The sequence below is a fragment of the Cajanus cajan genome, chromosome 5 (genome assembly GCF_000230855.2).
Source record: "Cajanus cajan strain Asha chromosome 5, NIPB_CcT2T_4, whole genome shotgun sequence".
NCBI classification, from domain to species: Eukaryota; Viridiplantae; Streptophyta; class Magnoliopsida; order Fabales; family Fabaceae; genus Cajanus; species Cajanus cajan.
The window spans coordinates 23,072,829-23,144,917 of record NC_138521.1 but is presented as its reverse complement, the minus strand read 5'-3'; the positions used below and the strand labels follow the sequence as shown (position 1 = coordinate 23,144,917).

At 33.7% G+C, this 72,089-nt stretch overlaps 3 protein-coding genes across 6 annotated transcripts; 2 read left to right on the top strand and 1 right to left on the bottom strand.

Annotated features, from left to right (window-relative positions):
- The first annotated feature begins 16,993 nt into the window (after window positions 1-16,993).
- Window positions 16,994-20,577, top strand: LOC145957910 (uncharacterized). Its single transcript, XM_083074338.1, has 7 exons — window positions 16,994-17,377; window positions 17,909-18,220; window positions 18,527-18,801; window positions 18,897-19,177; window positions 19,409-19,557; window positions 19,663-20,123; window positions 20,400-20,577. The coding sequence occupies exons 1-7, from the start codon at window positions 16,994-16,996 to the stop codon at window positions 20,575-20,577; spliced, it is 2,040 nt and encodes a 679-aa protein (XP_082930464.1).
- Window positions 20,578-20,604: 27 nt separating this feature from the next.
- Window positions 20,605-21,084, top strand: LOC145957909 (uncharacterized). Its single transcript, XM_083074337.1, has one exon. The coding sequence runs from the start codon at window positions 20,605-20,607 to the stop codon at window positions 21,082-21,084; it is 480 nt and encodes a 159-aa protein (XP_082930463.1).
- Window positions 21,085-46,728: 25,644 nt separating this feature from the next.
- On the bottom strand, window positions 46,729-53,379 carry LOC109787877 (G-box-binding factor 1). Of its 4 annotated transcripts, none has more exons than XM_020346465.3 (12): window positions 53,051-53,379; window positions 49,784-49,910; window positions 49,657-49,707; window positions 49,478-49,567; window positions 49,302-49,391; window positions 48,964-49,130; window positions 48,809-48,866; window positions 48,547-48,595; window positions 48,264-48,463; window positions 47,708-47,785; window positions 47,258-47,383; window positions 46,729-47,134 (listed from the first exon to the last, which is right to left on the bottom strand). In XM_020346465.3, the coding sequence occupies exons 2-12, from the start codon at window positions 49,838-49,840 to the stop codon at window positions 47,084-47,086; spliced, it is 1,017 nt and encodes a 338-aa protein (XP_020202054.1). In that variant the 5' UTR covers window positions 49,841-49,910; window positions 53,051-53,379; the 3' UTR covers window positions 46,729-47,083. The 4 variants fall into 4 exon arrangements, with proteins under 4 accessions (XP_020202054.1, XP_020202056.1, XP_029124963.1 ...); XM_020346467.3 differs by having other exon boundaries at window positions 49,657-49,704; window positions 53,051-53,378; XM_029269130.2 differs by lacking the exon at window positions 53,051-53,379 and adding an exon at window positions 51,744-53,001.
- Between the last annotated feature and the right edge of the window lie 18,710 nt (window positions 53,380-72,089).

Below are 72,089 nucleotides of genomic sequence, written 5' to 3'. Positions count from 1 at the left end.
TTTCCACTTATTTGGGCCCATATCAATTTTTTTTTTCTGTTGGCAGTCTAAAGGCTCACTAAAATTAGATCACTTTAATTTATTGAGCTCAACTAAATGTAAATAACTAATATAAATACTACAAATAATATATGTAGCCCACAATAATTATTAGAAATAAAATTTCTAACATGACATTCTATATAATGTAATGATTTTGACACAAAAATACAAGGAGAAAGTTTTCACCTTTATACATTATTTGTTTCTGTTTTACCATTCTTTCTTCGAGTGTTCTTTGACTTTCTTCAATTTGTCTTTTAGTATCTTCAAAGTGTGTTGCCATTTCCTCCCTCCTATTACGCTCTTCTTGAAGTTGGGTCTCAACCTCTTTTAGTTTCATCTCAATACTTTGACGCTTTTAACGCTCATTTGTTAATTGTTCATGTAAACCTGTAATCGATTTTCCCTTTAATGGTTGAATGCCAGCTCCAAGACCACAACAATACCCTGATCTCTCTCCTACAACTGATTGAAAAGCTGCATTGACAACTTGATCTTTATCAGTCTCTTCATTCATTCCTTCTAACTTCTCTAAAGCAACCTCTTGAACCCTCATCTATTAAAAAAAAGTTAAATCTCAAATATGGTTTATAATTAAGAATGATAAAAATAAATAAATAAATTAAGTATAAATAAAATTAATAAATCATACATGAAGTTCCTTTGATGTTTCATCTACCCATTCTCCATTGTTGTTTGTATGAGTTATTTTCCACAAATCTTGGAAATTAGGTTCTTTTTGTGTTTCAGGGTCTCTCTGAGAAGATATTACAATAGTCATAAATATTTATAACAAATTAAGCTATGCAATGAATAATTTTTAATTGATAAACAAAAAAGTTACCTTTTCAAAGCTAACAGCTTGAAATGATTTTCTTCCAGATCTATGATTGATTACTTGTTTGGATTTATTTGACTTATTTCTCATGCTCATTTCCTGAAAATGATATAAATAAAAAATAGTTATAACTTTGACAATCATAATCAATAATCATTTAATTTAACTATATTTAAAATATGTAAGATACCTTGAACTTAGAACTTGGAAAAATAATCCACTTAGTATTCCCAATCTTCGCTACTTAGATCCTGAGGTTTATGTTCTAAAGCCAACTCAATAGTTTCATATTGTTTGAAATGTTGATGAAGTCTACATCTATGGCTTCGATACAGTCTTCTAGTTGTGTCAAGAATAATAGCCCTATAATGCTCTATATCTGCACCATCTATGTTAAAAGTATCCTGCACATAATAATCAAATCCAAACTTAAATGTAAAAGTGTATTATTAACATGAAAAAAGAAAATTAAAAATTCTATAAAAATAGAATTTACCAAAACTTTTGTAACTATTCTTTCTTTTGCAACATCAGGAATAAATTTCCACTTCTCTATATTGTAAGGGGCATGCTTTTGAACAATAACAGATATTTCAGTGATAAAATATGCAGCTCCCGGTCCAACAGCTACCATCTTATCTTCCGGAATGGTTACAAATAATTTCCCTGTTGCACTTTTTCTTCTTTTCTTGGCAATACTTAAACCACTTGTTTTCCCTCTTCCATTTCTTTTTGTATGAATACATCCTTTTGCATTTTTGAAAAGAATAAAGATAAGAATAATAATTAAGAATTTACATAGAAGAAAAATGAAGATATAAGAAAATAACAAACTAATAAAAGCACCTTCTTGTTGTTGAGTATCATTTGACAGATTTTGAAATCTTAAATTGGTAATGCAACTTGAGGATGCCATTACTGATAGAAATTCAAACAAATACAAAAATGAGAAAAGAAACATGGTTTTTAAATTAGAAAATGAGAGGCATAAAAAAAATAGAAAAGGAAAATTCTTGATGATGCTCAAGGAAGACAAAACAAATAAATCCATTTCTTAAACACGTGGAAACAGGAGTAGATAAATAAACATAATAACCTCCCCCAACAATTAAGAACATCTTCTCAAAAACACAATATTAATACAAGATTTAGAGATAGAGAAATACCTTAGGATTCTTCACTTCAAGAATAAAATTATCAAAAAGAGAAGCAATAACTGATCATGGAGTCACAGGGTAATGAGAGAAAGAAAAGGAACAGATATGTGAAAAATGGAGGGAACTAAAATTTGTGAAAAAGTTGTAGCGCGCAAAATTTTAGAAACAATATTGTGGGTATGTAAAACAAACTACGTGAAAGAGTAGTTGTCATGTGCTGACTACAAATCCTCTTCTGTTAATATTTCCTCTAACCTCCCTAGCAATTGTGTTGTTCGTCCGATTAATCTCACGGATGAGAAAAATAGTTTCTTTTTTATATAAAGTTAATTAAAAAACAAGCAGTTGTATTTCAGTTTTTTTTTAATAGTTTGTTCATGTAGCAATTCATTATGTAATATTTTAAACTTAACATTAATTATAAACATCATATTAAAAAATATAAAATATAAAAATATGCTATATATTTTAAATATTTTAAAATTATTACAATTTAAAAATCTAATTCACCATATAAAAAATATTAAAAACTGAATACTAATAATTATCTCTTAATTTCAACAAATCAAATGTATTTATTTAAATAAACATAATAATAATTTAAAAACTAATTAAAAATTTATTATTTTCACCCATTTTCAAATTTTAAAATAAAAGGAAAATTTTCAAATTTTCAAATTTATTAATTTAAATAATATATTTTAACAATTGTTTTCTTATTTATTTTCCTCTCTTAATTGTTTGTTTCATGTACCGAAATTGTTAAAAAATCGTATAAACAAAAAATATAAGATAAATGGTTTATATGAAATCTAGTCTTATAATATAATTTTTTTCTATATCTTTTTAATTTTTTAAAATAATAATTTTTATATGTAAATAGGGTAGTTAAAAGCATGAAGACTTATGTTCAATCCTCATTGCGACCATCATTGTAACTTTTCCTATCTTTACAAAAAAAAACCTTTAATTTACAATATAACTAATTGATATAATCCATTTTATAACATAATTAATTTTAAACAAGATTTATGTAGTATTAATTTAAAAAATAAATAAATAAGTTTCAACAACAATAATTTATGAGTAAAAGCTCATTTTATTCAATGTAGTTTTCTACTTAGAATTAAAATATTTTTATACGTTAAATATAGATTTTTTAATTATAATAATTTTAAAATATAAAAATATATAATATATTTTTATATTTTAAAAATATTTTTTTTAGTGATGTTTACAATCAATGATAAAATTTTAAGATATTAACATATTGAACTACGGTATCAACAAACTAAAATAAAAAATAACACAATTATGTGTTTTAGATATGTTTTAGATAAGAAAGTGTGAATATTTTTCTTTTATAAGATTCAAAACATATTTATCTTTTAGTTATTTCATGAATAAAATTAATTTTGATTTAAAATTTTAAAATTATTTAAAAAAATAGGTTGATTAGAGAATCTTATGTCTCAAGCTCTTCCTCTCACACCACTAAATATAGATTTCCTGTAACACCCCGAATTTTTTTACTAATACTACGAATAATTATTATTTATTTTTGTATTTATAAAAATTATTTTCTTATAATTATTTTGATTAATTAAATGTGTTTGATTGAATTTCTAAAGATTTTTAATAATAATCATTTATGAAAATTATTTTGTATAATATTATTAATTATGATATTTTGTTACAATTATTATTTAAAGAAAATCATGTTTTAAATTTTATTGATGTTTTATTTTGATATATATATATATATATATATATATATGTTATTTATTTATTTATTAATTAGCAAACTTGGATTTTCATAGTTCTGGAACGGGCCGTTCCACATTGGCAACGGGCCGTTCCCAACCTAGCATGTGTGGGTAAAATTTTAACCCAGAACGGGTCGTTCCACCTTGGAACGGGCCGTTCCGAAAACCCCAAAACGGTCTGTTCTAGTTTTGGAACGGGCCGTTCTGGGAGAGGGTTTTGTACATATTCTATGTGCCCAGAACGGGCCGTTTCGAATTCGGAACGGGCCGTTCTGACCGCGTCTTGATGCCTATAAATAAAGCGTTTTGCACTCTCTAAAACTCATTTTTTCATTTTCTTATCTTTTTCCTCCTTTCTCTCTGAAGACGAAGGGGAACCTAGAGGGGGCGACCAACAAGATTCGGCTCTGCTTATCGAGGTAAGGGGGGAGTGAGAAACCTCGCTCTGGGTGTGGGATTGTATTCTGGGTAGTGGGATTGGCCCCCAATCCTGTGTTTGTTGTATGTCATATTTGTCTTGTATGTTCCAATTACATAATTAATATGCGTGTATGAATAAAAACTTTGTTTAGACTATGATTGTGGAATTTGGTACTTCTATGGGTTCCTACGGGAAACCCTAAGGGAGTGCATTGATGCTTGTATGAGTAAATTAATTGTGATAATAATTATATACGTGAATTGTCTTATTTTAAATGTTTATTGCATAAATTGGAACGCTCTATGGGTTCTTGAGAGAATCCTATGAGCAGCAGGCAAAATAGGAATGTTTTATGTTTTGCTATCTGATTGCTCTATTGTATTTCTTGTTGAATGTAATGTATAAATATGTGTTTAATTTATTAAATAAACAAGTTTTGATATGAATTAGAGTGCTCTGTGGGTTTCTACGGTAAACCCTATGAGAAAACAGGCAAAATATAAATGTTTTCTGTTTTACCTTCTGAGTTTTCTGTTGTGTTTCTTGATATTTGCTGAGCATAAATATGTGTCTAATTTATTAAATAAACAAGTTTTGATATGAATTAGAGTGCTCTGTGGGTTCCTGTGGGAACCCTATGAGAAACAGACATATTTCTAATAGTTTTTGTTTTAGCTTCTGGTTGTTCTGTTGTATTCATTGTTGTATGAGATGTATGAATATATGCTTACTTTTGCAAATAGATGAGTTCTGATATGAATAAAAGTGCTTTGTGAAAATTGTGAATATGATGTGATAATGCGAATGTGATGATGAAATGTAATGATGAGATGTGATGATGAAATATAATGAGGAGATGTGATGATGAGATATGTTGAGACATGATAATGTGATATGTGAATGAGACATGAAAATGTGATATGTGTTAATGCATAGAGTCTTGTTTGACATGCATCATTTGCATAAATGTTTTAAGGGTACGATATGGAATACACCGCCAGAGAAGGCCCCCTAGTGTAAAAGCTTTGGGGATTAGTCCTTGGATATAGCTCGGTTTGGAAGTCCCAGTCTCGCCCATTGTGTGCATGGGATGTATCTTGCGCAGCTTAGCTATCCCGACGAGACTCTGTAGTATATTCTTCTAGTGAGAGTGCGCAGAGGGTGTGACCTGACATGTACTCCTAGACTACTCTTCGTGTATTGCTAGCGGCAATATGCCATGTGATGTTTTACTGGCGCCACATGCATGATAATGTGAAGTCCGTGTCCATGCATGTGCATCCTTATTATTAAATGATGATAAATTACTATTTGTATGACTTGGATGATTGAATAAACTATTGTTGTTGATTGATCTATGAGGTAACTGTATTGTTTGTGTTTGGCTATCTGGTGTGCGTTCCTACACTGTGAGCCAGAGTGAGATTTTTCTCACTCCCTTCTTTTGTGTTGTTTCTCTTGTTTGATATACAGGTGATCATCAGCGTGAGGCTGAGGATGTTGGTGATGAAGCTTAGGCTTCTATGTTGGGTTTTTCTCTGATAGGACATGTGACATCGGGACATAGATAGGATTAGTTTAAAATGTTCTTATTAAATTATTTTGGAAAATTCAGTTTTATTTCTTTGTAATTTTACTGGCATTTTATTTGGATTAAGTTTATGAATGTGAACTCTTTACCCTTACGTGGTTGGAAATTTGTTTTTTATTGATGAAAAATTCTATTTTTTTTATAATTACTGTATATGTATGTTGGGGTAAAGGGTGTCACATTAAGTGGTATCAGAGCAGGTCGATCTAATCGACCGTGTGTGTTATGTGCTTATCACGACTCTGTTGTGTACTCTGACTGTGTCTTGTTTGTTGTGTACTATGATGATGTTCTTCTTGTGTTGATATTGTTGAGTTTGATATTGTTAAGTTATTTTGTAATTAGAAGAATGATAGTCATGATAGTGTTAGCTAATACCATTATGACCATTCTTCTTCATTCTTATGATTGCTTATTTGTTTGATACTTCTTGCTTAAGTAAGAAGTAGTGGTTGAGTGATATCGCTTGTGTTGCAAGCATATGTGCGAGTAGTGGTATACGAGATATTGTGCTAATATTGTAGGAACTATTGAGGCCATAGATTTGGGTAAGACAATGATTTTTTTTAGTGTATTAAGAGTTTACGATTGGTAGAATTTTTGAAAGCTATAGTTGTTGTGATTGAATCCAAGGATGATGTATGTTGAGAATTGGAGTTTTGGTATTCTTAAGGAGAGATTGAAGTGTTGATGTTTTCTAGAGTTTGATGGTTGCATGTTGACCTTTTATGGTTTAGGTAGCATGTGGATTTTATTTTCTAAGCCTTTTGTACTGAATATGTGAGTTGTTTGGTTTAGGATTGTAGTGGAAAGCTTGAATATGAAGTTGAGGTGTGAGTTTGGAAGGGTTGAGGTATTTTGTGGGGTTAGATATATTGATATACTATTGCTGTTTGGTGTAGAGGATATTTTCTCTGCAGTTTTGTTGTGCCAGTATGAGTACCATATTGACAGATTTAGATTTTATGGTCTTCACAAAAGTTGTAGCCTTGGACGTTATCTTTCCAATGGAACTAGAATCAGGTAAAACGGAGGTCTAGAACTCTAGTTATAGCTACTTTGGTGATCAAAGGTCTAGCTGTAAGCGCTGAATATATCTGCTGCGGTTTTTGAAATTTTTAGCTAAGAAGATGATCTTTTTAGAATCTTATGTCTTCGTAGGAGTTGTAGCTTATTCTTTTAGCTTTCTTTTGAGAGAGGTTTGAGATCATTTGGATGAGTATAAATCTCTAGGTATCATTTTCTTTGATCATTGTTGAAGGGATATGTATGATGTCATGATATTTTTGAACCATTAGGAAATGCAAGTATAAGAATTGATTTTGTTAAGAAGTTTTAGGGTGTTTTCTTGTGGATTGAGAGGTTTTTTAAGGTTGTATGATGATATGTGGTAAAGGTTGTTCATGTACATGCTTATGGATGGTATATTTAATTGAAGGTTTAAAGTAGGTATTCTAATATGATTTAATATGCATGTATGTTGATATGAGGATAAATGACCTTAGGGATCAATTGGTGAATGTCGTGTGGTTAGTGAGATTGATCTTAGGGGGTGATATGATCATATTGTAGTTGAAGGTGGAGATATATCCAAGACGGTTGTATGTTAAGTTATCTAAGTATTACTTTTTTATTTTATATTATTTTATTTTATTTTTTGATTGTATGAGATAAGTTTTCTAGTTCCTGTAAATTCCAGTTGAGGTAAACATGGACCTGTCTCAGGTAGAAGTTGTATTTAAGTGGGGAGATATCTAAACCAGTTAGTGAGGATAAGAGTTTTATGAGGTTAGCTTATTATTATTGGAGATTTATTGAAGGAATTTCTAAGATAGCATTGTCCTTAACTACGTTCACTAGGAGGAGCATTGTCTTTATGTGGGATAGTAAGTATGAGAGTAGTTCCAACTCTTAAGGCAAGATTGACTAGAGTTAATATTATTGGATTTTAGTAAGTCTTTTGTGGTATATAGTAGTACTTATAAGATGAATTTGGATGCATTGTTGATGCGAGAAGGAAAGGTAGTAGGTTATGTTTCTAGGCAATTGAAAATTCATGAGAGGAACTACCTTATCTATGAGTTAGTGGTTATGATATTACATTAAGATTTGGAGACACTACCTATATGATTCTAAGCTTGAGGTATTTAGTGATTGTTAGAGTCATAAATATCTTTTGACCAAAGGAGATAGTTGGAATTTCTTAAGGACTAGGATTTTAATCTCAGTTGCTATCTAGGTAAAGGCAATGTGGTGACAGATGCCTTGAGTAGGATGATCCTTCATCTATCATTTTGATGATTTAAAGGTTAAATTTGATTGAAGAGTTTAGAGATTTAAGCTTGATTTGTGAGCTTACCCTTAAAAGCATTGAATTGAGTATGTCGAAGGTGACTAGTGAATTAATGGATGAGATTAGAGAAGCCTAAGAGTTAGATCCTTTCTTAGTGAACTAAGTGGAGAGGATTGGTAAGGGTATAGATAGCCCTTTTCGAGTGGAAGTTGATGGTGTTTTGTGGTTTCAAGATAGAATCTATGTGCCTAATAATCCAAAATTAAGGAAGATGATCTTAGAAGAAGGCAATAAGAGTACTCTTAGTATTCACTTAGGAGCTATTAAGATGGATTAAGACCTTAGGAGGATGTATCAGAGTGGCGTAGCGGAAGCGTGGTGGTCTAAGATGAAGAGAGGAGTAGAGGAAGTTGTGGACTTGTGTGTAGTATTCCAAAAGTCTAAAGTGGAACATTAGAAAGTCTAAGGTGAAACATTAGAAACTCTAAGGTACGAGACATATCCATTTTTATTTGCTTTAGATAATTTCGGGGACGAAATTTTTAAAAGGAGGGGAGAATTGTAACACCCCGAATTTTTTTACTAATACTACGAATAATTATTATTTATTTTTGTATTTATAAAAATTATTTCCTTATAATTATTTTGATTAATTAAATGTGTTTGATTGAATTCGTAAAGGTTTATAATAATAATCATTTATGAAAATTATTTTGTATAATATTATTAATTATGATATTTTGTTATAATTATTATTTAAAGAAAATCATGTTTTAAATTGTATTGATGTTTTATTTTGATATATATATATATATGTTATTTATTTATTTATTAATTAGCAAACTTGGATTTTCATAGTTCTGGAACGGGCCGTTCCACTTTGGGAACGGGCCGTTCCGGATGTCGTTTTTAACAACATGTTATTAACTCAGAACGGGCCATTCCACCTTGGAACGGGCCGTTCCGAAAACCCCAGAACAGGTTGTTCTTGTTTTGGAACGGGCCATTCTGGGAGAGGCTTTTGTACATATTCTATGTGCCCAGAACGGGCCGTTTCGGATTTGGAACGGGCTGTTCTGGCCGCGGCCTGATGCCTATAAATAAAGCATTTTGTACTCTCTAAAACTCATTTTTTCATTTTCTTATCTTTTTCCTCCTTTCTCTCTGAAGACGAAGGGGAACCTAGAGGGGGCGACCAACAAGATTCGGCTCTGCTTATCGAGGTAAGGGGGAGTGAGAAACCTCGCTCTAGGTGTGGGATTGTATGCTGGGTAGTGGGATTGGTCCCCAATCCTGTGTTTGTTGTATGTCATATTTGTCTTGTATGTTCTAATTACATAACTAATATGCGTGTATGAATAAAAACTTTGTTTAGACTATGATTGTGGAATTTGGTACTTCTATAGGTTCCTATGGGAAACCCTAAGGGAGTGCATTGATGCTTGTATGAGTAAATTAATTGTGATAATAATTATATACGTGAATTGTCTTATTTTAAATGTTTATTGCATAAATTGGAACGCTCTATGGGTTCTTGAGAGAACCCTATGAACAGCAGGCAAAATAGGAATGTTTTCTGTTTTGCTATCTGATTGCTCTATTGTATTTCTTGTTGAATGTAATATATAAATATATGTTTAATTTATTAAATAAACAAGTTTTGATATGAATTAGAGTGCTCTGTGGGTTTCTACATATAAATGTTTTCTGTTTTACCTTCTGAGTTTTCTGTTGTGTTTCTTGATATTTCCTGAGCGTAAATATGTGTCTAATTTATTAAATAAACAAGTTTTGATATGAATTAGAGTGCTTTGTGGGTTCCTGTGGGAACCCTATGAGAAACAGACATATTTCTAATAGTTTCTGTTTTAGCTTCTGGTTGTTGTTGTATTCATTGTTGTATGAGATGTATGAATATATGTTTACTTTTGCAAATAGATGAGTTCTGATATGAATAAAAGTGCTCTGTGAAAATTGTGAATATGATGTGATAATGCGAATGTGATGATGAAATGTAATGATGAGATGTGATGATGAAATATAATGAGGAGATGTGATGATGAGATATGTTGAGACATGATAATGTGATATGGGAATGGGACATGAAAATGTGATATGTGTTAATGCATAGAGTCTTGTTTGAGATGCATCATTTGCATAAATGTTTTAAGGGTACGATATGGAATACACCGCCAGAGAAGGCCCCCTAGTGTAAAAGCTTTGGGGATTAGTCCTTGGGGATAGCTCGGTTTGGAAGTCCCAGTCTCTCCCATTGTGTGCATGGGATGTATCTTGCGCGGCTTAGCTATCCCGACGAGACTCTGGTAGTATATCCTTCTAGTGAGAGTGCGCAGAGGGTGTGACCCGACATATACTCCTAGACTACTCTTCGTGTATTGCTAGCGGCAATATGCCATGTGATGTTTTGCTAGCGCCACATGCATGATAATGTGAAGTCCGTGTCCATGCATGTGCATCCTTATTATTAAATGATGATAAATTACTATTTGTATGACTTGGATGATTGAGTGAACTATTGTTGTTGATTGATCTATGAGGTAACTGTATTGTTTGTGTTTGGCTATCCGGTGTGCGTTCCTACACCGTGATCCAGAGTGAGATGTTTCTCACTCCCTTCTTTTGTGTTGTTTCTCTTGTTTGATATACAGGTGATCATCAGCATGAGGCTGAAGATGTTGGTGATGAAGCTTAGGCTTCTATGTTGGATTTTGCTCTGATAGGACATGTGACATCGGGACATAGATAGGATTAGTTTAAAATGTTCTTATTAAATTATTTTGAAAAATTCAGTTTTATTTCTTTGTAATTTTACTGGCATGTTATTTGGATTAAGTTTATGAATGTGAACTCTTTACCCTTACGTGGTTGGAAATTTGTTTTTTATTGATAAAAAATTCTATTTTTTTATAATTACTGTATATGTATGTTGGGGTAGAGGGTGTCACATTTCCACTACAAAATAACTACTTTCCCTCTCACAAAACAAACTTCCATTTTTTTATTAATAAAGAAAAATATAAAATATAACAAACCTAATCTACATTCTATTTAATGAAAATTAATCCCTAAAAACTACTATTGGCACAATTTCTTTAGCTTTTTCTTAATTTATAAAATAATAAATATAAATATTGATCTTTATGATCTAAAAATTAATGTAAGTATGGTTTTAGTTGAAAAAAATCACATGTAGTTTTGTCATAATTTCTTAAATAGGTTATGGGATTATGAAAAATAAAATTTCAATGACAAAGATTGAAAATAATTATTATAAAAAATTAAACTAAAATTAAATTAAAATGTTTTGTGTAATTTAAATATGTATATAAGACAAAAAGTTAATTCATATATTTATGACTATGTTGCATTTTATTTTCGTATAATTACATAGAATATTATTAATAGTCAAAGTAAAAGTTAAAAAATAATTACTTAATATTATATTTAACATTAACAGACAAAATATAAATATAAAATTGCATAGCAAAGTAAGAATAAAAAAATATTTTAAATAGATAAATCTAGTTATCAAAATTACAAACCTAAATAAAATGCCCATCTAATGTAATATGTGAGATAACACGTAAAACCTAAAAAAGGAAAAATAAAAGTAAAAGATCAAGCCTTTTCTAAAATGGTGACCATGAAATTTGAAAGGTCTTGCACCCTGAAAAAAAAAAATTGTGAATGAGAATGAAAACTCTACCACCATCAAACAATTTATTTATAATAAAATATAAGTTGGATTTAAAATTAATTTATGTAATCAATATATGAAATAAATATAAAATTATAATCAATATACCTTATGCTATTTCAGAATCTTCATCTTCTTTGTTGTCATTTTCATCTGTCTCATATTCTTCTTGATCATCATTAATGTTAGTACCAGAATCACTTTTGATTGGTTCTTCTAACTCTATTAAATACTTATTTGATTCAACAATATCCAAATATAATTCATTGACATCATCCCTATTTAAAATCTCTTCATCTTGATTTGTTGATGGTACTTGTAATTGTCCTTGTGTATCACTTAACTCATTGTGTTGGTACGGTTCAAAGTCATCTTCTTTATATGGCAATGAAAAAAGATCTCTTGGCTTCACTTTAACCACAGTGTACCAATTTTTCTTGTCACTGTCTTTTTCATAATAAACTAGCCCAGCTTGAGAACCTAAGACAAATGGATCATTCTTGTAATACAATTTTGATATATCTAAACTAATAAATCCATATTCATCTTTCTTGTATCCTTTTCCTTGAATTCGACTATGACAAGAAGCTTCAAACCAATCACATTTAAATAATATAACAGATTTATTTTCTAAATACTTTATTTCCACAATATTCCTTATTATTCCATAATAATCTGCATCTCCGGTCAACTCATCTCCTTTCACTATCACACAACTGTTTTGGTTTTTAAAATTTTTCTCAGCATCTTTTGTATAAAATTTAAAACCATTAAGAATGTATCCATTATGATTAAGTACTCGAAAATCTGGTCCACTAGATAATGCAACTAGTTGCTTAGTAATTCTTGCATCATAGAGTTGTTGCAATTGCAAAACCTACAAAAATATTATTTAAAAGTTATAACTCATAAAAGTATATATCATTTCATTACAAATAATTTATTACCTCATTTTCAAACCATTCATGAAATTGATCTTTGTGCCTCTTGTCCACATTCCTATCATTTTCAACTCTCAACTTACTTATATGCTCCCTAAAAAATGTTAAAAATTATTTAAAAAGCATAAATTAATATAAATAGTAATTATATTTTAAATAGCACAATTTTAAAAAATAAAATAAAATCCTAACAACCAGGCATGGATCTATTTGTATGAGAGTGGGGGCAGTTGCCCCCACTAAAATTTTACTTTTTCCTATTTATATATATATATATATATATATATATATATTATATAATATATATATATTAATTTGAATTTTTTAAAAAATTGTTAAGTAATGATACATATTTGATAGAGATATGATTCTTGTTATAAAAATTATTTTTACAAATATTATAGACACAATATATGCTGATATATTGTTAAAAGGTGTAAATCTAAACTATAATGAAACTTTTTGTATGTAACTATATGTAACATTTCTTATAGTGATTATTTTTATATCTTATATGTTAAAATATATTAATATTTTATTTATATTTTATTCTATTGTGTAATTTCTTTCACTTTATGATAAAATTATCTTAATTTTTTTTTATTACTATATTTCATAATTTAGTTTATAAATATAGGTTATTTTTCAATTTTTATTTTAGTACTCTTTAACCCTTTTGATCTTGTATATGTATATTGTGTGTTGGTTGGAGATGATCCAAATTAAGAGGAATGAGAATAATTGTCACACAAAATTTTATTTATTTTTTACTTAAACATATTTAATAAAAAATAAATTTACTCCCATAAAAAAATAGGCGTTGTTCTCATAAAATATTTTTGTTGTAAATGAACATAAAAATTTAAAAGAGATACAAAAGAAAACAAATAGTAAATATATTATCTTTATCTTAATATTTTATACAATTTTGTTTGTATAATATTAAATAAGTCACTAAAAATTACAAAGTTACACTTAAATATGATATCATACAAAAAAAATTGTTACTTTATTTATGAGAAATTTTAATTTATAAAAAATGGGTATATTAAATTTTATCACAAAAATATATTTTTCTATGATACTATTATATTTTTTAATAAAAAAAATAAAATATTATATTGCCCCGACTTAAGAAATTTTCTAGATCCGTCACTGCTAGCAACTATCAATGTTATTGACATAAGATTCTTTTTTTAGTGACAGCAAATTGGTTGATATGACAAAACACCTTTTTAGATGTTAATGTTGTTGGCATTAGAGAGTATTTTTTCCAGCGATATTTAATGCGTTGATATTTAAAAACATCTTTTCGCAATAATTGTAGGTATTGTTGGCATAAAAAACGCATTTCCCAGCAACATTGAATGTGTTACATTTAAAAATATCTTTTCGCATTGATTGTAGACGTTGATGGTATAAAAGAACAAATTTTCCAGCGACACAGTTTTTGCAACGATATTGTTCTAGTTGACAAAAATAAAGTCTTATTGTAACAACATTTAAATATTGTTGGCAAATATTTATTTTTACCAACAACTCATTTATCGTTGTAAAAAAGTCACTGCGAATAATGTTATTTCTAGTAGTAATGAAATAATAAAAAATAAATAACTTTAAAAGATATGATTGGTTGTTAATGTAAAAAAACTTTACACTGACAGTGTAAAGATGATTAACTCGTAATATAAATATATTTTTAATGACTATTATATATTAGCCATTAATATTTTTATATATTAAATAGCGACAATTAAATTATTATCATTAAATAATTGTCGTTAATAATAAATTTTATTGTAGTGATTGGAAAGCTAAATTCAACTTTTTCGACCCGATGAAGGTTTTCAAATTCCTGAAATATCAGTTTCGACTTAACAAAAGAAGGTATTTCAACACATATGCGAAGTGGAAGAAGCAAGATCGTAGAAAAGGAGATGGATTTGACCCTAGCGTTAGGAGAACAGTTTGGCCAAGCTGATCACGAGGATGAAATTTACCACCTAGTACATTACATTGCATAATAGATTAAAAGTTACTTATTTTTAAATTATATATATATATATATATATATATAATTTTATATTAATTTAAGATGATTTGTTACTATATTTTATAATATAAAATTGATATAATATATATTTTAAAATATGATAACTTTGTTTTTAAATTATTGTTTAATTTTAATTAAATTTAATATAAACATATAAAATAATATGAATTTATAATTTAATTATTAGATCAATAAAATTTATATTTAATATAAAATTACTGAAAAGTGTAATAAAAAATTACATTAATATCATTTTAATCCCTCTCCCCTCCCCCTATGTGTGAGATTAGTTAAATATGTATTTTCGATCTATTCAATTTAATTTATGTATATTTTGCAGTTCTTATTTTATCAATGGTTGAATGACGTACTATCATTTGATTTGATTATTCCCTGAAGTTTTACATTTCATCTATTTTGTAGTCAAGTTCAATTAATTGCTTTAATATCAATTATTTAGTTTTAAGGTAATATAATTACTTATTATTTAAGGTAATGTACACATTAAAAAGTTATTAGTCACATATTAGTTATTATAAGAACAAAAAATAGTTTTTTCTTAGACTAAAACAATTTTTTAAAAGAGAAAGAGTATATAATTTTAATTTAATCAAATATGTAAGTAAACTACTAATAATAAGGATATTTTTGATAAAAAAAAATAATCAATGCTTCTTCAATTATATTTTAAAACGAATAAAATTTTGAAAAAAATTAAAATTAATAAAGTAATTAAGAAGTGTGATTTCATTTACATTTTTTTATTTCTAATTTTATATATATATATATATATATATATACTTGTTATTTCCAATTAATCCTTTCTATCTCTCATTGTTTTAATATTTAATCATTAAATTGATAATTTATTAACATTTTTCCATCTTGATAATGACAAATCACCAAATAATTGTGGGTCTTGGTGGGGAAGAGACTCTCATCCTAAATTTATAATGAATAATGAATTACTGGTGTTCGAGTTTTATTTAATTAATTAAGATTAAAAATTAAATATATGTGATTTTTAAAGTTGTTACATGATTACTTACTAATTTTAATCTGATAAACTATATATAATTGTGTTTTATTACTCTCACTCGCAAAATGAGACATATTCTCATTATACACACAATGATTGACGTTAAATTTTTAAGTTGCGTAAATAATATACATACATGAATGTGTAGTACAAAAAAAATATAAAATAGTATTATTAAAAATACAAATATACATCATAATAATCAATTTAATTAGAAATGTTAATGATTTTATCATGTTAAATACTATAATGAATTATTTTTATATTAATAACCAATCATTCAACTATTTATCTTGAAAATATTAATAACTAGTATACGTATTCGTGTAATACACAAGCACACAAAATTTGATTATGAAAATAAAAGTATTAATTTACTTCATTATTTATTTATTTACTACAACTGATATATAATGTATTATGAAAATAAAAGTAACTTATATAGGTTTGGAGACGTAGCTGATATATCATATTTTGAAAGTAAAATTAACTTTTATTTTAATGTTTCTATGAAATTGTGTTGCAATTTTAATGTACTTGTACTATCCGTACCGCGTAACCGAGCTCCGAGCTCAGCACCACATCGCAAACCGACCTCGGACGCGCATCGCATGGCATCAGCTCGGCATTTAAGTGAATCATAACCGATTCCCGAGGATCTCGCCCCAGACGAGGTCCGTTATCTAATCATATTACATCTTATCTCAGGCCCAAGGTCCAAAGCAACCCTAATTCACACTAACGTACGTGCATTACTTATACGAGATTCATACTCCCACAAACACTAACTTTAGCATCGGAGTCTCTTTTGCAGGTACCACCCCCATCTTGGAGCACCAGCGTACCAGCGAAGGAGGCTCACCAATCTTACTCGGAGGATCATCTCTACAGTAGATTTCCGGTAAGAACATTTGGCGCCCACCGTGGGGCCGATCAAGACAGTTCTTATCGGCCACGCTTATGGTTTTCACCAGAAGCCATAGCAGACGCGTAACAGACGACCTAGATCACACAACTAACATGAATAACGAAGCAACAGTGAGACAACTGATCGAGCAGGTCGAGTAGCTACGGCAGCAACACGCCGTAGATCTACAAAGTATGCGTGCCAAGCACGAAACTGACCTAGCCGCGATGCGTACTGCTAGTGAGGCTGACCTAGCGGCTCTGCACGCCGAAAACAAGAGGATTCGCGCTCAACCCCAGCGGAGGTATTCTGATCACCCCTCCAGCTCTCAACCCAATCCCGGCGGAGCAGTGCGAGCCGATTTAAACCAGGAAGCAGGATCAACTCCCCCACAGGGAGTGATCAGCACAATTGCAGGAGGCTTCGCAGGAGGGGGAGCCATCAGCTCGGCCCAGAAAAAACACCTGCGCAACGTCAACCGCGTACACTTCACCACCTCTGCTTCGCACCAGAGCTCGCAGACGATCACTTTCACCGACGACGACTATGCCAGGATCAATCCCAACCAGGACGATCCCATGGTCATAGCCGTAGCGCTAGCCAATTGGGAGGTTCACAAGACTCTAGTCGACCAAGGGAGCTCGGCCGATATCCTATATTGGCCAACATTCCTCAGGTTAGACGTCCCCCACTCTCTCATACAACCTCACACAGAGCCCCTAGTCGGTTTTGCAGGTAGGAGCGTTTACACTCGGGGATACGTGGACCTACTGACGGCTTTCGGAGCACCTCCGAATTCAAGGCGGGTCATGGTTCGGTACCTCCTCGTGGAAGCCGACACCTCCTATAACATCATCATCGGCAGGCCAACCATGAATCAGCTCGGGGCGGTAGTGTCCACCCCACACCTCACCATGAAATTCCCAGGGCATGATGGGAGGATTATCTCCGTCAGAGCAAACTAGAAGACAGCACGGCAATGCTACACCAAAAGCCTGAAAATCGCCTCACCTGGCGAACAGTGCAAGAACAACCTTACCACCGTGGTTCGCATCAACCACGAAGAAATCACCAACCTCGATCCAAGATCTGACGCTCGTGACGAGTGACCTACCCCCATTGACGAGCTCGATGACCTCCAGATCGGGAAACTCCCCAAGCAAACCACGAAGATCAGCAGACAGTTGACTCCAAAGTTGCGACAACAACTTGAAGCGAAAGTTCTCAAGAATGCCGACCTCTTCGCCTGGTCTAGCACTGACATGCCAGGCATAGACGCCGATTTCATCTGCCACAGGCTAGCAATACACAAGGAGGCAAAACCAGTCGCCCAGAGGAAAAGGAAGGTCGGCGGCGAAAGACGGGAAGCCATCGTCGCTGAAACACAGAAATTGCTCAACGTTGGCTTCATCCGTGAAGTCAAATACACCACATGGCTGGCGAACGTGGTCCTGGTAAAGAAGAACTCGGGGAAATGGCGCATGTGCGTCGACTATACCGACCTAAACAAAGCATGCCCCAAGGACTCATACCCTTTGCCGAGAATTGACAGGTTAGTCGACGGAGCCTCCGGACACGCCCTCCTCAGTTTCCTCGACGCCTACTCTGGGTACAACCAGATAATGATGTACCCACCCGATGAAGTGCATACGTCCTTCATCACCGACCACGCCAACTACTACTACCGGGTGATGCCCTTCGGCCTAAAAAACGCAGGGGCAACCTACCAGTAGCTGATGGATAAGGTTTTCCGACAACAGATCGGGAGAAACATGGAAGTTTACGTCGACGACATGGTAGTCAAAACTACCTCGGCGGTTGACCACGCTGCCGACCTTGCCAAAATATTTGCCCAGATCAGGAAGCATAACATGCGCCTCAACCCGGAGAAATGTGTCTTCGGTGTCCAGGGGGGTAAGTTCCTCGGCTTCATGATTACCAGCAGAGGAATCGAGGCCAACCCCGAGAAGTGCAAGGCCATCATCCAGATGCAAAGCCCACAAACGGTGAAAGAAGTCCAACGCTTGGCCGGACGGTTAGTCTCACTGTCCCGCTTCATTCCCAAACTCGCGAAAAAGGCAGGACCAATCTTCACCCTACTAAAAAAGCCAAAGGAATTCCTGTGGACAGATCAGTGCGAGGAAGCTTTCCAAAGCTTCAAAACCTTCCTCACAACTCCACCAATCCTACAGAGGCCGGATCACAACACCGACCTCCTCCTTTACTTGGTCGTAGCAGAGAACGCCATCAGCGCAGTTATCGTATAAGAACACCAAAAGGTACAGACACCCATCTACTTCATCAGTCGAGTCCTCCAAGACGCGGAAAGGAGATACCAAATGATCGAAAAGCTGGCATTAGCGCTTGTCACCGTAGCTCGGCGGCTCCGACCCTACTTCCAGAGCCACCAGGTGATAGTCAAAATCGACTATCCTGTCAAGCAAATTCTGCGAAAGCCTGAGCTCGCCGGGCGCATGATCGCCTGGTCGGTAGAACTATCCGAATTCGACATCCAGTACGAAGGCCGCGGACCCCTGAAGGCCCAATGCTTAGCCGACTTCGTAGCCGAGCTCACGCCAACTACTGCCGAGGAACCCCAGGTATATGGACTTTGCATGTTGACGGGTCCTCCAACTCTAAAGGCGGTGGTGTAGGCATCATTCTAGAAGGGCCAAACCAAGTCACCTTGGAGCAATCCCTCAAGTTTGGCTTCAAGGTGACCAATAACCAGGCGGAGTACGAGGCACTACTAGCAGGACTGAGGCTAGCCCGCGACCTCGGGGCTCGAAGAGTGAGTTGCAATAGTGACTCAAAACTCATGGTGGAGCAGCTCAGCGGGACGTACCAGGCAAAGGACACTCTGCTACAGCGGTATTTTCACGCTGCGTCCCACCAGATCTCGTATTTCGACGAATTCATCATAAAGCATGTGCCGCGAGAGCAAAACGCCCGAGCCGACTTCCTATCGAAGTTCGCCAGTACAAAAAGGCCTGGACAACACCGAACTATCATACAGGAAACCTTGCACTCACTTAGCCTAGACGACAAGGTCGTCAACGTCAGTGACAATGAAGACCTGGGATGGATTTCAGGCATCTGGGGCTACTTGAAAGAGGGAATCCTGCCCGAGGATAAAGACGAAGCTCGGAAGATAAGGATGAGATCGGCCAAGTTCTTCATCGTCGGAGATGAATTGTTCAAGCGTGGCGTCTCCTCTCCACTGCTCAAATGCCTGACTACGTCCCAGGCAGCCTATGTCATCAAGGAAATTCATCAGGGGATATGCGGCATGCATTCCGGGGCGCGTTCAATGGCAACCAGGATACTCCGAGCTGGCTATTACTGGCTCACTCTGAAGTCAGATTGCCAAAGCCACATCCAAAAATGTAAAGAATGCCATAAGTTCGGCAACGCACACCGACAACCACCCGAAACCCTCCACCACATGATGTCGGCATGGCCTTTCTCCCAGTGGGGAATGGACATCCTCGGGCCATTCCCCCCTGCGAAAGGCCAACTGAAATTCCTCTTGGTAGTAATCGACTACTTCACCAAGTGGATCGAAGCATGTCCACTCGCCAAAATCACCACCGAAAACGTGCGGAAGTTCACCTGGAAGAACATCGTCTGCAGGTTCGGAATCCTTCACGCCCTCGTCACTAACAACGGCCGACAGTTCATCGCACAGGAATTCGAGGACTTCCTCCGCGAGCTCGGAATCAAACACCTTTCGACCTCGGTGGAACACCCTCAGACCAACGGCCAGGTCGAAGCTGCCAACAAGGTCATCCTCCGGGAACTCAAAAAGTGACTAGAAGCGCCAAAGGGCAGTGGCCCGATGAACTCCCCAGCATCCTATGGGCATATCATTGCACCCCCCCAGTCAACCATACAAGAGACGCCTTATAGGCTGACCTACGGAGCTGACGCAATGATCCCAGTAGAAGTCGGTGAAATATCCCACAGACGTCAAGCCTTCAACGGCGAACATAATGCCCAAGAACTGGCAGCTGACCTCGACTTAGTGGACGAGCTTAGAGACGAAGCTCAAATCCACGAAGAAGCCTGCAAGCTCCGAGCTTCCCGAAGATACAACACCCGAGTAAAACCTCGCTCGTTCCGAGTAGGTGACTTGGTATGGCGATTACTAGGCGAAGCAAGAAAGGAAACGTCAGATGGGAAACTCGCACCCACTTGGGGTGGCCCCTTCCGAGTTACAGAAGACTTGGAAAATGGAGCATATAGACTGGAGGAACTCAGCGGCAAACCCATACCACGAACTTGGAATGCTACGCATCTCAAGTTTTATTTTAGTTGAACGTTGTATGAATGAGCCGTGCACTCTTTTCCCGCCTCAATCTTTTATCCCAAAAAACAGAAAGATGGGTTTTGACTGAGAGGGTTTTTAGCGAGGCACATTTACATAATCAATAAAATGACTCATTCCATCCAACTCACATCCTTTTCCCATAATTTTATGTTTAACCTCAAATGGAGGTCGAATTGGAACCTCGGTTTGCTAATGATAGACTATGGCCAAGGCCAAGGAATCCAAGAGGTGATATCATAAAAGAACCAAGAGGAATGGGATGATCTTCAAGACCTTTTCATATGTTTTGTACATAGTTTCTTTTGTATAGGTTATTTTTGCCTTTGTATTTGTAAGGCACTGTATTTCCCTTTTTAGTAGCTATTGTATATTGATTCTAGGGTAGGTTACTTGGACACTTTGATTCCATTTAACCTAACCTAGAAATACATTCTTTTCTTAGTTTTCTAGTAGGAGTGGCATTAGCAAATTAGAGAGTGTCCTTAGTAAGCTAGAGAGTGCTCCTAGCAATTTAGCCAAAGGTGGTCCTAGGCTAAATTTTTCATATTGGACTCATTTTACTCCTAATTTTTCATAGATTTGATTTAGCTAGGTTCCATTCCCATTGAATGAACCTAACTAAACCAAATTAACCATTTTCAAATCAAAAGGAGTAAATTAATTCCAAGAAGCCACCCACCTTAGAAGTGTGTTCACACTTGTGTTCACACTTGGACGAAATTCATGGAGTTTCTTAAGCTTGGAAGCTTGAAGCACAAGCTTCTCCTTGGCTAGCTTACCAAGCAAGCCAAGTGAGAAGCTTGCTCTCCAAGCCTCTTGACCTTGGACGGTTTATCTAGACTCAACCATGGTTCCTAGTGAACCATGGTCAAGACTAGCTTGCTCTCTAAGTTTCCTACTCCTATAAACTTGTAATTCTTTGATTGTAAAACACTTTTGACCAATTTGAGAAATGAAATCTGAATTTTCTCTCTAAATCAAGAGTCACAAAAACCGAAGAGAACTTTCTCTCCTAAGTTCTCTCCAAAGGTGCTTCAACCTTACCTTGGTTCCTTAAGCTTCTACCTCAAGCTAAGGAGTAACCGAGCCACTTCAAGGCTTCTTCTCCATTGAAGCACACTTCAAGGAGCTTAAAAGAGTCATTGGAGTCTTAACCTCAATAGCATTCACGGTCCTAAGCATGGAGCAAGTGAAGGAATCATCAATCTCCTCACCTAGTTCCATCATTTTTGGTATCTAGAGCCTAGTGCTCTTGAGATTTTTGTTTCTAACTTTTCTTACTTGAATCCGTGTTGTCTATTCTTCCTTTTCTATGTCTTAAAATTGTGTTTGCTGCATGGATCTAGTTCTAATACAAGTTTTGATGGATCCTATATGTCAAGTATGAAGTAAATGATTCATGTTTGCTTGTTCCTATTCTTATGAATCATTTTCGGTTTTGTGCTTTTAGGTACCCTTGAACTTGTGCATTTTTGTATTTGCTTGAGTCTTCTCCATTCATTCACATGTGTCCGTGATTGGACAACATACTTTGAGTTAGATTTTGTTTTTTGAATCATATGTTTTGTCTAGAGTCATGTGTAGTCCTTTGAATGTCATTGATTCCTAGACTAGCTTGTTTTGACCTAGTTTTTGTGTTGTGTTGATTGAGTCCGAAATTTTTGTGTATTTTTTCTTATTGAATCTGTACCTCACCATATGTGCTTTTGTTTTACATGATTGAGTTCTTAATTTGCTATTAGTCCTAGCAAATTTCTTAGAGTTAGGTTTCTATTATGTCTTGTTAAAAGTTTTGTCAAAAAAATTCATAAACACTAATTCCTCTTAGGTTTTCCTTGAGTATGTTGTGTGGCTGAGACTTATTGAAATTTTTTGAACATTAAAACAGAACCAAAACAGAGGTGTGAGTGTCTTAAATGCATTAGAAAAACAAGAGAAAGAGTGCTTAAAAATTTGACAAAAAAATAGTACAAAATTGTGTAGCACTAATTGAAAATTGCATGTGAACACCTCTTGTTTTGTGTCAAATTTTTTGCTGCAGTTTTTCTACCTTAAAACCGAGACTCCTAAGTGATCAAAAGGCATTCAAAACTCCTGAACATTGAATGAAAAATAAGAGAAAAATATTTTGCTAAAAAGAAAAGAAAGAAAAAGCAAAAGAAAAAGCCAAAAGGAGTGAAAATTTTGCTTAAATTGCTCTCGGTTTTGATGAATTTTTGCTTACATTTTTAGTTGGTTCAGCCACCTATTTGTGTCTTGTTTTTGTTCATAATCTTAGCTTTTAATTTTGTAATCCATTCTAGTGCCTTTCCTAGGTTACTCTTGTGTGTACTAGCTTCCAAATTTGCCTTAATTTTTGCTTGTCAATTTGTGGAACTCTTTCTAGTCTTGTCTCATTTTCTTCTACCACTTGGTGTAGCCATTCTAAATTGTTCATTTTCAGTTTTAGCACTAATATTCAGTCTTGAAGGTGGTTGAGTGCTTCTTGAAAGGTGTAGGAGGCCAAGGCAAAGGACATCCACTTGAAGGCTTTGGTGGTTGCTTAGGGAGTTTGTTCTCTCTTGGTGGCTAGGCTCTTGGAAACACCTAGAAGTGACTAACATCAAAGTTGCTTCTAAAGAGAGGAGTGAAACACCTTGTGAGGCTGCAATTGGTGGCTGATTTGGAGCAAGAAGAAGTTATACCATTTGTAAAAAAAAATTTTGTGAAAATTAGAGACTAATTTAGTGACGGAATTTTTGGTTCCAAAACTAGTTTTCCTCACAAAATCCGTTGCTAAATTTGTTTCTAAATTAGTGGCAATTTGTTTTCTTTGAAATTAAAGTACAGCCACTAAATTCATTTGATTGTGAATTTACATTTCATTTGGAGTGTGAATTTGCATTTCATTTGAAGAAAATTTGAATTTCATTTTCTTGTAATTTTTAATTTCCAAATTTTTTGTACAAGGTCTTTATTAAGGAGTGTCTTTGAGTGCCTTTGGTGTATCTCCATCTCTCCTTAAGAACTCTTAATAGATAATCACGTGTAGTACTTGTGAGAGTGGTCCTTGAAGGTCTTTGGTGCCTTTCAAGCTCTCACTTAGGTTTAATTGCTTTCAACGTCTAGTTTAAGTTTTCAAGCAATTTATGTTTTAAGCAATTTATGTTTTCAGTCATTTAAGTTTTCAAGCAATTTAAGTTTTCTTGCTCTTTATGTTTTCAAGCATCTTATAAATTGTACACATAGGCACTTGCTTGTTATTTTTCCTTTAAGAAAAGTTCTTTGTGAAAATTGTTTTGTGCAAGACAAAAGTACAAGGGGGTTTAGAGATTTTTACTTGAAGAGGCTTGGTTATTAAGTGGCTCTTTAGTAGCTCACCTCCCTCCAAAGTTCAATTCGTACTCTTAGACCTCTAAGTGCCAAGTCTAAAGCACTCCAAAACCTTATTTTCATAAAAACTATTTTTGTGTGAAAAATATCTCTTGAATTAAAATGTCTCAAAATTCCTCCAATAGTGAAAGTGATGGCTCTCCAAAAAGTCTTTCTTATATCACTAAAGAGCTTAAATCACTTAAACTATGGAAAAAGCAAGAATCCATTGAAAGAGAGAAGGAAAGAATTGAAAGAGAAGGACATCTTGCTTATCTTGAGGAAGAGTTGAGAATTTTAAAGCAAGAGGAAGAAAAATTGAAAGAAGATATGAGAAAACATAGGAAAAAGAGTAGGAGTTCACATTCACAATACACATCTCCTAATGAAAGCCTTAATGTAGGTAACCATTATCAACCTCCCCCAAGAAGAACTATTAAAACTAGGGAATCCAAGGTGGATCTCCCTCAATTTTTTGGGAAGGATGATGTGGAGGCCTACCTTGATTGGGAGATGAAGGTAGAACAACTCTTTGCTTGCCATAGGGTAAGTGAAGAAAGAAAAGTCCCTCTTGCAACCCTTAGCTTTCAAGGGCATGCAATGTATTGGTGGACCTCTTTGGAAAGAGAAAGACGTCTCCACAATGATCCACCTATCCAATATTGGAATGATCTTAGGAGTGCATTGCGGAGGAGACACATTCCCTCTTACTATGGTAGGGAGCTTATGAATAAGCTCCAAAGGCTTCAACAAAGAGATATGTCTGTAGAACTCTATAGACAACAAATGGAGCTTTTAATGATGAGGGCATGCATAAGAGAAGAGGAAGCCACTACAGTAGCCAGATTCTTAAGTGGTCTTAACTTAGAGATTAGAGACCAAGTGGAGCTACTACCCTACAGGGACCTAAATGACTTGGTCCAACTTTGTGTAAGGGTAGAACAACAAATGTTGAGAAAATCTTCTAAAAGAGAAAGCTCCCACTCTAGATCTCTTAGGAAAGACTACTTGGAGGAAGAAAAACCTTTTGAAAAGAAAATTATTTCAGAACCCTCCAAAGAATTAGCTAAAAGGAAAGAGAAAAATAAAGATAAGGATAGAGATCTCATCACTCCACACACTAGCACAAAGACTAGTGATATTAAATGTTTCAAGTGTCTAGGGAGAGGTCACATTGCTTCTCAATGTCCTACAAAGAAAGTTATGATCTTAAGGGGGCATGACACTTATAGTAGTCAAGAAGAGACTACTACCTCCTCTTCTAGTGAGAGTGAGGTTGAAACAAAGCTTCAGAGGTCCAAAGTGGAGCCAATTTATCCTTATGAAGGAGAGCTCCTAATGCTTAGGAGAATCCTTCATAATCAACCTAGTGGTACCCTATCACAACGAGAGAACATCTTTCATACAAGATGTAATGTTTTAAATAATGCTTGTTCTCTCATTGTTGATAGTGGTTCATGGTGCAACTGTTGTAGCACTAGGTTGGTTAAAAAGTTGAGTCTAATTACTATGCCACATCCTCAACCTTATCATTTGCAATGGCTTAATAAGGATGGTGACATAGTAGTTAACCAACAAGTGAAGGTCAAATTTTCCATTGGGAAGTATGAGGACCAAGTTTTATGTGATATAGTACCAATGGAAGTTTGTCATATTTTGTTAGGAAGACCATGGCAATTTGAAAAGAAAACAGTACATGATGGTCTTACTAATGAAATTACCTTCACTCATAAGGAAAAGAAATTTGTGTTTTATCCTCTCTCACCTCAACAAGTGGCTGAGGATCAAACACAAATGAAAATAAAAAGAAAAAGTGAGAAAGTAGGGAAGAGTAAAGAGGAAGAAATATCCTCTAAGGGAGTTATGTCTAAAGAGAATTACTTTGTCAATAAAGAACCTATGAAAACTATTCTCTTTATTCATAAAGACCTTAACTCTTACCCTCACGCTGCCACTAGTCTTGAAGAAGAGATTCACAAATCCATTATTTTTAAAGAAAAAGAATCTCAACTTCAAGATTTTGTGAAGGAGAAGTGAACTTCTTTTAGTTCTACTTCTCATGCTACTTCCTTGGTGGTGCCCAAGGTAGATAGTCTTCCTACCTTAGTTGTGTCAATAATGCACCCAATTTATGGAATATATTATTTGTTGGATATAACATCTGAACCTTCAAGGTTCCTTGTGACAAATTCTTTTCATAACTATCCAACAAATAATATAATCCAAAATTGTTTAGGGAATTTCTTAGTAGTATTTTCCTTATTTTTTAGGAAAAGCCTAGCTTACCACATAGGGTACTTTAGGCAAGATATTTTAGTTTTTAGGATTAAGTCTTTAGTGTGCTATAGTTTTAGCTTTAGCACATTTTTAGGATTTAGAAATATACCTAGTCTATGTTTAGGAGAAGATCCTATTCATTATATTAGTAGGTCTAGTATCATAGATTTCTTTAGGTTTCATGAAAGGATTCCTTCTAGGATATTCCTTTCACATTTATTTGTTGAAAATATCACTTCTGATGAATTTCATTATATATTTGTAGGTATGGCCAATAATCATGAGGACCCTCGAGATTTGAGGTCAAATCCTTTTCAAGAGGGAGGGGATGATAGACTATGGCCAAGGCCAAGGAATCCAAGAGGTGATATCATAAAAGAACCAAGAGGAATGGGATGATCTTCAAGACCTTTTCATATGTTTTGTACATAGTTTCTTTTGTATAGGTTATTTTTGCCTTTGTATTTGTAAGGCACTGTATTTCCCTTTTTAGTAGCTATTGTATATTGATTCTAGGGTAGGTTACTTGGACACTTTGATTCCATTTAACCTAACCTAGAAATACATTCTTTTCTTAGTTTTCTAGTAGGAGTGGCATTAGCAAATTAGATAGTGTCCTTAGTAAGCTAGAGAGTGCTCCTAGCAATTTAGCCAAAGGTGGTCCTAGGCTAAATTTTTCATATTGGACTCATTTTACTCCTAATTTTTCATAGATTTGATTTAGCTAGGTTCCATTCCCATTGAATGAACCTAACTAAACCAAATTAACCATTTTCAAATCAAAAGGAGTAAATTAATTCCAAGAAGCCACCCACCTTAGAAGTGTGTTCACACTTGTGTTCACACTTGTGTTCACACTTGTGTTCACACTTGGACGAAATTCATGGAGTTTCTTAAGCTTGGAAGCTTGAAGCACAAGCTTCTCCTTGGCTAGCTTACCAAGCAAGCCAAGTGAGAAGCTTGCTCTCCAAGCCTCTTGACCTTGGACGGTTTATCTAGACTCAACCATGGTTCCTAGTGAACCATGGTCAAGACTAGCTTGCTCTCTAAGTTTCCTACTCCTATAAACTTGTAATTCTTTGATTGTAAAACACTTTTGACCAATTTGAGAAATGAAATCTGAATTTTCTCTCTAAATCAAGAGTCACAAAAACCGAAGAGAACTTTCTCTCCTAAGTTCTCTCCAAAGGTGCTTCAACCTTACCTTGGTTCCTTAAGCTTCTACCTCAAGCTAAGGAGTAACCGAGCCACTTCAAGGCTTCTTCTCCATTGAAGAACACTTCAAGGAGCTTCAAAGAGTCATTGGAGTCTTAACCTCAATAGCATTCACGATCCTAAGCATGGAGCAAGTGAAGGAATCATCAATCTCCTCACCTAGTTCCATCAGCTAAGGTCAAGTTTGAACCTTCACGAAAATAAAAGGTCAAGTTTAAACCTCACAAAAATTTAAGGTCGAGTTCGAACCTCGGTCCATTAAGATCACGATTGAACCTTCACAAAAACTTAAGGTCAAGTTTGAACCTTCACGTAAAGTTAAGGTCGAGTTCGAACCTCGGTTCATTAGGGTCAAGTTTGAACCTTCACAAAAATTTAAGGTCAAGTTTGAACCTTCACGAAAATAAAAGGTCAAGTTTGAACCTTCACAAAAGTTTAAGGTCAAGTTTGAACCTTCACGTAAAGTTAAGGTCGAATTCGAACCTCGGTTCATTAAGGTAAAGTTTAAACCTTCACAAAAATTTAAGGTCAAGTTCGAACCTTCACGTAAATTTAAGGTCGAGTTCGAACCTCGGTTCATTAAGGTCAAGTTTGAACCTTCACAAAAATTTAAGGTCAAGTTTGCACCTCCACGTAAACTTAAGGTCGAATTCGCCCACTTATCCGAGGTCAAGTTCGAACCTTAATGAAATGTATCACTCTAAGTCCGAGGTCAAATTCGAACCTTGGCAGGATTAAGGTCAAATGTGAACCCTCAATCTACGGCCCAGTTTGAACCATCATGAAAAGCTAAAGTCGAGTTCGAACCTCGGTTTTATTACGGCAAAATTTAAACCTTCACGTAAAAAATATATACACATATATATATACAAGCAAAGTTCTCAGGATTCAACACTTGAATCCAAAACAGAAATAAATTACGATTACAAAATCGGCCTACACAGAGGCATTATCGCTGGAGCTATCCTCAATGTCGTCCTCCTTGACCAGCTTCCCAAAGCGAACGACCTTCTCCACATGCATGCCGGAGAAGTCAAACCCTGGTGCAAGAAGCCTGGCCTGACGAGCAGCCTTGAGGAAGCCCCTCTTATGCTCCACCACGACGGAGCGCTCAACATCCTCAAGTCTCCTCTGTAACGCCGCCTTCTCGGCCTCCAACGACGAAAGGTCTAATCTCTGGGCAGCAATCTCCTGCTCTTTGCTACCAATAATGACCTCATCACGAAGACGCTCCTCGGTCACCAACACCAGCTCGCCCTTCAAAAATGCGACCTCATCTTCCACAGAGCGAACCTGTTCCCGAGAAGACATCACCTCGCCCCGGGTCGAGGTAAGCTCTTTGCTACCAATAATGACCTCATCGCGAGACGCTCCTCGGTCACCGACACCAGCTCGCCCTTCAAAAATGCGACCTCATCTTCCAGAGAGCGAACCTGTTCCCGAGAAGACATCACCTCGCCCCGGGTCGAGGTAACCAGCCCCTGCAACTCACCCACCCGAGAAGCATACTCTTCATTGGAGCGAAGGGCGATCTCCAAGGACTTATGGGCCCTGGCGAAGCCCCCCGTAGCCGTCCGAAGCTCGGCCCCTTGCATCTTCGCTTCACCAAGGGCGGCGGTCAGAACCCCGTTCTCCTCCTTCAGGACTTTATTCTCATCCTTCAGAGGCTGAATAAGGCTCCTCAACTTCGCCATGTCCTCCTGCTGCCTCGACCACTTGTGTTTCCAGTAATCCACAATGGTCGTTCCTCGCTGAAGGAAGATCTGGGCGGCATCAAAACTTCCCATTGGCCCGGCCGACTCGATCATCGCCTGATTAGCCGTGCTCAACGACCCCTTCAGGAAAAACTTCTCCAGAGTCATCGCGGCGCTCTGCAGAGAGTCGACCTCCTCCGATGCACTCAAGTGCTCCAGCTGCATGGGCACGCCCTCTTACGCATAACGATACGCAAGGTATGGCCGCTTCGACTTCGGCACCGGACCAGGGTAGGGAGCCCGGAGCTCGACCCCTCCCTACGGACCTCGGCAGAAGTAGGCGCAGATACCCTAGTGTCGCCCCCTGCCTGCAAAAAGCAAGGACACTCTCCTAAGAACAAAAGTAACCAGAGGGGTAAACGCCAAATACCACAGAAGGGCCAACGACTCACCTCACCAACCAGAGCAGCAGGAACTGCACCCCGGATCACTTCCTCGGCGGCCGAGATGGCCCGCCCGGCAACAAGGACCACTTCCTCGGCAGCATCCCCCGCCTATAGAAAACAACCTCAAGTCAAGAACGCCAAAAAATAGAAACAAGACTAAAAGAAGAAAAATACTCACCACGGCAACCCGCTCAACAGCTTGAGTCGGCGCCTTGCCGGGTTGGACGACCGGCTCAACAGCCGATGCCACCACTTCGGCAACCACACGATCGACCCCCTCTGGCGGCGGAATCCCAGCAAGATCCACCTCCCCAGTTTCAATAACCTCGGAGGCCACCTCCCCTATCTCATGAGGGGCAGAGGTCCCCCCGACCTCTCTCCCATCCCTCTTTCATTTTCGGTTGATTTTCAGAGGGGAAACCTCCTCCTCCGGAGACTCGGAAACCCCGAGCTCGGTCACGTTAAAGTAGGGCCTCAGCTCAAGCCACAAGTCCTTTCCTATAAGGCCTACAGACAAGAAATAAGGCACATCAGCAAAAATGAATTACACAAACCTCAACAAAATACCAAGATACAAACTACTCACCCTCCAGGACCCTCTCCTTGTGCGCCGAGTTCGCAAGCGACAAGATCGACCTGCAATCCAACGGGCGAGGCAAGGCCGAGAGATTCTTAACGACGGAAGCCTCCACAACCGTCAACTCCAAAGGGTTCACCCCGTGAAACCTAGACGGTTTAGGGCACCATTAAAAGGGGAACTTCGGCAGTCCACCAAGGTAGAAATCCCCATCCTCCAAAGGGTCGATGTCCACAAGGACTACCCGGAAAAACTCAGATTTGAAATTCTTATAAGATTGGGAGTAAAGAGTGAATAAACCCCCTTCTTTACTCCCATTCAAAGAAAGAATGCCATACGACGGAACGCCCAGCTTCAGCTGGTAGAAATGAAGGAATACGCGAAGGGACAACTCCAGCCCTAAGACCGCACACAGGACCTGAAACGCCCTCAAAAAACCCCAGCTATTGGGATGTAGCTGGCAAGGGGCCGCGTTGATGTAGTTCAAGAAATCACACTCAAACTGAGTGAAGGAAAGACAAACGCCTAGGTCTCTAAAGAAACTCTGATAAACATAAAAGTGGGGGGGATCGGTTCACTTCCCCATGAACACACCCTCACCAGCCGGACAGGGCTCGAGCCGAATCTTTCGGGAAAGGGTGGGGTCGCAAATCCGGTGCGTCTCCCAAACCACATCAACCTCCAGACGCGACCCGAACACACTTTGGATGCCCCCCATCTCGCGCTTGAACCAGTCGTAACCAGGAACACCCGGCTCCAGGTCCTTAGGCGGGGGCGGGTCTTTTCTCTCGGCGGCACCCCTCCCGGTATCCACCGCCTTGCCGCGCGCCTTGCCCCTAGCAGGCGCAGAAGAACCGACACCACGACCACCAGCCATCAAGAAGACTTGAAGAAAGGCTATAAAAACAAAGACGAAAGCGAGAAAGCCAGGAACGAGAAGGCACAGAGGGCTACCGTACCCAAGAAGCCAAAAAGTAGAAGAAAGTGGAGTGAATGGGAAGAGACGCGGGAAAGAAAAAGAAAAGGGGCTCCTTCCCACATTTCAAAACCGCCACGCCACGTGTCGGTCAGGGGACACGCCTAACAACACAATTAATTGCAAGACCATCATTACATAACCGTCATCTCCCATAAACGTGCCACTTGCACGTTCCCGGGAAATGAACAGTCGCGACACATGGCACCACAACGAGCAAACGTACGCGAGAGGTCACCTCCCCCCAGCGAGCTCGGTCTTAACTCCTCGACCTACGGTCTTCAGAGCTCGGGGGGCTAGTGTACTATCCATACCGCGTAACCGAGCTCCGAGCTCGACACCACACTGCAAACCGACCTCGGACGCGCATCGCATGGCATCAGCTCGGCATTTAAGTAAATCATAACCGATTCCCAAGGATCTCGCCCCAGACGAGGTCCGTATCATATTACATCTTATCTCAGGCCCAAGGCCCAAAGCAACCCTAATTCACTCTAAGGTACGTGCATTACTTATACGAGATTCATACTCCCACAAACACTAACTTTAGCATCGAAGTCTCTTTTGCAGGTACCACCCCCATCTTGGAGCACCAGCATACCAGCGAAGGAGGCTCACCAATCTTACTCGGAGGATCATCTCTACAGCAGATTTCCGGTAAGAACAGTACTCAAAATCAAAATACGAAACACCGAAAGAAGTACAATGGTGTGAAAGCATTCAAAAATTCAAACCAATATCAAATTGTAGATCAGAGAGTTTTGTAACTTTCGAATTCAACTAGAAAACCAAGGAGGTTGGCTACTCGAGCACCATTGGCGACAAACATAGAGAGGAGTTGCAATTGTGGTCTTGCATGTTGACGTTGTTATCATTTGGAGGACATTCGGTGCTTTTGAGGTCTGTCTTGACAGTCATACCAATATTTTATTTTTCTATTTTTAAGGCACTAATAGAGTTATTGCAAAGATTGAACAATTACTAAAAATATTTTTATGGGAGTTAATGAGGAGATTCGGAAGGTGCATTGGGTGACTTGCGATAAGGTGTGTTCCAAAAGGAAGGAAGGGGGCTTGGCTCATAAAATATCAAGTTGTTTAATATAGCTTTACTAGGTAAATGGAAGTGCGCATGCTATAGGAGATCAGTATGATTTTTTGTACAAGGTTTTGGTTGGTTTGTTTGGGGATGAGAACAGTAAGCTGAGTAGATCAAGAGGTGTGGGATGGAAGAATGTGGCCAAGAGAAGAGGAGCTGCTTCTAGGAGGCTGTGGTGAAAAAGGTTGGGGATGTGGAGCCAATTTCTTTCTGTTCAAAGTGTTGGGTGGGGGAGTACAAGTTTAAGTATACTTTTCAAAGGTTGTATAATTTATCTAAAAAATGAGCTAAGGTTGGGTGAGATGGGGTGTTGGGCTGATGGATCCTGGGCTTGGAAATGGAAGTGGATGAGGACTTTGTTCCAATGAAAAGTGCGGTTGGTAGATTACCTAAAGGAAATGGTGGTCTCCTATAATTTAAGGGTAGTGACAGATTCAAAAATTTTAGATAGTGAAGACAATACTTATTTATATATTTGTAGTATTAAAAATTTTACATATAACTTTTAAAAGCATAAATATATATCATAATTATTTTTTACAAGATTTTATATCTACGATTACGAATAAAGATGAAAATAAATTATGTCAGACTAAATTTTATTATAATTTAATAAGTTTGGACCTAACTTTCTTTAAAAAATATATCTTAAGTATGACTTATTTATCTATCATAGACATTTTTAAAATGTTTGGTTAGAACTACAATCTCAAATACTTACTTTATAATAACTTAACACTATTAAAAATATAAAATAAATATGTTAAATTTTATAAAAATCAAGTTTAATTTATTTATGATATAAACATGTTTTTAATATCTAATATATATTTTTAGATGATAATTTATTTTAAAATATATTTTATAATAACAATTATAAATGGAACATAAATATTATGATTTTTCTTTGATTTTTTTAATCAACATATACAATAAATAGAAAACACAAAAGGTAAACATGCATACTATAAATTTTATTTTTATCAAAAATTAAATTTTTAATATATTACATTATATATGTGAGTATTAAGATATATATATATATATATTATAATTAAACATTTTAAGAAAATTAATTCATTTGTAAGGAGTATTCTTTATCACATAAGAGAATTAATCTCTTTCAAAAGTTTGACAGACTTCAAATAAATGAATCTCTTCTCTGAATCTATATTTTATACACGTGATAATTTAATATATATATATATATTTATTTATTTTATTAAAATATAATTTTAAATTTTTAAAATATATTAGTTTTTTAGATAAAAAAAAATATGTATGTGTGAAATAGTAGTAGGGGCAAGTGTCCCCACTACTCACAATGTGGATCCATCAATGTTTAAGAGTGGATGACAAGGATTGGTGATGTTAGTTAAAAGAGTCATATGGTATTTATACTTTTCATTCAACATACAAGGTTTTGGTGGATTGTGTTTTGGAAGGAGTGTATGGTGTAGAAGTAAATTGGGTGAAAGTGTAAGGTAATTCTCTTGAAGGTTATAATGTTTGAGTTGTGCATGAAGATTATGTTGGAGTTAGCCCTATAGTGGCTAATCCTTTATTTATATCATGGTCTAATAAAGACATTTTAATTATTATCTTAATTGTTAATATCAATATTTTAATAAAGTATAACAACGTCTTTAGAATAAATTGTTCATTTAAAGATATGTTAAGTATGACTTGATTGTGAGCTTTTTTGAACAAAGAATATTATTCTTAAATTATCCGTAATCAAGTATTATTGTTAACTAAGATGACAATAATACATTGAGATTATTGTGTGAATTGACTGATGATCGTATATTACAAGTCATGGATATGAGATATCAAGTTAGACACAAATGTATAAATATAAGGAATAATATTTATATTGAATGGACCTAATAAGAGAATTATGTAAGCGACATAAGTGTTTCTTATGGAAACCATAGTAGAGTAGTCTTTCGGTTTGAAGTCACTATGATTCTTACATGTAGGAGTTTTAGGTTTTGATGTTATCAAACTTAATCCATAACAGGATAACTATAAAGCTAGTTAATTGGATCTACAATGAATCATGTGGATAGATGTAAGTGATGTAGAAAAGATTCATCCCTCATGCATAATGGGAGTTATGCCTCGGGTCTCTCAGTAAAGTGAGACATGAAATATGCACGAGCATGCGAGAGTATAGCAATATGAGATATTGAGCCTATTCATGTTTGAATGCTTGCTTGAGTATTGAGAAACATATGATTGGACTTAATGAAACTGACTCTTATATCTCATGTTCAATCAAATATAGATGACTGAAAGACAAATTACTCTTTAGTAATTATGGTTGTAGAAGGTTGAAATCAGATCATTGGTTTTTCTTAATAATTGAGTGGTAATGATACATTACTAGATGTCAATATTGTTAGATAATTTTTATGATCACGTGTAATTTCGTAATGTTTATCATTAAAGATAATTACAGTCCATAAATTTTAAAGATCTTAGATAATATATTTCTCACTATTCTTATACTTAATTATTTTGATAAATTTAGAAGACATACTTGGATCCATAATGCAATTCAGTTTTGATATGTTGTTCTTCATTCTCTTACCTCTTATAATTGGTCTCTTGATAGTGTTGAAAACCCCTTTTAAATATTCTTGAAAATTTTCTTTTATTTCTTTACAAAATCCTCCATGAACGTAGTCATGAAGAAAAATAGTAGTAATGAGAAGAAAAGATATTGTCCTTTTGAAAAAAAAAAAAAAAAAAAAAACCACCTCTTAACTTCCATAACTTTCATTTATTTATTTATTTATTTTTCAAATTACTTTTTATTTATTGTAAAACTTGTCCTTAATAGAGTGAGAAGTAAGGGAATTAATTTAATAATTTTAAAATGATTCACAATGACTTTTAATATATTTTAAATCTAACAACCATCACATTAGATATACTTTCATTAAAAGTCATTTCTTAAATATATGAATTAATATTAGATTAAATAATCTAACATTCTCTCACTTGGCTCATATGATGACTTGAAGAATTAACATTAAACTATAAGAGTGCACCATACATTAAAATTACAAGTCACCATCCTTGATTAAATTAAATGATTGAATCATGGCGGTTGCAAGTTATATTAACAACTTGATTCCTTCCATGTATCACAAATCATCCAATTTAATGCAACTTTAATTAATCTGTAATATGTGTCTTTATTGTTCTTTCTAAGACACATTTTATCATCTCACTAAAACAATAATGTATATCATATAATGTGAATGACAATATAAATAGAAACAACTATGATTGAATTCACAAGTGTCATACAATATGAGTATTATAACTATAATGTATATATATACACATCACACTACATTGTTAACAAGGACTTATCCATAACACCCATCCTTTCAACATGACCAATGAATGTCTTGGGTGGTAAACCTTTAGTCAACAGATCCGTTATCATTAATTTTGTACCAATATGCTCAATAGACACCTTATGTTTCTGCACTTCTTCTTTGATTGAAAAAATCTTTAAATCCATATGCTTTGCTCCTTTAGAGTATTTGTCATTCTTAGAGAAGAAGACATCTGTAGAGTTATCACAATAAATCTTTAGTGGTCTGACTATACTATTAATAATGCCAAAACCTGAAGTAAAGTTCTACAACCATAATGCTTGAATTGTGGCCTCAAAGCATGCCACAAACTCAGCCTCCATGGTAGAAGTGGAAATCATGGATTGTTTTGTACTTTTCCATGATATCGCTTCTCCGACTAAAAGAAAGATATACCTAAATGTTGACTTTCTTGAGTCCACACATCTAGCATAGTCTGAATCTGAATAGCCAATCACTTCAAGATGATCTGACCTCCTATATGTGAGTATGTAATCATTTGTGCCTCTTATAATGCCAAAACCTGAAGTAAAGTTCTTCAACCATAATGATTGAATTGTGGCCTCAAAGCATGCCACAAACTCAACCTCCATGGTAGAAGTGGAAATCATGGATTGTTTTGTACTTTTCCATGATACCGCTTCTCCGACTAAAAGAAAGATATACCTAAATGTTGACTTTCTTGAGTCCACACATCTAGCATAGTCTGAATCCGAATAGCCAATCACTTCAAGATGATCTGACCTCCTATATGTGAGTATGTAATCATTTGTGCCTTGTAAATACGTAAGAACTTTATTTGCAGCTTTCTAGTGATTTATACTAGGATTACTTTGATATCGACCCAACATTCCTATGATAAAGCTAATATCGGTTGAGATGTTTGGGCATACATCAAACTCCCAACAACTGATGCATAAGGAATAAACTTCATTTCCTTGCGTTCCAAGTCATTTCTAGGACATTGCATTTGACTAAACTTATCCCCTTTCTGAATTGGAAGAATCCTTGTAGAGCATTTTTCCATTCTGAATCTCTCTAAGACCTTATTGATATATCCTTTTTGAGACAATCCCAACACTCCTTGTCTATCACGAAATATTTTTATTCCTATCACATAAGATGCCTCACTCATATCTTTCATTTCAAAGTTATTAGAGAAATATTTCTTTACATCATGTACCATAGCAACATTACTAGCAGCAAGCAAAATATCATCAACATATAAGACTAAAATTACAAATCTACTCCCACTGACCTTCATATAGATACACAAATCAACGGTGTTCTCTACAAAATCATACAACGTAATGGTATTATTAAATTTAAGATACCATTGTCTGGAAGCCTGTTATAGTCCATATATTGACTTCTTTAATTTACACACCATATTTTCCTTTCCTATAGAAACATACCCTTTAGGTTGGTTCATATAAATCTCTTCTTTTAAGTCACCATTTAGAAAAACAATCTTTACATCCATCTAGTGAAGCTCTAAATCATAATAAGCCACCAAAGCCAACACAATTCTTAAAGAGTCCTTCTTAGAAATTGGAGAGAATGTCTCTTTATAGTCAATGCCACCCTTTTGGATGAAACTTTTGGCAACGAGTCTAGCTTTATACTTTTCAATGTTTCCTTTTGAGTCACGTTTGGTCTTAAAGACATATTTACAACCAACTCATTTTGAACCTTTAGGCAATTCAACTAGATCCCATACTTCATTATCATCCATTGATTTCAACTCTTCTTTCATTGCATTAAACCACTTTTTAGAATTGTCACTCTCCATGGCTTGTCTAAATGAGACTGGATTTTCGTCAATGCTCAATTCACATTCATGTTCAAGTGAATACACAACATAATCGCTTGAAATAGCTAGCCTTTTTATCCTTTCAAACCTCCTTAGTGTTATTTCTAGGGCCTCTTCTATCACTTATTCATTTGTGACTTGCACGTTGTCTGTTTGTTCATTACCTATATGTTCAACTTGTGGGTTTTTAATAAGATCATGTTTTCTTTGGTTGTTGTTTGACTGTAATACAAACAGAGGAACAACATCTTGAGGAGGGACTATAAGTGAAGAAGATTCAGCGAGAGTCCCTACAATATCTACAATTCATGATTTCTCACTCCCACTGAACTGGCCATTCTCAATAAACTTAGCATTACTAGACTCAATTATTCTCGCACTATGGTTAGGACAATAGAATCTGTAACCTTTGGACTTTTCAGGATACCCAATGAAGAAACTACTAATTGTTTTCTCATCAAGCTTCTTTTCATGTCAATTATACACCTTTACTTCTGCTGAACAACCCCAAACATGGAGATGCCTTAAACTGGGTTTCCTTCTTGTCCACAATTCATAAGGGGTCTTAGGAACTGCCTTACTAGGAATCCTATTAAGCATATATGTAGCGGTCTTTAATGCATACACACATAAAGATAAAGGTATAGTACTATAATTTAGTATAGACCTAACCATGTCCATTAAAGTATGATTCTGCCTTTTAGCCACACCATTTTGTTGTGGTATATTGTGCACATATACCTCTACTTTTAAGAAACTTAGAAAATGGACTTGGACATTGTCCACTTTCATTAAATTTTTCATAAAATTCATCACCTCTATTAGATCTTACAACTTTCACTTTTATATATAACTACCTTTCTACCTCATCAATGAACATTTTTAAGACATCCACTGATTAAAACTTTTCATGCATTAGATACAAATATCAATAACATGAAAAGTCATCAATAAAGGTGATAAAATACTTTTCACCGCCCCAAAATGGAACGTCAAAAGGTCCACAAATATCAAGTGTGTATCAATCCTAGAAGTTCATTACTTCTTGTAGCTAATTTCTTTGATATTTATTTAGTTTGTTTTCCTTTAATACAATCTAAACATATATCCTAGTCACTAAAATCCAATTGAGGTAAAATTTCATTTTTCATTAACCTCATTATCCTTTCTTTGGAAATATGACCTAATCTTTGATGCCACAAATAAGCAAAGCTATCATTATGTATATTACACTTGCTATTAACACACATTCAACATTAAATAAGGATTCTTTAAACTTTACATCAAGATTGAAACAATATAAACCATCGATTAAAGTACCAGATCCATAATAGTACAAATCCTTAAACATAGAAAATACATTATTTTCAATATTGAAACTAAAACCTAATTGATCCAACTTTGCAACAGAAACTAAATTCCTAGCACATCCAGGTACATAGAGACATCCTTCCAAATCTACATGACACCCTATGTCAAAGATTAATCTATATGTCCCAATGTCCTTTATTTTTACCTTCATTATGTTTCTCATATAGAGAAACTTTTCAGTTCCTTTTATGGTTTGGGTCGAAAGGAATTCTTGCACTATATGTGACACATGAGTAATTGCTCCAAAATCAAGCCACCAGGTATTATTAGGAACCTCAAAAAGATTTGATTCAAAATTTATAGATATAAAATATACCTTTTTTTTCAAACCATTTCTTTCTTTTTGTGTAATCCTTCGTGAAGTGACCATTTTGTTTACAAAAGTAACACTTCTTTTCCTTGCAAACTCTTTCATCTTTAACCTTCAATTGAAATTTTCCCTTGTTCTTTTTTACTTGACTTGATTTTGCTAGTACTGGCTCCATCATGAGTCATGAGATGAATTGAGTTGTCTTTCATTTTCTTTAACTTCCCTTCCTTTTGAATTAACATGGCCTTAATTTCTTGAAAATTCCATTTTTCCTCAAGAGTATTATAGTTCACTTGAAATTGGTCAAATTCAACAGGAAGAGAGTTCAAAATGAATTGTACTAGAAAAGACTCACTCACTTCCATTCCCATGGAATTTAATTTAGCTGCTAGATTAGCCATTTTTGTCACATGATCATGAATTGGTTGAGACCAATCAAACTTTTTATTTGTTAGCTCACTTGATAGATTTACTACAATTGTCTTGTCAGTAATGGTAGATTGTGAGTAATCCTTGACCAATCTCATGAATTCTCTTTCATTATTTGTTTTGGGCATAGAAGGCTTTACATTTATAGCCATAGTCATTCTCATCAAGTTTAGTGCCAATTTGTTAGACCGCTCCCAAGCCTCATAGAGAGACTTATCAGCATCAGTACTAGCCTCTGTAATGATTGGAGAGGGCTTTCATCCATTACCAATGCCAAGTCCAAGTCCACTACACCCAGTTGAAACTAGATCATTTCAGACCAATCAGCATAGTTCATCTCATTGAACTTGATCATTAAGTTATCCAAAGTAAATATATTCAACATAACTGCATACATTTAAACAAACTCACACATTAATGTTTTGAGTAAAACTAATAGATTCAAATTACATCAACTTTAATCATGCATCTAAGTTCAACTTTGGGCGATAAATAAATACATATTCACATGAATAATGATGCTAAACAAATATACTTTAATGGATAATAAATCATACTTTTCTTGACATGCATGTTATCTTTGGATATACACACACTCAACAAGCATGAAAACAAATTTTTAATATCATTAATTATAAGCAACGATTCACCTTTGGATAATCTATGTATGTCTTATAATTAACAATTTTAAACAATCCAAATATATCAATTTCATAGCATCATTATTCTAATCGATTATGTTACTTGGAATCATATATAAACTCATAAATTAAAGCACTTGGGTGATTAACAAACCTTACTCACTACAAGAAAAACGTAAATTTTTTACGGAAAATTTCCGACGGATATGGATCCGTCGGAAATTTCTGACGGGGAAATTTCTGACAGAATTTTCTGTCAGAAATTTTCCGTCAGAAATTTCTGACAGAAATATAAATCAGTCGAAAATTTCCGATAGAAACTTTCCGACGGAAAATTCTGTCGGAAATTTTCGACGAAAAATAATTCCGTCAAAAATTTCTAACAGAAAATTTCCGACAGAATATTCCGTCGCAAATTTCTGTCGGAAATTTTCGACGGAATTTTCCGTCGAAAATCTTATTTTTAATTTTTATTTTTAATTTTTATTTTTAATTTTTATTTCTAATTTCTTTTTTTAATTTCTTATTTTTAATTTCTTATATATATTTGTAGTATTAAAAATTTTATATATCTTTTAAAGGTATAAATATATATTATAATTATTTATTACAAGTTTTTTATATCTACGATTAGTATTAAAGATGAAAATAAATTAGGTCATACTATATTTTATTATAATTTACTTAGTTTGAACCTAATTTTCTTTAAAAACATATATTTTAAGTATGACTTATTTATCTATCATAAACAATTTTTAAATATTTGGGTAGAACTACAATCATAAATACTTATTTTATAATAATTTAACACTATTAAAAATATAAAAATAAATATGTTAAATTTATAAAAATAAAGTTTAATTTATTTATGATATAAATATGTTTTTAATATCTAATATATATTTTTAGATGATAATTTATTTTAAAATATATCTTATAATAACAATTCTAAATGGAATATAAATCTTATGATTTTTCTTATTTTGATTTTTTTAATCAATGTATACAATTTTACTATTTTGATTTTTTCAATCAACGTATATAATAAATTAAGAAAACAAAAGAGAAACATGCATGCTATAAATTTTATTTTATCAAAAAATTATTTGTTTTAATATATTACATTATCTATGTGAATATTAAGATATATATATATATACATATATATATTATAATTAAATTTTTTTAAAAAATTAATTCATTATTAAGAAATTTTTTTTATCACATGAGAATTAATTTCCTTCAAAAATTTGACAGATATCAAATAAATAAACATTTTTTCTGAATCTATTATTAGAATATAATTTTTTTTAAAATATATTATTTTTTTAGATAAAAAATTATGTATATGTCAAATAGTAGTGAGGGCAAGTGCCTCACTATTTCAAACGTGCAACTGTCCATGTATATATATGTATGTATATATATATATATATATATATATATATATATATATATATATATATATATATATAATATATAGGGGGTTATAATTATACTGGTGTAACTTTTACTAAGTATTATGCCGCTCTATAACTTTATATTAAATGTAAATTTTATAAATCCAACCGTTAAATTAAAAGTTCATATCACTTTATACGTATATATCAAATTTTGTTAAAATTGAACAATAACTGGAAGATAATCCAAGAGTTGATATTTTAGTGTATTTTGAAATGAATATATTACATCAATTTTGTTTTATAAGAATGAAGTATCAAATCATCTTGGATTAATATAAAGTTTTGTATATATAATCTATAAGAGATATGAACTTTCAATCTAACAGTTGGATTTACCAAATTCACATTTAATATAAAGTTATTGAGCGGTGTAATACTTTTAAAAGTCACATTTAATATACACCGCTCAATAACTTTATATTAAATGTGAATTCAACTGTTAAATTGAAAATCTTTTACTCTTAAATCATATATACAAAATGTTATATATAATTAGATAAAATTTTAAGTTAGTATTTTATTAATAGTTGATAATTAGAAGAAAAAAAAATGGATAAATACATTTTTTGAATTTTATATGTTTGATTTAAGGTAAATAAATATGTTAAATTAATTAATAATTTATTTAAAATATTAAAATTTAATTTATAAGTATGTAATAAATAAATATTTATAATTTTATAAATTATATTATCATTATAAATTATAAAATTAAATAATTTAAATTATAATTTTAAATAAAAATAAGTAGATGTTAATTATAAAAGTAAGTACATATAAATAAATAATAATTAAATTTATTATTATTATTATTATTATTATTATTATTATTATTATTTGTAATATAAAATTATTATATATTATTATTATAGTACAAATATAAGATTGTATATTTGAGGATGACTTAAATGAATTAATTTGTACAAGTTATACTGACAACACACATAGACATTTCGGTAGCTTACTCATCAGAACTTCACAGTTAAGCGTGCTTGACCTGGAAATTAAAAATTAAAAAAAAAATTAAAATTTCTGATGCATTTTTCCGTTGGAAATTTTGACAGCAATTTCCGATGGATTTTTCCGTCAGAAATTTTGACAGCAATTTCCGACGGATTTTTCTGTCAGAAATTTCCGACGGATTTTTTTGACGGATTTTTCCGTCGGAAAATTATTTCCGATGGATTTTTTTTTCCGACGCCACTTTTTCCAACGGATTAAAATCCGTCGGAAATCCGTCAGAAAAAGAAAAATCCATCGGAAATTTACCTATTTCCGTCGAAAATCAACATTTTTCTTGACTTTAATATATAATTCCAAAAACATTCATTTATATATATATATAGATATAATTTTCCAATTCCTTTTCAAATACTATAAAGTCATAAACACAAAGAGCAAATATCAATTATTGCTAATAACCATGTGCTACATTGCACACTTAAAATTTAAAAACATATGCATTCTCTTGACATTAAAACAATTTAAATTCGCGTAGTCAATGACTTACGCACAATAAATGACTTAATCATTCAATTGAATTAAAACAAATGATTTCAATTGAAAATCTTATATGTGCTCATACATGATAAGAGTAATTGAAATCTTTATATATACTCCATGAATTAAGAATCAACACGATTCAATTGCAGTAAACCAAATTTTATGCGCACATAATTGGAGAATTTTGTAATGAATTCACTTTACTATGTGCACGTTGGCATATTCATATTAAAACAATTTCATTCAAGTGAATTGCAAATTAAAGACATATAACTATTATAGAGTAAAAAAAATATTTAATGAAAAAATATATTATCTCTAACTTTGCTATATTTAATATTATATTTAACATAATATTTAAATATTAGTTAATTAAATGAGAACTTACGAGATCACACGTATTAATAAAAATTTGGAGTAAATCATTAAATAAAATAAAATGTAGTTTAATGATTAATTAATTAAATTAAATTAAATTAATTGATAATAAATTTAATTAAATTGGATAAAAAATTGAACTTATATTGTATAAATACAATAAAAAAATACAAATTAAGTTTATCAATAGTCTATAAAAGGACACATATATTGTAATGACAAGTTCTTCTAATTTATTTTGATATATATTACAAAATATCATATTATTTTAGTAATTTCTAATTTATTTTGATAAGTTTGTTGATAAAATTTATCATTTTTTTTTGTTTTGGTAAAAATAGCTACTTTTATTTTTTAAACCTTATATACCTTAATTGGTTTAGTTTCTCATGCCTTTTATTTTATTGTAGTCTCTTATTTTGAAATGTCTAATTAATTGTTTCTTATTAAAATTTTCTGACTCCGTTAATAAAATTATTGACTTATTTTAATACTTTACTTACCATAATGATGATATTTGTTTTCTACATATCAACAAATCATTGATCCAAAAACAAGTACTATAAATGATTGAGCGTGATCATATGGAAGCACGGTGGTCAAAGGTGTGAGAGCATGGTGGTACAATAGTCATGTGCTAGTTATGGCGACTGTATGGTTAGGATAAATTTTCTGGAATACAGTATTTAGTTTGGCAGAAGAGGTTGTTGGGTTCTTAACCATTTATTTTGGCATTACTCGTATGAAAATGTACAATGTGGTGGTTGATTGATTGTGGTCCTACACGAGTTTTGGCAACTTAGAAACTCATAATGGTTGGATTGGAAAGGAAGCAAAGTCAAAGGTGTGGAGGATGAGTTGTTGAGAGCTTTGGAAATCATGTTGATTGGAGTAGGATTATTTATCGGAGAAAACTTTGGTTCATTACTTTGAGTGTGGGTAATGCTTTTGTTTAATGAGAGTTACAGTTTTTAATATATATATATATATATATATATATATATATATTATCAAAATAAAATTTTAATTTTATTAGGAAATAACATCAGTCATAAAAATATTGTACTTAATTTTTCTCCTTATTTATAACTCTTTAAAAACTTGAGCACAACCTTACTTTTTAATTTTGTACTCAAGTATACTTAATTATAAATAAAAAAAAAGCTGTACTTAATTTTTCTCCTTATTTAATGATCTTAGCAAAATATCTTCTGTATAATCCCCTTTTACAGAGTGTTTAGATTTGGTGGTTTAGGAAGGAGAGAAACAAAAGAGTAAAATTAGATTTGGAGTAACTTTGAATAGTTAATTGTTGTTAAAAGACAAATACAAAATAAGTTTTTGCTAAATTTTGCTGGCCTACGCTTTTAAGAAATCGTGTGTGCTTTGGTGATGCTTGAAAATTTTCTTCCTAAAGTAAAAAGCCCTTTAGCACCATTTGTTTCCATAGGTTTCTATTTTTCTGTGATTTATTGATGCTAGAGAAGAATGTTCTAGCCCTTAATGTGTTCTTGTTGTACGCCCCCAAATAGCTTTCTCTATAATATGATATGCTCGATTCTTTTGTGATCTTTTAGGACTTGGAGGAAACAGCTGAAGGGTGGCAGGCATTGGTGATATATATATATATATATATATATATATATATTATTTCTTTAGAGAAATATATTAAATAATAGTTGTTGGGCATGACAAGGGTCTTGTTTAAGTATTCCATTGGTGCTGTTACTTCTTGACAAGCTCTAACAAAAGAAATATTTGTAATGAATTTTGGAATCATCTTTTATGGGAAATAGAATAAAGGAAAGTTTAAATGTGCATTATCTATTATAATATTTTAAAAAAAAATAGTATATCCAATCGTGGATATGTGCCTAAACAGAATTGGAGACTCATACTTAATCAGAAATTGAATTCTAGTTTTTAATTAAAAAACATAAATACCAAACCAACTAACAACATTTGGTCGATTATCTATTATATAATGTTACAAATTCAATACTATCATTAAATTTCTTATTCTAAACTTTTCAAACTAGTAGAAACCTTATGATAACAATATAAATAACTATTGTTAAGTTGTACGATGCATAAGATAATTATATATTTTATATATTATAAAATTCATATTTTTAATCATAAGTTAAATTATAAATTTATATTAAATAATTTATATTATAATACAAAATTACATTACCTATTTATAAGTGTTTTAAAAAATATTAAATTAAAATTTGAAAATAAAGATAAAATGATATATTAAAAGTTAACCAGCTAAGAAAAATCTCTATAAATATTACTGTTGAAAACAAAGTTTTTTTGAAAGGCTATTGAAAAACTAACTCCTAAAATCACTCATTTAAAAGTTATTTTAATTTATATATAAGAAAAAGCATTTGTAAACTATTTTAAAGAAAGAAATAATAAGACTGATATTTTAAGGGATTAAAAATAACTATCTTTACTCGTTTTGAAATTTATAAAAGAAAAGGTGATACTAATACTATTTAAACTTAAAAAATAACTAACTTTTTTACAACTTAAAAAAAAAAGTGATATCCACAAGATTGTTCAATTGTTTTCCTATCACGAGAACGAATGTAAATTTGACAGGTACAGGTAAAACTGATCTCGAGCACAGTGATTTTCTATACACGCAACAGCACAAACACACATACAGTTGAAAGAACAAAAATGGCTCCAAAGTCAAATAGTAAATATTTGGAAGTTTAAGCAGGATTGTTAACATTACTTGCAAAACTAAGTTCTAAACAGAAGTGCTCATGTAGCCTACATTTTCTATTCTGGGGTACTGTCTGGTAAATATTACAAACAAATAATGACATGTAAAATCATAAGGGCAATTACAATTGAGGGTTAATGATATAAATTAGTATAACAAGGAAAAAAAACATTATATCCTATTCTCAATTAAGAGACCGGGCCATTGATAAGAAAATTCCAGCTGCAGATTCGTCTTAATTAAGAGTCTATCAAATTTTGCCGTTACCATCAAACACTACACTGAGAAACTGAAATGTGTTGCTGCTTTATTCAAGGTTAGCAACTGCTTCTGGCCCACACACCCGTTCCAACTCTTCCTGTTTAAAGCAATCATGTTCAAATCATAAAATTTGAGGTTGTGACATGTCAACCTATAAATTGCACTGCACAAAAAATAAAGGGCCAATGCTTGTGAAGGAAGAATTGTAAGAGAAATCTACCTTGATAGAATTATTTTCAGATGTAAGCTTCTCGCATTCTTCAGAAAGTCTCTGAAGCTCTTCTCTGAGAGTTCGATTCTCACTTCCCAGCGTCTCCACTCTCTTTTGTAACTCTTCACACTCAGCCTGGTTGGTACAAGAAATGCAAAACACACCATTTTTGGTATTTTGTAAACTGTATAATGATAGTACCAATATACATAATCAAATAATATATCTAGCCTCTATATATGGTGCAATCAAGGATCTAATTATAGTGCAGTTAAGGATACTTCTAACTGGCTTTAGAGCATATTTGCATACAAGCTAAAAAAGCACAGTTTCTCTACTGAAAAAAAAAATTCTTTATTTTCAGTAGAAAAACTTTCAAAAGCTCTTTTAAACTTGTATTTAAATAGACTCTTATTCTCTACTTAAGAAGGGAGCATGAAGTATATATAAGGTTGTTACCTGCTTGCGTAATCTTGACCTCCTGGCTGACTCTCTATTCGACTGTTTCCTCTTCTGTCTCTTCAGCTCACGTTCATCCTACCAAAATCAAGAGGAGTCGTTATGTATAGTTCAAAGGAGAGGGAAGGGAGAATAAATAACTAATTTACTATTATAACCTTACAGTAGTTGGTAGACTAATAAAATCAATATACTCTACTCAAGGACTCAAACTAAGGATAATTTAGTCAATGGAGTCTATTAACTTCAAGCATCTTTCCCTTCCTCCAAAACCCAATATTGGAGGGGAAGCAAAAAAATAAGAGGGGAGGGATTTAAGCCCCTAGTTTCCCTCTAGGCCATTCCCCTCCATCGGGGGCTTGGTCTGATAAAGATAGCTAATATAAAATGTAAAGAAAGAAATATGATAACGAATTTCCATATGCAGAAACAAGTATCAAGAAAAGCATTTTTTTCAAATATGTTGGTATAATAAGCATAAGGATATAAAATGTTGACCACAAAAAGCAATCGTGCTTAGAACAATTTCTAAGAAAAATGACTGTGGGACTCGTACTTGTATCCATTGTTCACCAATAGCAACTCCTGGGGCACCGGATTGACTATGTCTCATTTTTGCAGCTTCGGCACCACCAGAAGATGCATTCCACAAGTCCATTCCAATATTAAGATTAGTTGCAGGCATTGAGACAGCAGGCTTTCCAGGCACAGAAGATTGAGAAATGGCACCAGCAGAATTGTTCTGTGCATTGGCTCCTGAAAAGTTGATGGAAAGGTAACACATCTCAGCAACTGAGAAGAAAAAGGAAAAGAAAATCATGGATGGAGGTGATGCATACCATCAACAAGCATCAGCTCAAAGCTTCCCTTCTTATTTGTAGCTGATTCCTATGAAGAAGTCATCAAACAAACCAAAAATAGTTTAGAAAAAATCGATATGCTTTTAATTAAACCAATCCAATTCACACTTTTGCTGTGAGCATCAAAATAAAAAAAGAAAGATAATTGTAAAAGAAAAATGGGGCTCATATAGGTTTCAGCAAGTTAATTATTTAAAAAAGCAAGTGAAAGCACATTTGGTAATTGCAATCTGTTATGCACCTGTTGGTTAGTATTCTCTTCACTAGCATTTGACGAACCCTCTGAACCACTTTCGCCACTGTTTAATAATATTTTTTAATAGAAAATCATGTTAAAGTTGCAAATTGAAGAGAAATAAAAATAAAGATCTAAAATTAACCAGTTGTTTGCCAAACCTTTGTGACATGCCATCATTGCCTGAACCGGAGCCTGCCTTTCCACTCTCTCCTGCCTTGGAACCTGTATTTGCAGAAGTTCCTTTCAATTTTTTGGATGAGTCCCGCTCTTTTCCATCAGTCCCCTTCCCTTCAATTACTGTACTTTGCTGGACAGCACTTGGAGTCTAGCATAATGATTAGCAAAAAAGAACAAAATCAGGAAAGATTATGAATTAAAAAGCCCAACTATGATAAAGGTAGTGAACATAGTTGCCAATAAGCAGATGAGAATATCATCCTTTTTCTGCTCAGTCATAGAGGCATAGCAGGGATTAGAGAGTGAGCAGGTGGTTTACCACTGCCATGCTAGGATGAGCATAGATACTCCCAGGAGGATATAAAGCTGGATATGGGACTGGAGTCCCATATGGTGGCATCAAAGGATGCTGGAAAAATTAACAAAATTGTAAATGAGAAGATTCTCTTCCATAAAGTATAATGGCATATATCCCAAATGATTTACTACATTTACCTGGCTTCCCCATAAATAGGGATGAGGAGTTGGGGAAGCAACAGTTGAGGCAAAAAAGGGAGGTGGAGTGGCTCCAGGAGCATAATAGGCCTAAATAAAAAGCACATGCATTAGTTATCAACAGGAGCTTCAACAGAAATGAAAGTCTGATGAAACCCATGTAACATATATTCCACTACCTGCACGGAGCCTGACCAATCAGGATAAGCAGGTACTGTTGGTGTCTCCTGCTAATGTGAACAGAGAAGATAAGCTGACAACGGACAAGCAAAAGAAAAAAGTGCAGGAAGATAGTAGGGAAAAAACCTGAGTTGATGAAGATGATTTAGAAGGTTTAGGTGTGCTCTCTTCCCCAGCCCCCATATAAATTTGTTTAGAATCACTTCTCTATCAGAGCCACAAAACAAAAATACCTATGATCGACTGCTGATATCTGCAGATATCATAGGATCAAATTGAATAGATGCCCATGTCAGAAAACACACTGAATACAAATATAAATTATAATATCACTTGGACTAGATAGCAGCAAATATCAAATCTAATGCAAAATTATAATGTAAATAAGTTAAAAATATTCTTGAGTCTTTCATTCACCAAAAAAATAAGTAATTAATTACTTGTTTAACAATGCAAGAAATTTACATCATCAAGGAGGGGGACTAGACTACCCTTCAATTGATGAAAAATGGATTTTTTTTAAATCTCCCTGTACTTATTTACCAGCTCTCTCCTCTAGTCAAAACCAAAGCAGCCATTTTTATGTTGGAAAATTGGTTCTCATAACCTGAATAACTTACACAATGATAACTTGGATGGATTCAACTATCAACTACCACAAAATTAGTACAATGAACAAATATAAAAAGGCAAAACCTTATTAACATTTTTATTTGGTACTAACAAAAGGTGTATTTGGGGAGGGGGGCAGTAAACTAAAGTGAGGAAGAGTAGCATAGGGGCCAGGGATTCAATCTCAGGATCAAGCAATCTTCAAAAATACTTGAGCAGTCAAGCCACTTGAGTTATGGCTCGAGTACATACTACATAATGATCTTTTAACTACATACTGTATAATGGAAGCATTATTTCAAAATTCAAGAAACAGGGTTCCATATTTTTGAATATAATAAAAAGATTTTACAATATTCCATTTCCCTGTAGTATTAAATCCTTAATGCATAACCATAGATTAACTAATGGACAAGAGATAATGGACTCACATCCTTGTATGCAATACATTTGACTATCTCCATTTCAGTTCAACAGAAAGAAAGCACGAAAGAGACAAGACAAGATAAACATGTTCAAATTTTAGTCTGAGTTAGATATGACAATTTGAACGACACATCCAGATGCCCACAATTAATTACCTTGAATGGAGCAGAAAGAAGTAGAGAAAAGGATAACAGTATTTTGCTGCTGTGCATATAAATAAATGCATGTTTGTCTATTCATAAGTGCAATTTCAATTATGTGAATCTAGAAGCATAGTTATCAATGTCATACAGCAACACAGTGGCAAACTCTGAAAATGCCAAGGGTGGGATGACCATTATTTTTAATGTTATAACAAATTATAAATACTATATACTACACATATAATTTACTCAACAAACAAAACAAAACAAAACACCTAAAATTATAGAAATTCACAATAAATAATAAGTCACAGTTTACACCCACAATCACCATCAATCTAGGAGCTACAAGATCATAGTAATGAAGTCAAATCATGAAAGGTAGTGGTGAAATTAACAGAAAAAGAAAATAATTAATAAGATAAAAATTAGCAAAATGTAAAATGGGAAATCTAAAGGAATAACAAAGAACATCACACATGAAAAGAACAGTCTTATAAAGTGTGAAGAAACAGATGACATAGCAGAGGGAACTCTTGGAATATTCCCCAAAAAAACCCAAACAATGGTATTCTATGGGTAAAAATGGAGTTTTGAAGCCTATATCAAGCGAAAAGCTGTAATTTTTGGCCACTATTGTGGCCGCAATACTCCATTATTTGAAACTTATAGTAGTCCAGGCCACTCTGTTCAGCCACTATATGGTATTGTATTATTGACTACTCTTTTTATAATTATAATATACTGTTATTATTTATCAAGTGACAATTGTGTTTTAGGTCATTGAATGAGGTTTGGTCAAATCTAATATAAGCAATTGTAATTCTTGACTATAACTATGTTAGATGGCACAAATGTAATGATTAAAATGAGTGCGTTATTATACTATATTATCACCTATCTACCTTGACATCATCGTGATGCTCTTATCTTTTCTGGACCAACCTATTATTCTTTGCAAAGCAGAGGTAAAATGGAAGCAGTACGGTTCAAGATAAAAAAAAAAAAAAAAAATATATATTATATAAACACCTATGAAGCACGGATACTTCAATTTGCTTCACGTATCCGTATCCGATACGATACTCTTGGATACTTCACCAATACGTGTCAATGAAGTATCCTAGCCTTTAAAAATATTATAAAAATTTTATTCAATTTTGATACTTTCAGATACTTCACCGATACTTATTAGTGATACGTATCAATAAAGTGTTCAAATTTTTGAAAATTTATGAAATACCCATTACAGCTAAATAAGATATATAAACATGTTTAATATAAAAACTAAAACTATTGGTCCTTGATGAACACGTATCTTACAAGTATCGTATCCTATATATTTTTAAATAATCGTATCGCCGATACGCGTATCGTATCGGTGCATCATAGATAAACACAAACACGCACACACATATGTGTGTTGTGAGTGAAAATATGAGAATGTCCTTCTCAGCTATAGAATTTATTTATCTTTTAAAAGTCCTGTTGTTTGATCTTCACTAAACCTAATCAAACAAAGGCAAAAATTTCCCCTTTAAGCCGAGGCTCTTATCCATGAGATGGTGCTATATTTTTACACTACACGATAATTCCCTTCCACCTTTAGATCTGCAAACCAAATCAAACCTTTTAACCCAATATATCCAAGATAAGTCTTTGTGAAATTGGAGTTATCCCTGGCATGGTTGAATTTTGCAGAAGCATAAGCACAACAAGCAAGTCCCCTTCAATAACCCTGTTTTTGTTTTAGAGAATGCCACAAGACACACACCCTTCGCAAGTAAATTACAAACAAAAAAACAATTCAGATTCCGTCGAAATATTTTATCATTCACCAATTTTTGTTTGTTTGTTGAGCAGCTAGCTCGTAAGAACTAAAGAATAAACTAATCAAAGAATAGAAACAAAACCAAACAGAGAAGAAGCAGAAAGAGCAAGAAATCACGTCGCAGAAAATTGAAATTCTGTGAGGTCACACGGTGAAGCAACCCCAAATAACAAGATAAGAAAAAGAGCATTGCGCATGGGGAAAAAAGCCAAAATAATCCCAGAAAAAGAAGAATACTAATTAAGCAAAGCAAAAGGTCAAAGATGGATCTTAGAGAAATTGGTATTTAGTAATTCAGAGATGAAGAAAAGGATAGAGAGAAGAGAGAGAGAGAGAGAGAGAGAGAGAGAGAGAGAGAGAGAGAGAGAGAGAGAACCTGACCTATTTTCATGGGTTTGGGTGAGGTGGAAATCCAAGTGGGATGGGACAAAGCGGTTTTCAAATTTGAAGTCAAAAATTCGACAGTAGGCTTTGGTGTGATGTGGTTGTAATTGTGTTTCTGGTGTGGGTTTGAGGTGGTGTGTACTAAGGTAGAAGGGTAACAGCAAATGTTTGTTATTTTGGACGACTGTGTTGTGTTGTGTTGTGTTGGAAACTGGAAAGAGAAAAGGGTGTGTGTGTGGGTTCTACCAGCGTGGACGCTAGTTGGAATGTGAAAGTTGGTTGAGGAAAAGGAGAGAAAGACGAGAGAGAGGGATTAGGGAAGGTTGTGAGAAAGAGAGTGAGTGAGTTGGATTGGGTTTAGGGCTTCGGGCGTGACACGTGCGAAGAAGAGGGTTACAGCTGTGGCCTGTCCGCGTCTCACTGGATTAGGTTTGAGACATTGCAAGTTTCGCGATGACTCATCTGACAACTATGTGCTTTTCTGGATAACCTTATTTAATATTTATTTATATTTCATAAAGCTTAATTACCAATTGTTATTCTATTTCATATATATTATTTACCATTTCAATTCTCCGTCTGCTGGGATGCCGCATCCCCTCTCTGTCCGGTTCCTTCCCTCCACTTCTTACTTTTTTTTTTTTAATAATATTCTTACACTATTTCAAATTTAACAACTAATAATATATATATATATATATTCGTGGAAGGTAATATAATATCTTAAATTTTCTAAAATTATTAAAAAATGTTTTACTTTATTAAATGATTTTTATAAATATATTAGAGAATTTTAAATAATTATGACTATTTTTTATTAATTAAAGAAAATTTTGTTAAATTATTTGTTATATTAATTATAAGAGATAAATATATATTTTATTTGTTTGATTGTATTTTGATTATATATTTGTTAGATTAGTATTTACAAGGGAAGAGGTAGTTAACTCCAAGTTGCCCTTTTAACTTAAAGAGTTAAGTATGTGTTAAGAGATTATGAAAGGATGTGAGTTTTTAAAAATGAGAGTTTTACAAATGAGAGTCACTTTGTACCATTCTTAGTTTCTCTCTCCAACTCAAGAATTAGGAGATCAAGAAGTCATTGGAAATCATCTCAAAATTTCACATCTCGAAAGTAAGGGAAAGTGAGTAGTCTCGCTCTAAAATGTGGGATATTTGTTGGGGGAGAGATTGTCCCTCAATCTCTTACTTGTTCATGTATGATTTGAGGAGAAATTTCGGTTATGAGTTGTATGTTATGAATTTGTATTTTGTATTATTCTTATGTATGTTATATGTGAGGTTTGAACTATATATATAACTAATTTTGTATAATTTAAATTGTTTGGGAAATTTGTGAGTGCATATAGTTCTTATAAAAAATTTCTTGATTTATAAAACAAAGTGAAGATCAATGTTAATTACATGAATAAGTGAAATTGATGTTAGACTTAAATAATTGATGGTATAATAAAGTAATATCAGACTTTAATCATGATTTTTACTTATTGGTTTTCATTTTTGTTGTTTTGGTTTCCTAATGTGCAATTTTCGCACATCTTACTAGTTTCTTATTAACTGGTGTTGTGACGGGTGTATATTTATGGTGTTGGGTGTGATAATTCATAATGTTCCTTACTCTTTTGATGTTCGGTGCCAAATGGACCTTGTCGGAGCCATTTGACATTGTTTCTATGTAAGTCTCATGTCAGGCACAGGTTTTGTAGATAGGTTTTTGACCTCTCTACGTTGGGCATGAAAATGCCTTTCCGAGCATGATAATGTTAGAATTAGGTTTTGTGATATTTACAAGAATTGTAATATTATATGTTAGATTTCCAATGTCATTAAAATCAATAAAAAGGAGATATAGAACTCAAATTATAATTTAGTGAGTAGAGGTTATACTGTTAGATTTAGGTTGAAATATTGTAGTTTTGTCATTTTTAAAAATAGTATATGCAAAATCAACTATTGAGGTTAATATAGAAGTTGTAGATAATTATCTTAACTTTATAACAAATTTAAGATCAACTTGATAGCATGTATGTAACTCTAGATATCATGTTTGGACCACATGAGGCCATAGAAGATTAATTTATAGAAATACAATTTGTGAGTGGTGATGTTGTATGGATTTACCCTTTAAGTGTTTGATCTTATTAGTGACTTGAGATACCTATATCAATGTTTAGGAAAGTGAAATCATGGAAGAGATGACATTTTCTCCTAGGCTACTCTATGAGTGCTTTCAAGTAAGGTTGAAATGTTTTATTGGTGTCACATGCATATAGACTAGTGAAGTTCTTGTGTATAATATTGATGTGAATCATGACCTTCAATGTGTTAAGTGAAGTTGAGTTGTGATTGTTATATTATGAAGAATGTGTTGTATACCTTCTTTATATCACTTGTTTTTATAAGTGCATGCTACCTTGTTGTGTGTGGATACCCAACGTACCATATCTTACATAAGTAGCTAGTGTGAGATGTTTCTCATTCTCTTTTTGTTTGTCTTGTGTTCTTAATATGTTTTGCAAGTGAGAATCACCCTAAGGATGATGTTGGAAATGCGACTTAGGCCTTAGATCTATCGAGCTTTAATAGGATGTGATATCAAGACAATAGCTAGGACTTCATATTTTTTTGTTGGTTTATTTCATATTAGGATTTATGTTAATTCTTGTATCAATTGTAATGACTTGTTAGTCATCTATTTAATATCTATGATTTGTTGCATTTTACTATGTGATACCACTATCTAAGGGTATTTGTGAACCTTGTTTATTCAATAAAATTTAATTTTGAACTTTTTTTTCCTATCTTTTTTATATTATATGATTGTGCAAGGATGTGAGATAAAGAGTGTCACACTTAAATTTTTTTAGCTAAATATTATTTTAACATAGATAAGAATCAATTTTGAGGGTACTAGGTCAACCCTCCCATGTTCCAGAGCAAGTCTTGCAACTATTGGGTCAATAAACTTGGTTACCAATTTCTACTATCTAATTGTTAAGTAAAATATATTGAATAAATTTAGGTATTGTGTCATACCTAATGTTGGTGTTATTCTCTAATTAAAATTAAAATTTTATTTTGATAATATATGCTTATATTTAATGTAGGCTTCATTAATATGTACTTATATATATTATTAAGGTAAAATTTTAATTTTAATCGGAGAATAACACCAATAGTATCTTTGGTGTTATACATAAGTTTTGTCAAATATATATTTTTGGCTGAATTTTATTCTTTTGTCACTTTTTCTTAATAAGTTTAATTTAATCTTTTAATATTATTTTTAATTTACTCACTTAATTTTTAAAAATATAATTGTTAATTGTGACTCAAAATCTTTTGTATCATTTTCATGCTCTATAAAGTATTTCATTTGTATGATCTTATGGGTTCACTCTGTCTCCATTTGTCGATGAGTTCATTTTGATGGGTTCAGACTATCCAATTTTATAAGACTTACTCTTAGAGTCTTAGATATATATATATATACACACACACATATATTATTTTGGAATCCTTTCTAAATGCGTGATACAGAGAGAGAAAAATGTAAGAGCAAAGTGATAAGTTTAAGCACAAAGAGTTGGGAAGAAGAACAAGAGTTGCCCTTTTATAAAGACTTGATCTTGCTTTCAGATAGTAGAATTTTCTCTCTCATGGATATAGGTCAAATTGATTGAACCACGTAAATATGTTGTGTTCTCTTCTAGCAATCTTTTTTTCATTTGCTATTACTTTTTTACTTGCATTTATGTTTTTACATTCTTGTTAGATTTTCTCGCTTCTATGATTTTGGTTTTTTTCTTGCATAGAATTTATTTTTATTTGTTTTCTTTCTTATTTCAGAATCATTGGTTGATATATATATATATATATATATATATATATATATATATATATATATATATATCTTTCATCTAATGGTTTTACTTCTCCTAAACTCATGATAATTCATATAATTTTTTTTTATCATGTGTACAAGAAAGAAATATTATTATTTAGTCTAAATTAGATGAAAAAGACAACAATGTATCATTTTAAAAATTAAGAAAATAAATTAATTTTTAATAATAAAAAGACTAAATTAAACTATTTAAATAAAAAAAGGTAGGGTAGCCTATATCTTTTCTTTTATTAAAAAATAACTAATTAACTTATCGTAACTACTAAAAATAGTTAACTTTAATTAATATTAATTAATAATATGATAAATATAATTTTATTCTAAAAATATTTTTTAAATTAAATTATTTAATTAGGGTAATGATTAATTATACTACTTATAACTTAAAACAATGTTTTATTAATAAATATGAGAAATTATTGAATGAGTGTCTCGTTAATAGATTTTACCGTAATTAATGTAATAGGAAAAAAAAATTATATATATGAAAACAAATCTATATTTCTTATAATTAAGAAAAGAATACACTTTGATTTGTGTGAATAATTTTAAATGAAAATAAATATCATATTTGGTACTTTTACAATAATTAATTAATTAATTTACAAAGATAAATAAAATATTCAAATTTGTTAATTTAAATTAATAATATAATACTTCGTATCAATAACACAATTATAAGAAAATTAATAATATTATAATTTTATGGCTTAAATATGCTTTTAGTCCTTTAAATTTAGGATAAATTTATTTTTGGTCCCTCAAATTTAAAATTATTGTTTTTAGTCCCAATAATTTTAAAAATCTTATCTTAGTCCTTTTATTCAAATTTTGTTAAAATATTTATCAAATATTATTGTATAAAATCTACCTATTGATGTCCTTGTTAGTGAAAACATCATATTAAATCCAATTGATATTACATAACCATTTTAATTTGTCACTTTTAGATATGTTATTAGTGATCTAAAGGATTAAAATAAGATTTTGAAAGTTACAGGGACTAAAAATAACAGTTTTAAATTTGAGAGACCAAAAACAAATTTGTCATAAATTTGAGGGACTAAAAATATATTTAAACCTAATTTTATTTTAAAAACACATAGAATTAAGTGATTTAAGTGGTAGTTATATTTAATAATATTACTTATAAATTAAAGAATATTTTTTCACCAATAAGTGTGTTTATATCGTCGGTAAGATAATAAATATATCCAATTGCATGAAGATCAAGTGAGTATCTTTTTCATAAACTTCACACAAAAAATTGAAAGTATAAAAGAAATAAATAATTAATATATTTAAAAATAATTCTAGATAAAAAAAATATATTCATTTATTTATTATAAAAAGAACTAGAGGTAGTTATAAATAAAAGATTTAATTACCTTTTTGTTCCTATAATTTCATAAATTTTATCTTCTATCCTCTGTTGTTATAGGGATTAAAATGTAAAATTTATAAAATTATAAGGACTAAAATGAAATAAAAATAGTATATTGGGAGGTGAATAACCACCTTGTGTGCGCTCACAATTTCGACAAAGAGTAATCACTGATTCAGGCAATAGATGCTTTGTACTAATACCATAATTATCCAAAAAAGAGAGTAATTCAACCTAAATAAAATATAAATTATAAAACAAAAATATTTATTTATAAGAAAGGATTAAGTATGTTTTTAGTTCATCAACTTTTGTCAATATTTACTTTTAAGTCATTGAACAAGTTTTACTTGGATTTAGATCCTAAGATTTTTCTCTATGAATAAAAAACTTTTAATGCTAAAGAACAAAATGTTAATAAAATAAAAATTTATAGCATTTAAAAGTAAAAATTGAAAAAACAATTTAGGAAATAAAATTAAAAAAAAATTGTTCATGGATTAAACAAAAATCGATAAAAGTTTAAAACTAAAAATATATTTAATCCTTATAGAAAATTATAATATTAGTGACAAAATTAAATTAACTTATAAAAGTATTTAACTAAAAAAACAAAATAAGTAATTAACAAAAAATCATATTATAATATTTTTAAAATATTTTAGTATGTATTAATTAAAAATTAAGAAATATAAAACTTTCACATAAATAATTAATCTAAAAATATTAATGTGATTTAAAATGATAGCATTTTAAATAATTAATTTTACTTTTTGTAAAAAAGTTAAAATAAAATTTCAATTTTAGAATTTGTTTAAATTACTCAAACTCTTTAGTACTAATTGAAATATAATGACTTATTATTTTTGACAATTTGAATATAAGTATTCTTTTTCACTAGTTGAGTGTTTTCCCAAAATTATTATTTAAGGTGTTTGGTATTTAGGAAGTTTTTTCATGTATAAGAATGATAAAATTTTGATAATCATGATTCATAGGAATCATGGAATTTTGTGTGATTGGTTATAAATGTCTATGAAAATGTTTATAAGTGTTGTAGATACCCAATTTTGTCTTGTGTACTCAAACTAATGACAAAGGTTTACTAGAACAAGACAAACAACCCTTGAGGGGCCCAACACGTTGGGCAGCAGTTTTGTTATGATAATATCTCTCGTTACAAAACTAATTTTGATGATCCGATCATTGAAATTAAAGATCAATGCATTGAGAAGATATCATAAAAATTCTAGCATGATCCAACTGTTAACGATTTTCTAGAAGCCTCGCACTGCAGTTAGAAAAAGCAGCATGTACGGTCCCTAAGGGCCCAATAGAGCACCTAAACGAGTCAACATGGCTCCGGAAGGTCCAGAAAACTAAAAAAACATTGATCCAGGGTGCGGAATGGCCATTCCAAAATTGGAACGGGTCGTTCTGAATGTTGGAACGGCCCGTTCCGAAACTGGAATGACCCGTTCCCATTTTCAAAAAATTTTGCATTGGGCAGCGTTTTTGTTTTGATAATATCTCTCGTTGAAGACCTAATTTTCACGATCCGAATGCTGAAGTTAAAGATAAATGTATTAAGAAGATATCATCAAAGTTTTAGCATGATCCAACGGTTAATGATTTCTCTAGAGGCCTCACATTGTAGCTGAAAAATATGAGTCTTATACCAAACAACGTTTTTGTTATGATAATATCTCTCACTACATACCTAATTTCAACGATCCAACCGTTGAAATTAAAGATCAATATATTGTGAGGATACCATAAAAGAACCAGCATGATCCAATGGTTAACGAGTTCTCTAGAGGTCCTGCATGGTGCTTAGAAAAAGATTATATTTTTATAAAATTTAGTTCCATATCAGATAGCTCTCTTATGCTTCTGTCTCCTAGTTGGCTATATAAGAAACCCTTTGGCCAAGGAATTAAGGAAGGAAAAGATGCATAACTTCCACCCTCTTTATAAATCTCTAAGTGATAGTGAGGGTTTTGTAGAGCGAAAGGTTGCTAAAAAGCGCCCCGTACGCATTTGGAAAAATTCCCTCCGCTAGAACGAAAACCCACAAAGGGCGTTCTAGGCAATAATTAGGTTAAAAAAGAAAGTGGCTAAAGAAAAAGTAATGTTTGTTCAAGTTGAAAATCAAAAGGCAGCCCGAATATTCTTCTTATGAAGTAAGACTCCATGAAAGTTCTACTCCAAGTTCTATTATTTCTTCTACCTATAACTACTTCCTAGGAATTGCTTAAGATATGGGTCGACAATACCTTCATAGCGGAAGAAGTCGAAGGACCTCCCCCTACACGAGATCTTTTGAAGCTCCGACATCCATGCAAGTGGAGGACTAACTCTAGTAGTTAGACCACCTAGGCCTCTCTAAGGGGCACCTTCCTTCTACTTCTTTGTGTATGAATCATGAACTCGGGGCATGCTCAAGCCCTCGAGCTACATTAAAAGGGCACATGTAAATCAAAATATTATTTTAATGCCATACTTTTTATCTATCTCATTTCTTTTTCTCTTTTACTCTAAGACTTATTAAATAACCCGCAATAAGCAAAACATGTCTAGAATAAGGACATCATTAGGTTGATAGCCTTACAATAACATTTGAAAGCATAACTTAAACACAACCGAAGTTAATAAAACAAAGAAGGAGTCCGATATCTCAAATGAACGCTGTAAAAATATAAGCCCGGCAGGAAACCCACTAAAGGGGGCTGCGCAAAAATTAGGGCAAGGTCCGTTAGGGGACCACAAGCAAAAAGGGTAACCTAGGCAAAAGTAAATATCAAAAGAAAAATATTTGCTAAGGAACACATCTCAAGTGACCTAGGCAAAAGTTAGGACGTTAAAGCAGCAACCTGAGTTAAAAATGGAAAGGCAACTTAGCGGGGATTATTCACTCAAAGCACGACCTCGAGTCATCACTTGATTTCTAGAAAAAGAAAAGGCTAAGTACAACAACAACTTCCCTACAACAGATACGCCTTGTTTATTAACCTAAACACTAGCCTACCTCGGCTAGCCATTCTTCTATAAACCATTTCTAAAAACATCCCTTCTAACGAAAATTTTGAAAAAAAATATATGTATATATCCCCTTCCTTTCTTTCCTCTTGACCTATATGGCATTAAGGTAATGTTGAGAGATACACGGAGTATGCATAGTGAACACTCATAGGGAAAAGTTGGAGGTGTCTTAGAATAGAGTCTAGGTACACCTAATCTAAGGGCTAACATATTCTATCTAGTACAGGCGAGAGGCCCAAACTGTATAAACCTTAGGTTCAAGAAGCAATACCTGGAATGAATTCGACACGGCTAAAGGCTAACAACCCACGCCAATAATTAATATGCATAGATTAATTTCTTAAAAGTAAAATCAACCTGCATTTAAGCATTAGTATAGAGGCATCATTACATAGCATGCATATGGCACAAGTGTGCACAAAAGGGTATAAGTTCACTCTTAATAAAATAAAAATAAAAATAAAAGGTAAAAAATATAAAAAGAAAAATCCTGCATATATAAGCATTCAACATTTTTGCATCTCAACGAGAAAAGCCAAAAATGGGAAACACAAGCTCCATTGACATCATCTGAACAAGAGGCAAAAACAACATAAATAGGGGCATTAGAAACATCAACCATAGACATCACTCAAGACGGGACAGGATCCCAGGTCAGGATCCTTCTCAAATCAAAGACAAAACACCCCACCACAAACTCCTCAATCAAAGAAAATACAAGATCCTAAGCCACGATCCTCCTTGAACAAAGAATCCTTCTTGCCCGACAACTCAAGGGCACAATTCATCAAACACAAAACACTCTGCCAACAAACTCTTCAATTGAAGAAAAGTCAGAATCATCAGCCACAATCCTTTAGAAAACCCCTCCGTCCACCGATGCAAGGGCATTTCTAACAAAAGACATGCAAGCAATCAGGTTCAAGCATTGACCCCCAGCCTGGAGAGGCTTCAATGAATACTCACCACAACATCTCACAAGAAAGATGACCCATCTCCGATCAGCATAGGGGCATTGCCTACAAGCGATCCTCGTCTTCATGAGACATCCTCACCAAAGAAAAGAGGCAATCAGATCTTAGTCAACACACCGTTGTAGGCCTAGAGAGGCCACACAGAAATACTCAACATCAAGCTCGAAAAAGGTTACTGGACCCTTAAAACCAGTACAAGCTCGAAAAAGGTTGTTGGACCCTCAAAACCAATACAAGCTTGGAAAAGGTTGTTGGACCCTCAAAACCAATACAAGCTCGAAAAAGGTTGTTGGACCCTCAAAACCAATACAAGCTTGAAAAAGGTAGCTGGACCCTCAAAACTAGTACAAGCTCGAAAAAGGTTGTTGGACCCTCTAAACCAGTACAAGCTCGAAAAAGGTTCACTAGATCCTCAAAACTAGTACACAACTTGGAATAGGTCAACTGAAGCCTCAATATCAATCCAACCTAGAGAGGCCGAGCTTAGAACATACTTCCTCTTCAGCGAGCTAAGAATAAGGATCACACTATCACAAAATAAGCAGAAGTGGCATGGGATATCTACATCAAGCCAGAACCCTAGATGGTACAGTTTACCATCCTTGTCATCCAACAGAGCATGCAACCCAACACTCAGTTATTCCAAAGGGCGAGGACACAGGTAAACACCATCTACCCGTGGGAAATGATGTGAAGGCACCTACACTGTTGAAGTGAAAGGGAAGATTCAGACGTAGAAACAAAATAAGCGACATGGAACATTCACACGGAGCCCGAAACCTAGATGGTACATTTTACCATCCTTGACACTCAATGGAGCATGCAACTTAACACTCAGTTGCTCCAAAAGGCAAGGATACAGGTAAACACCATCTATCAGAGGGAAACAATGTCGAGGCATCTATTTTCAAAGCGAGAGTGAAGACTTAGATCTTCACCTCACCAGTAACAAAAGGAGCAATTAGAGCAAATGGCATGGAGCATCTACTCAAAGATAGAAGATCAAGTGTACAATTTGCCATCTTTATTCCCCAACAGAGCATGCAACCCAAAACTCAGCTATTCCAAAGAGCAAGGATACGGGAAAACCCATCTATCTGAAGGAAGCAATGTGGAAGCACCTGGGGAAAGAAACAAAGACAAGACCCATACAAAATGTCTACGTCTTTACTTGCTTTTGAGAAAGAAACATTTAGCCACCCAAAAGACAAGTAAAAAGGGGCAACTGTAGATACCCAATTTCGTCCGAGATACCCAAACCAAGGAAAAAGGTTTACTAGAGCGAGACAAGCAACCTTTAAGGGGCCCAACGCGTTGGGTAGCAGTTTTGTTATGATAATATCTCTCGTTACAGAACTAATTTTGACGATCCGACCGTTGAAATTAAAGATCAATTTATTGAGAAGATATCGTCAAAATTCTAGCATGATCCAATTGTTAATGATTTTTCTAGAAGCCTCGCACTACAGCTGGAAAAAGCAGCACGTGTGACCCCTAAGGACCCAATATATCACCTAAACGGGTCAACATGGCTTCGGAAGGCCTAGAAAACTAAAAAAAACTGATTCGAGGTGTGGAACAGCCATTCCCAAATTAGAACGGGCCATTTCAAATGTTGGAACGACCCATTTCAAAACCGGAACGCCCCGTTCCCCTTTTCATAAAATTTTTGCGTTTGGCAGAGTTTTGTGCTGATAATATCTCTCGCTAAAGACCTAATTTTCATGATCCGACCGTGTAAGTTAAATATAAATATATTAAGAAGATATCATCAAATTTTTAACATGATCCAACGGTTAATGATTTCTCTAGAGCCTCGTATTGCAGCTAGAAAATATGAGTCTTATACTAGACAACATTTTTGTTATGATAGTATCTCTCACTACAAACCTAATTTCAACGATCGAACCATTGAAATTGAAGATCTATATATTGTGAGAATACCATAAAAAAACCATCATGATCCAACGATTAACGAGTTCTCTAGAGGTCCTACATGGTGCCTAGAAAAATATTAGTTTTATAAAATTTAGTCCCACATCGAATAACTCTATTATGCTTCTGTCTCCTTGTTGGCTATATAAGAAACCCTTTGGCCGGGGGATTAAGGAAGAAAAAGTTGCATAGCTTCCCCCTCTCTATAAATCTCTAAGTGATAGTGAGGATTTTGTAGAGCGAAGGGCTGCCAAAATGCATCCCGCACGCATTTGGGAAAATTTCCTTATAAAAGACTTGCTTCAAAGGTTCTAAATTCTTCTCTCTTATTTATTTTATTTATTATTTTGTTTATTATTTTATTTATTTATTTTTATAATTCTTATATGCCAATAAATAATCATGTAGATAATAGGTAATTTCGTTATTTAAATAATATTAAATAAAAGGGGATAAGATATTTAAAATACTATTTATTATTATGCTAATTTCACCATAGGGTACCGATTTAGGACGTTATAAGGGTGTCTAATACCTTCCCTACATGTAACCGACCCCAAATCTAATTTTGGCTATAAAGACCTTTATTTTAATTTCAAAATATTTTCTTTTTCTAATGTTTTGAGTAAAATATTGGTAGTGACTCCATGAACTCATTTTTTAAAACCATTATTTGAGGATTAGTTTGGCGTCTGGACATTCCTTAATTAATAAGATTTTTCAAAAAGTTAGTCCAAGCCATTGGTCGTAAGATCGGCATTTTTTGGGTTACGACAAGTGTTACCTTCAGATCAAAGATTTTTACTACATTACATAAGCAAATAAATGTAAAATGATATTTTTTTATTAAATTAAAAATTTATTTTTACCTTGAAAAATTTATCTTTCCACCTCTTCTATGAGAAATATTTTGTGAAAAATCTATGCAAAAACCATTCTCGAGAAACAATGTTTTCTAAGAATGTTATTTATTAAATAAATAAACCAAACACATAAAACTAACATTTTCAACATCAAATTTTTAAGAAAGTAAAAACTTTTTATGTACTAAACATTTTCTAAGTGTTTTATCATATTGTTGTATATAAGCCAATGATATTTTTACAATTTTTTTATACCACTTCTATACTCCTGTTATGATATGAAAAAATAGATAAATTAATTTGAGTTCTTCTTCTTCTTTTTATAATAAATTAAAATGGGGTGTATATGGATAGTATAAGAAATTAAGGATGTAACACTATGCATTTATATTAACTATGGCTGATGTTATTAATTGTTATGTTATATTGAATTGTTGTTTATTGTTGAGAAACATTTTAATTAAGAAATTTTCTATGAGTTTTTAGTTATTTAGAAGTGTCTTTGAGTAGAGATCAAATTGGACTTGTAAAGGAAAGATATATAAGGTTTCTTTTAAGATTTGAACTTCATAAGTTCAATTCTCAAAAAACTTAGAGAGGGTCTAGAGATAGGAACTTTGGAACCATAAGTAATTTTTCTTCCTTCTAATTCCATAGTGATCTCTGATCCATTCCCTAGAGCTAAATGAAGTGCAATTGTGGTGATTTAAGCTTTAAGTTGAGAATTGGAGTGTGGTGTGGGGCTTCCTAGAGTTAGCTTTGGAGCTTGGTCTTGTTCTTCCTTTTTTTTTTTTTTTTTTTTTAAATTCTTCTAGATAGTGAGGTAAGGGAAGTTAGAATCTGATTTTGGTTGATTGATAGAGTTGCATTTTTTTTACTTGAATCATTGTTGTGTTGATGATTATGAGTCAAAATTCTTATGTGGTGGGTTTTTAAGAGTTTTAAGCATGTTGGGGAGACTTTGGGTGAATGGTGAACAATTGTTAGTTGCATGTTGTGTTTTTGGTTGGAAATGAGATGGATAGGTTGTATGGGAGTGATTTTTATCATTGCGTGTTGGATTTCCCTGAGTCTTAGGTATGGAAAGCCAAAATCAAGGTTCTATCAGGTGCAAAATTATCATCGCGTCGAGCACAACTTCAAGGCACTAAACATGACATAGGTTAGAGGCTTTCTATCTTATTGATGTCAGATGTGGGATTGGTAACGTTGGACGCGTGTTAAAGGAAAGCTCTTTGACTTGGTCACGTTGGGCATAGATTGAATGAAGTTAAGCATGCATGCCTTTAGGGCTCTTTGACTTGGTGATGCCAAGCCCTAGTTAAGCAACTCCAAACTTGATCAAGATAAGAGCTCTCTACCTAAAAGATGTCGAATGCTAGTTTAGTGACATTGGACGTGAGGTAGATGGAGGTTCTTTGACTAAAATAGGGTCAAATGTGGGTTTAGCCACATTATGCATGATTGTCATAGGGGTTCTTTACCTCTTTCACGTCGAACGTAGGTTGAGTGGTGTCGGGCAACCCTAAAAGCTTTTTGCCTCAATAACGTTGGGCGTGAGGAGAATGGTGTTAGGAGAGGTTGTCGTATGAAATTATGTTGTTGGTTGATAAAATGGTGAACATATAGATGCATATCTCATAGGTTGTAGGTTGATATATGTTACTAGTTCTTTATATATTGATTTGGGATAATGCATATTTGTTGGAGAGAAAGATACACACTTGAAAGGGGGGTTAAATAGTGTATATCAAAAACTCGTATTTTTACAGTGAGGCAGTCAAAAACGTAAACAAATGAAGTACTAGAAGGTAATCAGACGAAGTGGTAAAATAGATGAAATGACATAAGTGTTTTTATACTGGTTCATCTCCAACCCAGAGACTGACATAGTGATTTGGCATTCCCTTTTTGAAAGCTTTCATTTTCTTCGAGAAACCTTCCTTATTCAATCTGTTAAAGAATAAAGTATTAATGCTTTCTCAAGGGATAGTTTGACAATATAAGGAGAAATAAATATGGCATTTGAAATGCTTTCTTTTGAAAAACTTTTGGTTTCTTGTTTGTTGTTTTAGACAAAGACATTTTATGAAACTCTAATCTATTTAGAAAAGTGTTTGTTATCATAAAAACTTATAACACTTCAAGGGATTCTAGATGATATTCTAGGCTTCCTTTTGATCTTGCAATACTAATGATTATATTTTTGCAATGTTTAGGCGATGGTTCTAAGAATGTTTAAGGAATTAAGGCATGATGTGTTGATTGACTTAGAACTAAAGGAAAGGGTATTTTAAAAAATTGAATATCCCATTGTGAAGATATTGTTGTGATACTCTACAAGGCTAGTTGTTGAAAACCCCCCTTAAGTAGTCGACTCTTGAAATGGATAGTTGAGTCTTCTCTAGGACCTCAGTTGATGTGGTATGTGGGCAAGGTTGAGATATAGTGTCTATAAGTGACCACGGTATAAGGTCCATGTCAAGCTATATTTATTATAAAGTGACCACTGTTGATCCGTATGGGGGTCAGGTAGAGTAATACATGTATAAAGTGACCCAACCAAGTAAGGTATAAGGTTGAGGGCTAAAATCCCTAACTAAGAACTAGAAAGGACGTAGTATTTGGAGGGTAGTTAACAAGCTAATCCCATAGAAGACTTAGTTATGCATGCTAACACTATGGTAGGCTCACCCTGAGCTCTTCTACCTTGATAAGAATATTAGACTTTCCTAGGTTAAGTGACGAAATCTGAGAAACTATGTTTTTGTGGATTTTATCCAAATTTGGCTGTTGATTTAGCAAGTGTAAAAATATTGTGTTATTGGTTTAGTAGGGTTAGGTCACTTAGACTACTCACTTTTGTTGTAAGAGATCTCTTAGTTGAATGTGTGATGACGCATGTAGTAGAGTTTTTTTATGCATATGATGTGTTGATTGTGGTGTTATTCATATGTTATGTGATTTTGTTGTTGAATGACATAGTTGTGAAGTAAATTGAAATTGTTGTGAGATGATAAAGTTGTTTACCTTTTAAGCGATTGTTGAAGTGTTATTGGTTGTAGACCCCTAAAATTGTCCGGGTCGGAAATAAGACTCGAAGATTCTCGAAGACCGAAGGAAAGTCAGCCGAAAGGACTCCTGGAAGACCCTGGAAGACCCTAGGATGATTCTTCATAGGTTTAGAAGTCTTAGAGTAGCTTAAAATAAGGATGTGGGAGGATTGGAGCTCAATACGGCCTCCTAGAAGTTCAGTACGGCCGTACTGAACAATTTGAACTACAATACGGCCGTACTGAAACCAATACGGCCGTACTGAAGTTTTTGAACTTCAGTACGGCCGTACTGAATTCAATACGGCCGTACTGTAGTTCAAAACTTCAGTACGGGCCGTATTGATGTCAGAGGCCGTACTACGCCTCACTCCTATATATAGGACGTCATTTGAACGTCATTCCACACATTTGGACACTTTTTCCATACTTTTGGACCCTCTTGCTGAGTATTCTGGGGTTTTTGAGCAGTGTTCTGCCCTAGAAGTCTCTCCGAGAGCCGATCCGACAAAGTTCTTGAGTTCTGAGCATTTAGCTTGAGGATTCGAACTAGTCGAAGGGAAATCTTTTTGATTTCCATAGTAAAAATTAATCTTTAGGGAAGGAACGAGCGATCGTGTAGTGGGAAGGAGCACCAAAAAGCCTCCTAACGTCTGTTTAAATATATAAAAGCACGCTTCAAAGGTTTCTTTTCCAAATCCCTTCTTTTACCGCTTTCTGATTGTTGCATTGCATATTTAGAATTTTCATCATGTAAATATTCCGCTTATAATCGTTTCTAATAAATAGGGGTAATTTAGTAATTTTACACTGTTATTTATGAAATAATCCGTCATAGGGAACCCGAAAGGGGCGTTGTGGGGTGCTAACACCTTCCCCGCACGTAACCGACTCCCTTACCCAACTCTGGTTGTAATGGCCAAGGTTGATTTGCGAAAATCAATTGCCTTATCCCTTTTTCCAATGTTTTGAGTAAAACATTGGTGGCGACTCCAAGAACCCTTCTTTTTGCGAAAACCACTAATCCATGGAGGGTCCCGCTTGGGATTAACATGGATTGGTGAATCATTTAATAAAATTGTTAGTTCGATGAGGTCTCAGTTTGAGAATAAGTCGTTCTAACAATCCATCATTTTTCAAAACCTAAAAAGAGTCCAACCATCGTCGCGAATGCCAAGGTCCGTTTCGGCGGGTGGCGACAGATGGCGACTCCACTGGGGAAGCCTCGAGAGTCAGTCCCATTTAGTGATGGATTATTTCTAAAATAATAAGTTTAAAATTGCTTCATTACCCCTAGCTTGTATGATAATATGTTTTATCTATGTGATTTTTAATAACTGTTGTATGTTTAAATTTTTGCAATTGTTTGAAATAAAAACTGCACACAAACCTTTGCACACAACAGTTCCCTCTATACCCGGGGGCATGAGTGGAAAGCCATAGGGAGTGGATGTTAGTACGGCCGGTTGTCGAATGGGTCTATAGGTGCCCGTAGACCGTTGTCGGAAAGCATCACTCAAGGTGAAAACCATGAACTCAAGTCCGACAGTGCGTTGGAACTTTCCATCGACTTACGACGAGAGGAATTGGGTCCCTATAATGGGGGCACCTTGGGGGCCTCAGACCAGTGAGAACAGTTAGAACCTCCTTGAATATGCACTTTTCTGCAGGATACCCCTATCTCGTGATTCGCTTGTGACTGTTCGTGGATGAGTGAATTGTTTGTGCATTGTTTATGTGACATTGTTTGAGCATACATTGCATTCTTTAAACATACAACATTCCCTTTTAAAATAAGAATAAATAGGAATAAGAATCTTCCATTACATGGTGTTAACATCTACCTTCATCACATTCATATAGGTAGTTTCCCTTTTCACCCAAAAATACAAAAAAAAATAATAAATAAAAAATACCCAAAAAAGAAAAAGGGTTATTTATCCAAACCAAGCGATATCATGCATCATCTTAGGAACATCCTGAAAACATGATAATGCTTAGTTGAATAAACACAATGCATGCATATTCAACGCCATCATCTCATATCATGCATTCTTATCAAAGATCATGGAGGGATCTAGGTTTGCATTTCATACATCCCTCCTAGTAATTTACTAATAACAGTAATAAAAAGAAATGATTAAGCGATGCGTATGTTCAGAATGGATCGCACGCCATTTGTTATTAAGTGTAAGCCAACAACCGCGCCAAGCGAACGCACATCAACTCCGTTGTTGGTAATCAAGACGAATAAAGGGGAAGGTCCGACACCGTTAAGGATCACTGCTCCAAGACCTTTCCCCTACGAATCGAATAAGGCTGTGCCATAGATATACGACATCCATTCTTCTGTCGACAGCGATATCTCTAACATCGCTGGACTTGGGGGCATGACTAGGAGTGGCAGGATCTACACTCCCGAAGATCTTCATGATAAAGCTCCCAAGAATAAAGGAAAAGAAAAAGAAAAAGAAAAAAACGAGGAAAATAAGGAATCCGAGGAGGAGACTGATGAGCTGTTAAAGTATATCCGACAGAGCGAGTACTCCATCATGGATCAACTTCATAGGACGCCAGCAAAGATCACTCTATTGTCGTTGATCCTAAGCTCCGAACCGCATCGGCAAGCTCTGTTGAAAGTCTTGAACGAGGCATACGTGTCGCACACTATCTCCCAAGACAAATTTGAGGGGATTGTTAGTCACATCACGGCTAATGATCACCTCACTTTCACCGATGAAGAAATCCCCGCTGAGGGACCAAACCACAATAAGCCCTTGCACATCTCTGTAAAGTGCAAGGAATACCACATCGCTAAAGTCTTGGTGGATAACGGATCTTCCTTGAATGTGATGCCAAAAAGAATGTTCGATCAAATGGCAATCAAGGGAGTCCAAATGCGCCCGAGCAACATGATCGTTCGAGCTTTCGACGGTTCTAAAAGAGAAGTGGTGGGAGAAATTAATCTTCCAATCCAAATTGGACCCACCATCTTTAATGTCGAATTTCAAGTGATGGACATTACTCCCGCGTACAGCTGTCTCCTCGGCCGACCTTGGATTCATGATGCGAAAGCTGTTCCCTCTACACTCCACCAGAAAGTCAAATTCATAGTGGGTGACAAGCTGGTGACCGTACAAGCTGAAGATGACATACTCATCAGCAAGCCATCTGCCATACCTTATGTGGATGCAGCAGAGGAAGCTCTAGAAACCGCCTTCCAAGCATTGGAGATTGCCAATGTTGAAACGTTTCCCCGAGAAATGAAGAAGGTAGCCCATATGCTCACCAAGAATGGATACTTGCCCGGACAAGGACTTGGCAAGGATTCCCAAGGGATTCCCGAGCTACCAATCATCAAAGATAATCCGGGGAAACAAGGGCTAGGATACAACCCTAATAAAGATCAAAGGACGAAGAGGAATCAAGATCCTTCTCGACGTTCTTTAAGCCAGATCTTTAGGAAGGCCGGTTCACAAGCTTTAAGGCCGGTCGTCGTCGTCAAGTGTTTTTCTCCTTCCGATAGGGATGTATAGACCTGATGACTATTAGAGATTACTCCTCGGGGACAGCCCGACCCCCGAGCCTCGATAGGGCACATGTTTCCACTATAATTATAATAAAATCGTTCTTTATTATTTCTTATTGCTTCTTTTCTTGCTTTCAATAAATCTCTAAGCCACATTATTTTAAACCCTGTTTGAATAAGCATGAATGAAGTTAAAATCGTCTTAATAACAATAAACCCGCATCATTTTTATGTGGAAGTGTGTGACAACTTGGAGCACCATTCCTTGGCCTCGACAAATGCCATCATGGATAAAAAAGAATTCCTTTAAGAACAAAAATCATAAAAA

Coding starts and splice junctions, on each gene's coding strand:
- LOC109787877 (XM_020346465.3), bottom strand. CDS start 49,840: ATGGGGGCTGGGGAAGAGAGCACACCTAAACCTTCTAAATCATCTTCA. Junction 48,867..48,963: donor AATGATGGCATGTCACAAAG/GTTTGGCAAACA, acceptor ATTATTAAACAG/TGGCGAAAGTGGTTCAGAGG. Junction 47,786..48,263: donor TTGGTGAACAATGGATACAA/GTACGAGTCCCA, acceptor TGATTTTGGTAG/GATGAACGTGAGCTGAAGAG.
- LOC145957909 (XM_083074337.1), top strand. CDS start 20,605: ATGAACTCCCCAGCATCCTATGGGCATATCATTGCACCCCCCCAGTCA.
- LOC145957910 (XM_083074338.1), top strand. CDS start 16,994: ATGCGTACTGCTAGTGAGGCTGACCTAGCGGCTCTGCACGCCGAAAAC. Junction 18,802..18,896: donor GTCCAACGCTTGGCCGGACG/GTTAGTCTCACT, acceptor TCCTGTGGACAG/ATCAGTGCGAGGAAGCTTTC. Junction 20,124..20,399: donor TATTACTGGCTCACTCTGAA/GTCAGATTGCCA, acceptor CATCGTCTGCAG/GTTCGGAATCCTTCACGCCC.